Genomic DNA, 60,948 nt, shown 5'->3' on the forward strand with positions numbered 1-60,948 from the left:
GGGGTGCCCGCTCCCGGCCCCGGCCTGAGCCTTCACTCCCCAGGGAGCAGCTGCGCCCCGCCGGAGCTCTCATTAATGGCCAGGGACTCTGTCACACTGCGTTTGCCTAGCTCCCCTCCCCCTCCCGGGCCCCTTCACGTCCCCCTCCCCCCAATCCCGCCAGCCTTCTGTCCCTGCTCTCCTGTGTTGCCGCCAGCTGGGGCTGGGGGCGTCTGCTTCCTGCTGAAACCGTGGCTCGGCCTGGGCTGCGGTTGGACCCCTCTGTCCCCGCACCGCGTCCTCGGGGGGCACCTCTCTCTGGGGTCCTCCTGCCTGTCGCCTTCCCTTCCCCTGCAGAAGGCTCCGTCCTGCCCTGTCCCCCCGGGAGGGACACCTTCACCCGCCGTGACGGTGCACTTCTGCCGGGGACCAGCCCCCAGCCCCCCAGGGGCCGCCGCCGAGTGCGCCTGGAGTGTTGGTCTAATTGGGCTCGGGCACACGCCGCGTCGGGAGACCCAGCCAGCCTGGTGAACTCCCGCGTCCCTTCTCTCCTCCTGCCGGCCGACGACATCGGTCCCCGGGGGTGGAGGCTGACAGTGGAGGTGCTGCCCCAGGAGTCCAAGCCCTGTCGGGGTGGTGGTGCCACGGCGGGGTGTGGCCTCGAAGGGCTGGGTCCCGGGATGCCCCTCCCAAGCCCCCTCTCAGGCCGCTGCAGGGGGAGCGCGGAAGTCCTCGCAGAGACCCAACTTTCTCGCCCCCGGTGTCGGAGCATTCGGAATACTTTTGTTCTACCGCCCACTGGCCCTGCACGTCCGGCTGTGGGTCCCTGGAGACCCAAGGCGTGCCCCTCAGCTGGGCACGCAAGCTGGGGGACCCTGGACGAAAAGAATTCGGTTGTGGGCAGCTCTGGGTACCTGGACCCGGCACGGCCGGGGGCCAGGGTCTCACCTAGTGGAGGGCAGCACTTGGAGGTGGTGGGGGAGGCAGAGCCCCCTCCCTCCACTGCTCTGCCTCACTGGAAGGTGACTCAGTTTCCCTTCCTGCCCCTCAGTGGCTGGCAGCGGCTTTGGGCAGACGTTGGGGCGTAGTGTGGACTCCGGCACGGGGGATGGCGACAGGGGGACCTGTGGCTTTGCCGGGGACCCCGCGCCGCGTGGCGCATCATGGCCTTTGGGCGCGGTGGCCCGCCGTTCACCTGCGACTGTGTCGCAGCCGCGAGCGTGGGGGGAAGGCGGGGGCGTTGAGAGCTCGGGACGGGGGCGAGCCAGGAGGGAAACCCTAAAAATAAAGGCAGATATTTATAAACCCGGCGGGTTTGGGGGATAATTGGCAAAGCTGAATGTTTTCGGCTGCGAGCGATTCCTTCCTCCCCCTCCCCATTAGACTCCGGTGGCAGAGTCGACGCAGCTGGGGAGCCAGCCCGGGTGTTGCAGAGGCCTGGCTCCTTCCCGGGGGCCTGGGGCCGCTGCGCTGGGGGCTTCGCCCTGGCGCATCCTGCGACGGCTGCGCATCTACTTCCTGGAACTTGGCAGGAGGAAGACGCCTCTGTGTGGCCAAGCCTAGCCCGTTGCCCGTTCTCTGTCCTTCCCTGCGTCAGAAGATTCCCCGGGGCAGGGGGTTGGAAGAGACCCCCCTGCCATCAGCAGGCGAAGCGGTGCAGCCTAGCTGGGGCCGCAGGCCCAAGACCAAGGCCTTCTTGTGACCGCAGGAGCTCTGCGGAGGGCCAGAAGCCACCACTGCGCTGGGGGCGGCTTCCCAACCTCCTGTCTCCCTCTGAAAGCGACCGTGGCTGGCTTGGAAGGCGGGGTGTCAGGGTGCCGGGGCTGTGGGGGCTTCGACGCGGGGTCTTTTGTCACCAGGGGAATGCCGTGACATTCTGGATGGGGTCTGGGGAGAGAGCTGAGCCCTAGTGGATGTAAGAAAGGTAAAGAGTCGCTCCTGGTACGCAGCTCGGGAGGCGCAGGAAAGAGGTGACCTTAGGGGTCTCCCGAGCCTGGGGTCCGAGGACATTGAGTCGACATGGGATTCCAGAAGCCCCTTTTTCTTTTCGGTACTGGGGATGGAACCCAGGGGCATTCTACCGCCTAGCTACACCCCCAGCCCCATTTTTTATTCTTTATTTTGAAACAGGGTCTCACTGAGTTGCAGAGGCCTCACCAAATAGCTGAGGCTGCCCGCGAACCGCGCTCCTCCTGTCTCAGCCTCCCGAGTGCTGGGATTACAGGGTGCACCACCACGCTCGGCTCTTATTTTTTATTTTGAAACAAGGTCTCGATGAGTTGCTGAGGCTGGCCTTGAACCTGCCACCTCCGTATCAGCCTCCCAAGTACTGGGAGGACCAGTGTGCACCACCACTGCACCCGGCGACCCCCTCTTGTGAGGGGAAGGAGAGGACTGGGGCGCAGCTTAGAGGCCCCCATCTGCCTTGGCATGCCTGAGACCCCGGGTTCCAGCCCTAATACTAAAATAATGGTAATAATAATAATAGCGGTAGCAATAATAATAACATGCATTTGAGGCTGCCATTAAAAAAAATCCTGGCGGGCGTGGTGGCGCACACCTGTATTTCCTGGCTTTGAGAGGCAGACGGAGGACCACAGGTTTGAGGCTAGCCTCAGCAATTTGGCGAGACCCTCTTTCAACAAAAAAAGGGTGGGCAGTGTTGCTTGGAGGTAGAATACCCCGGGCTCAGCCCCCGGCAACCCCCGCGCACACACAAAAAAAGGAAAAGGAGAAGAAATCAGGGCCCGCGTACGCTCAGTGGTGGGACGCTTCGCTGGTAGCCTCAGGTCCCGGGTTCCATCCCCAGCCCTGCCAAAAAAAAAGAAAAAGCCCAGCCTCCTGAGATGCCATTTCTGCCTGTCTCTGGCTGGCCCCGCAAGCGCGGGGGGCTGTGTGTGGGGGGGTATGAAAAATCAATCGGTTCACACTTCTGGAGAGGCGAAAATGAACGCAGCCTGAGGGTGACTCAGCCCAGCCAGCCGCGCTTTATTTCCGTCTCTGGTCTCCTCTCCCTCCGGGCTCGCCGCTATTCTGGGCTGGCCGAGGGATCTCCTGCCCCGACCTGCGGCCCCGGCGCCCGCGAGGGATGCCTACCTGGACGGGGCTGGGTCCGGCTTCCTTCCTTCCTTCCGACGCCGCGGGGCTCCGGCTCGGGTTTTTGGGTCACGGAGCCCCGTCTGCTTGCTGCCTAACGGCTGCATCGCCGGGGCCCTTTTGAAGAGGCGTTTTATCCAGGGCTGTCTTCCTGCCACTCGGGTGGTCCCTGCCGCGGCTTTCAAGTTGTATTGTTCTTTCTTTCTCTCTTTCTTTCTTTCCCCCCTTTTGAAATCTCTGCCCTTCGCCCCTGGAAAGCGGGCTGCCTTCTGCCCCCTCCCTCCCTCGCCGCGTCCCTTCTTTGTGAGCAAAACGAGGTTACCCTCCGGTTTCCCCGGCAGTACCGTGCGCCGGCTTCGCTTGAGCTGTACAAACCCGGACAGGTGGTTCAGCCTCGCCGGTCCTCTCAGCCGTGCGTCAGCCGAGATCCCTAGGACGGAGGAGCCCCGGCTGCCCGCGCCCTGCCCGCAGCCTGGCCCTCGCCCTGCCCGCGCCCTGCCCGCAGCCTGGCCCTCGCGCTCCCTTTCTTCTCTAAGGATGGAACCCGGGCGTTCTACCTCCGCGCTACGACCCGGCCCTTTTTAGTTTTTATTTCACGTTTTGTGTGGCTCGGGGGCTGCCTCAGCCCCACCCCAGCCCTGTGCGTTTGGTTATTATGTGGAAACGGTCTCGCCAGGTTGATGAGAGTCACTCCTTGCCGAAGCTGGCCTCGCACCTGCGGTCCTCCTGCCTCCGCCTCCCCAGGACGGGATGCGGGCTGCGGCCCTGCCCGGCTCTCCCTGGGCCGCGGCTGTGCAGGAGGGAGGCGCACGTCGCAGTGTCTCGTGGGTAATTGAGCGTTGGTGGCAATTCAGGGGTTCTAGAGCACGTCTGTGTGTGTATAATTTAGAGCCGCTTATAATTACCCCCGTGATTAGCAAATGAGGGGGTGTCGGGGGATAGTAATCGCTGCTCGCACTGCCGGTGTCGGCACCCCGCGCCGGCCTCCTGGTCCCCTCCATCTCCGAGCCCGGTAGCAGACTGGCCGTGACCGCCCCCTCGGATTTCAGAGAGAGAAACTGAGGCCCGGGGACCCCAGGCACCCGAGGTCCAGCGGGGCAGTGACCACCGGGGATCTTCCGCAAGGGTGCTGTGTTGGCAGCCGGCCCCGGGGTCCCCCGGCTGTGGGGAGGGGAGGGGGCGCGGGACGCGGCGCACACCCTGCCCTGGGTCTCGAGTTCTCTGGGCCCTCGCATTTGCTCCGTGAAAGGCCCGTCCCCGGCGTGGTGGGGATTAAACGGGCGCACTCGCTGGGCGCGGGCGCCGTGTGCCCTCGCGCGGCCTGCACGGGCCCCTTGCTGCTCCCCGGCCCCGGGAGGCGGCGTGGGGTGACGCTGCTTCCCAGTGTGCTGTGTGTGCAGGCAGTTGATTTGTCCGTTCGTTGTCCAGCCAGTCTTTGTGGAAAACCTGCGGCCAGGGAGCTTGGGAGCCAGGCGCCAGGTTCGAACCCAGCCCTCCTGTGGGCCCGCTGGGGACCCCCGCTCCATCCCTCGGTTTCGTCATCTGGAAGAACAAATTTATTCTTTTTTTTTTTTTTTTCTGCAGTGCCGGGATGCAACCCAGGGGCATTGTACCTCCAAGCTACACACCCCAGCCCTATTTTTTATTCTTTATATTGAAACAAGGTCTCACTGAGTTGCAGAGGGCCTCACTAAGTAGCTGAGGCTGGCCTCGAACCGCGATCCTCCTGTCTCAGGCTCCCAAGTACTGGGATGACAGACAGGGGCCACGGCACTTGGCCGTTTCTCTCTTTAAACTAAAGGCAAACGCAGATCTCGTTCTGGGCAGTAAGCCCGCAGTCCTGGCGCGGGCGTCCCTGCCGTGGACGCTGGGTCGCGCGGAGAGACGCCGCGGTCTGTCTGTGGGGCTTGCTGTCTCGGCCTGCAGCCTATGCCGGGGCCGCCAGGCAGCTCGCTGCTCTGCTGTACTGGGTTGGGGACGTTGGAGTGGAGACGCTCCTCGGTGGGTTGAAGCCGGCCCTTGGGGCAGGAGGGCCGGGACATGGCGGGGCAGTTTCCTCCTTTGTGGCGGAGGTGGCAGAGCGTGCTGGAGCAGAGGCCCACCCTGGGGGCTGGAACCGCAATCCCCTGCTTGGGAGGCTGAGACTGGAGGACCACAGGTTGGAGGCCGGCCTTAGCTACTCTGCAAGGCCCTCTGCAACTCAGTGAGACCCGGTTTCCAAATAAAAGAATAAAATCAAGGCTGGGCGTGGTGGGCACGCTTGTCAACCCAGCACTCAGGAGGCTGAGACAGGAGGATCACAGTTCGAGGACAACCTCAGCTACTTAGTGAGGCCTTTTTTAACTCAGTGAGGCCCTGTTTCAAAATAAAGAATAAAAAATGGTGCAGGTGGTGTTGCTCAGAGGTAGAATGCCCCTGGGTTACATTCCCAGTACCAAAAGAAAAAAGAAAATCCGGCTATGGGTATAGCTCAAGGGTAGAATGCCTCTGGGTTCCATCCCAGTACTGCAAAAAACAAAACAAAACAAAATAAAAAATAAGAGCTGTGGGTGTTGCTCAGTGGCAGAGCGCCCCTGGGCTCAATTCCTCTATGAAAAAAGATGTCGGGTGGGAAGAGAGAGATGCAACCGTTCCCTGGAGTCCCTGGCGCCCGCATCAGCACCGCCGGGACCTGAGTGTGGAATGCTCCTTGGGATTATCAGGGTGGAGAGGGTAAGGTCCTTGCCCAAGGCCACACCGCTCTGCAGGAAGGAGGCTGGGGCCCCACCCTAGCCCGCAGGGGGAAACCGAGCCTGGAAGACGCAGGGATACTGGCAGTGATTCGCCGTGGGCCGGCGGGTCCCGAGGTCCCCAGCGCCAGCCCCAAATGGCCGCACAGCGCCTCCTGCCGCTTCCCCAAGGGAACCTGGAAACCCCACTTCTGTGTTTAGGCCCATTTCAGGCTAGGGGGAGGGCTGGGGGTGCCCGGCTGCAGCCTCCAGGAGGGTTAAAGTTGGTCATAATGATAATGATACACTGGACTTAACCCCGCGTGTACGGAGGGACGCGCGGTCCCCTGGCCGGGCTGGGCCGTGTGCCCGTGCTCCCCGCTTTTCCTCCCTCTGCCTCTCCCCCTGTCTTTTTGGGGACTGGGTGCAGGTCACTGGCACACTGTTCCCAACCAGGGACGATTCTGCTCCCAGGGTGTCCAGAGTGAGCTCTGGGGACCCGCGTGGCTTCCACGAGCTTCCGCCTGGAGCAGGAGGACAGTAAAGCCCTGGTGTGCTCGGTGCCCGGGGCAGAGAGTGAAGTCAGGCTGCGGGGGTCCCCAGGCTCAGGGACTCTGTCCGCACCCCATCCCATCACCCAGTCGACTAGCCAATGTGGATTTTGCTTTTTTTTTTTTTTTTTTTTTGATACTGGAAATGGAACCCAGGGGTATTCTACCTCCGAGCTAAACCCCCAGCTCATTTTTTATTTTTTATTTTGAGACATTACCTCACTAAATTGAGAGCCTCACTAAGTTAAGTAGCAGAGGCTGGTCGCGAACCCGGACCCCTGTCTCAGCCTCCCAGGTACTGGGATGACAAGCGTGCCCGCCGTGCCCGGCTCCAGCGTGATTTTTAGGATGTGTGAACTGGCTGTAGCTCCCCCTCCGGCAGCCCTCTGGACCTGCAGAGTCCAGACAGTGGCACACACCCATGGTCCCAGTACGCGAGAGGCTGAGACAGGAGGACTGCAGGTTGGGGCCGGCCTCGGCAACAGACGGAGACCCTGATTCGTGTTCAGAAAACAAAATAGGGCTGGAGGAATAGCTCAGAGGTGGAAAGCCCCCGGCTTCCATTCCCTAGCACCTCAAACAAGAAACAACCTGCACACAGCCCAGCCTCAGCTCGGCACGGGAGGCGGCGGCCTGAGCCCGCTGGGGTCCTGCCCGCCATGCGGACCGCTCCGCATTCCCGCCCCAGAGCCTTGGTTTCTCATCCGTGAAATGGGAATGAATCTCGCAGCCCTCCCCGAGGACTCTGCGTTGTCGCCTGGGTGCGAGGCCGGATGGGCGGTGTACGCGGACACCACCGTGCCTGGCCATCCTGCCCCCCACTGCGGGCTGGCGATGGCCAGGGAGGCCCTGGGCGGCTGCTGGCTGGTGGTGGCCCCCGGCTGCCTGAGGTGGCTGAGCCGCAGGTTTGGATTTCTGCCCGGGGCCGCTGGGCCAGGTGGGCAGGCTCCAGGTGTGAGGCTGTGAGCCGCTCCGTCTCTGAGCTGCTGTGTGTCTGAAGGGCTGGCTCAGAAGCCATGATGAAGGCTGCGGAGGATGGGTCCCTGAGGGTGGCCCTCAAGCCAGGGGTCTGGGAACCCAGAAACAACCCACAAGGTTTCCTGTCTCCTGGGGAGAAGGGAGAAGACCAAAGAGCTTGGGGACCCCCAAAGTGTGTAGTGGCAGGGAAGGCAGCCCTGGCGCCGGTCTGTCATCCTGGTGTTGGCCACGTGGGCCCACGCTTTGGGAGAGCCTGCTTTACGTGGCCGGGCCTTCTCACGGGTTCGAATCCAGTACAGCAGGCCCCAGGCTCAGGTGTTGGGTCCACCTCCTGAGCACTGAGCCCCTGAGCCCCTGAGCCAGTGGTCTGATGTGTCGGGCCTCTGCTTCCTTGTCTGTAGGATGGGGTAGGGTGTGTCTGGGATAGTTGGAAGGGTCTGCACCGCACGTGCGTGAGTAGCCGATAGCTGGTCACCATAGCTGGCTACCGTAGCTGGTTACCATAGCTGGCTACCGTAGCTGGCTACCGTAGCTGGTTACCATAGTGGTCTATAACGCTGTCCAATAGCAACAGAATCGTTAGCACTTTCTGGAAGCCTGGGAATCTGCCTGGGAGGACGCGGCCAGCTCTGGGGGTTCTGAGGAGCCATCGCTCCCAAGTCTGGCCTCCCTGAGGCTGTCAGGCCACATTTGGCCGCTTCCTGTGAGGTGCCAGGAGCTTGCTGGCAAAGTGGGGTGGGTGAGGGTGCAGGCAGCGGTGTTCCCGGGAGGCTGGATTCACCCTAGGGAAACTGAACCACCAGCATGGTCAGCGTTCAGTGGGTGTGGGGTCAGCCTTGACCTAAGGGCTGTGCCCACGCCACTCAGCGAGCGGCGCCAGGTTCTTGGATTCCTAATTACTTGATGGTTTTCTCTTTGGAAACGTCAAAGAAGCCGGCGTGGTGGTGCAGGCTTGTAATCCCAGGACTTGCGAGTCCGAGAGGGAGGGCTGTCGGTTTGCGGCCAGCCTCAGCGTTTTAGCAAGGCCCTTTGCAACTTGGTAAGGCCCGGTTTCAAAATACAAAAATAAAATTGGGCCGGGGGTGTAGTGGGGGGGGGGTAGGATGCCCCTGGCTCCAGTTCCTAGTACAAGAAAAATTTAAAAAACGCAAAGAACAATTTAAAAACTCGGGCGCGGTGGTGCACGCCTGTCACCCCAGAAACTCAGGGGGCTGTGAAACGGGAGGACGGCAGGTCTGCAGCCAGCGCCTGCAGCTCAGCGAGACCCTGCCTCAAAGTAAGAAATAAAGTAGGGCTGGAGACATAGCTCAGAGGTACCCCAGTGTAAATAGAGAGAGGAGGCGGGGCGGCCGGCGGGCGGGGGTCTCAGGCCTCCCCAGAGCCCGCGTTCCCTCCTGCGTTCCCTCCTGCGCTGCTGTAGGACGTGGGCAGCGGCTTCTCAGCGGCCCGGAGAGAAGGTGATTTCTTCCTGGATTCAATTAATGGGCCTATTAAGAACTATTTATTTTCCCTGACAGTTGTTTACCAAGGAGAAGGAGACGAATCGGCCCTGTCCTCCCCAGGTGGGGCCAGGGAGAACGGAGGCAGAAGGAAAATCCGCTGTGGCACAGACGCAGGGGGCTGGCCTCGATGACCTCCCTCCTCCCTCTCAGGGTCAGGGCCTCAGACGCACTGGTTTGAAGCCCAAGACCAGGCCCTGCTGCTGCATGTCTGTGCTGGGCTGTCCTGGTACCTCTGTATTCTCTGGAACAGTTGGACTGTATGATTCTTTTTCTTTTTTTCAGCACTGGGGATGGAACCCAGGGGCGTTCTACCTCTGAGCTCCACCCCCAGCCCTTTTTTCTTATTTTGAAACAGGGTCCCAGTTGCAAAGGGCCTCACCAAGTAGCTGAGGCTGGCTACAAACCACGATCCTCCTGTCTCAGTCTCCCGAGTACTAGGACTACAAGCGTGCGGCTCTGTGCCTGGCTCTAACTGTGTGATTTTTATTTCAACACATGGTCACCTGGATGTAAAAAAAAAAAAAAAAAAAAAGACAGTTCTTGGTACCCTTTGCAGCTGCCTGCGCCATCTGATTCATTCTGGGATAAATGAGCAGGATTTCCTGGAGATGCTTTGAGAGTGAGGCAGTGCCAGTTCCCGTCTTTCTGCCACCATCTGGACCATGGAGGTGATGGCGGGTGCTCAGGGAGCCATTTTGGACCATGAGGCAGGTATCATGGATGCGAAGGGTCAGAGGGAGGGAAGACCCTGGCCCTGGTGCTTGCAGAGACCCGAGAGGTCAACCTGGGGGTCCTCCTCGGCACGTTCCTTTCTCGCCTTGTGAGTTTTCCAGCAGACGGGCCACGGGGCTGATCTGTGAATGTGGGGACCCAGCGCTCTCTGGCAATGGGGCTGTTTTTGTGTCTCTGTGGGTGTGCCGAGGAGGTAGAGGCTGGGTGTGGCCAGCTGCTGGGTCTTCCCGCCCGCCTCCCCGACAGCCTGTGGGAGGCACAGCTACCACCGCCACAGAGGCTCAGGGGGCAGGGGCTGTCGGGGCCACGCGCCTGGGCATCCAGGGACCTGCAGCCGTGCGGCCTCCCTCCGCACCGGATGCCCACCCGGAGCCGCGCCGTCTCCAGGTTCCTGCAGGTCCCTGTGGTGGGGTGGTGCGGGTTTCGGGTTCATAACACAGAGGCCAAAGCCCTGAGACTAGTTATGAGCACCTACTGTATTCCAGCCCGGGGCCCTGAGGCCCAGGCCTCGCTTCCCGTGCAGCCCCACCCCGCCTGGACCATGCGGCCCGCACCTGACCCCACAGCCCGTCCTCCCACAGCTGCCAGAGGCGCCGCTGCGCGTCGAGTCAGGCCTGGCCCTCTGCCCACAGCCCTCCGTGGCTCCCACCTCCCCTCCCTGCAGCCCAGGGCGCCCCCACCAGCTGCCCCGCCCCCTTGCCCCCGGCCTCCCGCCTCATCTCTGCCTGTCCTGCCTCTGTTCCTTATTTTGAAACAGGGCCTCACTGAGTTGCAGAGGCCTCACTAAGTAGCTGAGGCTGTCCTCGAACCGCGATCCTCCTGTCTCAGCCTCCCGAGCGCCGGGATGGTGGCGTACATCACGGAGGCGCTTTTGCCCGTCGACCCCGGGCCACAGCGGGGTGGCGCACAGTAGGCCCGGGTGCCTGTGCCTTGCTTAATCAGGGCGTTCGCAGGGAGAAGCGAGGCTTCCGGCTGGCAGGCCGGGCAGCCCGTGACCCGTCCCGGAGCCACGCTGCCTGGCCCCGTGGTGCCCCGTGTCTCTTTCCTCCACCCCCGCCTTCTCGCCGTGGCCTCCAGAAATAGTCCTTTTAAAATAGCCGGCGAGTTCCGGGCCTCGCTGCCCACGGCCGTGACGCCCGCCCGGCTCTGGGGCTGCCTTTATAAAAACCTGCCGCTGGGCCGAAGCATCCCCTCCTAAGCCCGCAGCGCCCAGCCACCCAGCCGCGCCGCGGGCCCTGGTCTGTCCACAGCGGCCCCAGTGGGACCCTCGTCCCCAGTGCCACCTCTGAGCCGTGTGGCCCTCAGCACACGCCTCTCTGAGCCTTGGCCTGTGTCAGGGATGCGGCCAGAGCCTCGGTTCACCCTCCTGGGCGGGACGGAACGTCTGAGTGTGCCAGCAGCCCCGAGCCAGCCTCGGGCACACAGCCGCCACGGTGGCCTCTGCTGGGCCGGGGGCACGGCGCAGCGGCCAGGGCGTGCCATCCTCATTAATGCCAAAATAAAATTAAATAGCTGAGTGTGTTGGCACAGGCTTGCCATCCCAGGACTCGGGAGGCTGAGACAGGATGGCAGGTTTAAGGCCAGCCTCAGCTATTTAGGCCCTCTGCAACTCAGGGAGACCCTGTTTCAAAACAAAGAATAAAAAATTGGGCTGGGGGTGGAGCTCGGAGGTCGAATGCCCCTGGGCTCCATCCCTGGTACTGCAAATAAATAAATGAGTAAAAAACAAATCAGAGGGACTGCTGGTGAGCTAGGAACCCACAGAGGGTGAGCTACTTGCCCAAGGCCACTAGAGGCAGGCCAGCCCCTCCCCTCCCCTCCCCTCCCCTCCCCTCCCCCTCCCTGCGTTCCCAGCTTCCTGCATGTGGGGCCTGGGGCCTTGGTGAGAGCCCCCCCACCTTACACCCGGGGTTTCTTCTGTCCCCCACCCCCTTCTGCCTTGGTAATGAAGGGGAGAAAGCAGGAGGGAGCCGGCAAAATTATATACACACGAACACATAAAAATTAGTTTAGGATCCGGGCCAAGAACCACTTGCGCTCAGCCAGGCATTGTGGGTAATTCATCGCTGATTACCATAAAAGCCATGGCTTGGCTGACAGGCGGCCGCAGGCCTTTTGTTTAAGATTCTGGTGAATATATAATCGGCTGCAGGCCTGGGGCCCGCGGGCCTCTGCCCTCTGCTCCCGGAAGGGCTGCCCGGCGCCCCAGGTGGGACCAGCCGCGTGCCCGTCCCCCGGCTCGGCCTCCACCGCCTGCGGTCCCCGCCGGGCCTTTGCCCTCCTCTGTTGCCCCAGGCGTGCATTTGTGAAGCGCCAACTGTTGGCACGGCCCCTGCCGGGGCGGGGACACTTCCCCGACTGAGGGTGCCCGTGACCAGGTGGGCGTTCATCCCTGGTGCAGCTGCGGGCTCCGGGGCGGGAGATGCAAGTTACGCGGTGAGCTTCCATTTCTGGCCCGTCCACTTAGCAGAAATGTCTGAATAGGGTAATAATATTCGAGGCAGCTGCGCCAAGGCCCCGAGCACCACGGCAGAAGTTGGCATTTCCACTTTGCTGCGCCGTCCGTCCGTCCGTCCATCCATTTGTTCATTGGTACCAGGGAGGGAACCCAGGGCCTTCTACCTCCGAGCTCCACCCCCAGCCTGATTTTTCATTCTTTATTTTGAAACAGGGCCTCACTGAGTTGCAGAGGGCCTAAGTAGCTGAGGCCGGCCATGAACCGCGAGCCTCCTGCCTCAGCCTCCCGAGTGCTGGGGTGACAAGTCGGGATGACAGGCGTGGCCACCGCGCCCGGCTAAAACACTTTACTAATGAAAGTGGCAGCGGGTTTGCTCGCTGTCGCTGGACTTTCTTTCGTGGTCGGACGCTCCTGCGTCCACTCCCTGGTGCAGCGGCCACGGGCCGCACTTGTCTACTGAGCCTTGAAACGTGGCCGCAGTGTAGCCGAGGAACTGCCGCGCGGCCCTCTACGCCAGCCCGCCACGCGCGGCTGCCGGCCTGGGCGGTGTAGGTGTTCGGAAATCTGTGAACGTTACATGCGTGGGGAGGTTTAGGTTCCTTTGTTTAGCCAAATGGTAGCCTCTTTTACGCATTCTTCCACACCTTGAGTTTTTTCTTATTCCATTTAAAAATTTAATATTCCACTTGGGCGTGGTAGCACACTAGTCCCAGCACTTGGGAGGCTGAGACCGGAGGATCGTGGTTCACACCCAGCCTCAGCTACTTAGACCCTGTTTCAAAATAAAGAATAAAGAATACTGGTACATCCCCAGTGCCACACACACCAATCTCAGAAGAAAAAAATTTTTTTTTTTTTGTGGTACTAGAGATTGAACCCAGCAGGGGCTTTCTACCTCTGAGCTACACCCCCAGCCCCATTTTGTTTTAACTTGAAAACAGTCTTATTAGGCTGCAGAAGGTGTCACCACTTGCTAAGGCCCCCTCTGCCCTGCGGCCCTCCTGTCTCAGCGTCCCCGGGTCTGGGATGGCGGTGCGCCAGCGCCGGCCTGCCCTTGGACTGTGGGAGCCCGCCGTCCGCGTGGGCGCGCGTGGACAGTGAGCTGTGGCCCAGCCCGACCAACCCCAGCGCGGCCCGAGGGCGCCCTGGGAAAGTTGCCTCCTCGGCAGGGGACTCTGTAAACACGAAGGTAAAACTTCGCAGAGGCAGCGTGCGTCAGGGCACCGGGGGTGCTCGGGAGACAGGATGGCTCCCGAGTTTCAGAAAGCCATGAGCCGGGCGCGGTGGCGCGCCCGCCATCCCAGGACTTGGGAGGCTGAGACAGGAGGGTCGCAGGGCAGACGGGAGCCTTCGCGAGTGCCGAGACTTTCTGCAACCTAGTTCTGCCAAAAAAAGATAGCTCATTACGCACATGCGAATATTCCAAGATTAAAAAAACTCAAAGTCTAACACCCGTGAGGTCCCGAGCATTTCAGATGAGCTACTTGGCCGTGCCTGCTTCCAGATTCCGAAGCGTGCCGGGGGCCCTTACTAAGCACCTACTGTGTGCCTGCCTCGTCTGTCGGGAGTGCTCAGTAATCCCTCTGAGGTCTGGGGGAGGAAGAGGTTGGGTCTCCATCCAAATGTCTGCCCGTAGATGTCTTTTCTTCCTGTTCACCAAGGACCTGGGAGCTGGGGCGGCCCAGGGGGGTCGCCGTGGGATGCGTGCCCTGTGCCTTCTGCGCCCCCGGCCTCTCCCTCGGCCTCGGCCCTGCCGCCCCAGCGCAGCCGCCTGCCTCGGCGGGTCTCTCAGCTCCTGGATGTCACCTCCTGGCCCTGTGGCGGCGCCTGCACCCGTGGGCCTCCCGGCTGGCCCGCGACCCCCCCTCCCGGGCAGCGGCAGAGCGCCCTGTGCCGGGCTTGGTGTGCAGTCGGTGCCGGATAAACGCTGCGGGCGGAGTGTAGGAATCGCAGGCAGCAGCGGTGACTCGGTCTGCAAAACACCGACATTACTTCTTTTCTTTATTTTTGGGTACTGGTGGAACCCAGGGGCATGCTGCCCCCCAGCCGCACCCCAGCCCTGTTTGGGTCTCGTTCAGTTGCTGGGGCCTCAGGCCTCTGGTCCTCGTGTGTCAGCCCCGTGGGTACCGCAATTGCAGGCCCATGCCTGCTATCGCGGGGCTCCGCCAGCCTCTCTAGTTTTTATTTCTTGTGGTCCTGGGGATGGAACCCAGGGCGTTCTACCTCTGAGCTGCACCCCCAGCCCGATTTTTTATTCTTGATTTTGAAACAGGGTCTCACTGAGTTGCAGAGGGCCTCACTAAGCTGAGGCTGGCCGTGAACCGCGATCCTCCGGTCTCAGCCTCCCGAATGCTGGGATGACAAGCGCGCACCCCCACGCCCAGCTCTGTTTCAAAGTTTTAAAAGGGCTGGGGCTGTAGCTTGGAAGTAGAATACCACTGGGTTAAATTCCCAGGACCCTCCATGAAGGAACGAAAGGAGGGAGGGAGGGAGGGAGACCATAATGTGGCGGACTCTGCGACCAAGGAGGGGCGCAGGTGGGGAGGGTGGCGCTCCCCTCTTTGGGACCCGAGGGCGGTGGAGCCATGGCGGGCTGTGGGCAGAGGTGGGCATGTCGGGGTGCGCTCTGGCTGCTGGAGAGAGGAGCCGGGGACCAGGGCTGAGGGGACCTCATGGAGCCGAGGGGGCAGTTTTGGGAGCTAAATTAATAAATCGAGCCGGGAACAGGGAGAAAGACAAAGTTTACTGAACTTTTAGGAAGGAAAACCAGAGTGTTCTCGGGTTCACAACCTGTGGGGTGCGGGCAGAGGGAGCCCCGGGGAGGGGAGGACCTGGGAGGAGCAGGGCTGCGCCCGCCGCACCTGAGCATGAGAGGGGCGCGCCTGCGGCAGGGCGGGGCAGACGGCCCCAAGCCAGCCGTGTTTGGGCGGCTAGCGGCTGGTTGGCACACGCTCCCTGCCCCGGGTCATGGGTGCCAGCTCCGCGGGGCGCGGCGGCGGGCGGGCCGCCCAACCCGTTCCCCTCCCACACGCACCCGGGAGGAGGCCCTGGGTGCAGGTGAAGGGCCTGTCCTCCACACCTGCACCAGGTTAAAGCGGGCCTCTGCTTCCACCCGAGCTCCACCCCAGGCCCTTACTCAGTGCTGGGGAGGGGACCCGGGGCGTTCTAGCGCCAAGCTCCGCCCCCAGCCCTACTTTTCATCCTTTATTTTGAAACAGGGTCTCGCCGCGTTGCCAAGGGCCTCACTCAGCAGCTGAGGCTGGCCTCAGACAGATCGTCCAGTCTCAGCCTCCCGCGTGCTGGGATGACAAGTGTGCCCGCCGCGCCCGGCTCCAGAGTCCTCTTTACTTTGAAACAGGGTCTCACTACGGTGCTGAGGTCTCGGTTGCTGAGGCCGGCCTCGAACCCGCCGTCCTCCCATCTCAGCCTCTCAAGTCCCGGGAATGCAGGCGTGCGGCCCTGCGCTGGCGTCCCTAGGACTTCTTCGTGGAGTCCCCCGTGCTGACCTGGCGTCTGCAGCCGCCCAGCACGTAGTAGGTGCCGGGTGAGCATTTGTGGGAAGAATGGAGAGGCCCCCGTGCGAGATCGCCCTCTCCATCGCGGGGTGGATTTGGGCCACTTTTATTTTCTCCCTTGTGCTGATTTTCCCTAATTTTCTGCTGCACGCGCCTATTTTATAATTAGAAGAAAAGTTATTTTGATGAAAAAAATTACCCCCCAGCCTCCCAGCTGCAGGAGCTCACGCGATCGGCCCGTGTCCCTCCCTCCCCAAGGGCGCAGAGGGCGCGGCTCCTGGAGGCTGCCCGGAGGTGGCGGCACCCGCGGGAGCTGAGGCCCAGCCGTCCCGAGTCCCTCCTGTTCCGCTGGATTTGTTTTTGGCACTAAGATTTGAGTCAAGGGGCATTCTACCTCCGAGATGCATCCCAGCCCTCTTCATTTTTTAGTTTGAAAAGGCTTCTCTACACGGCCGAGGCTTTCGCCAAACTCCCGAGGCCGACCTGGAACTTGCAGTGCTCCTGTCTCGGCCTCCCCAGTGCTGGGCCGGGTGGCTGTCCCTCCACCTAGGGTGGATTTGGCCTCTCCGATTCCCCATCCATCAGCCCCTGATAGCTCTGTCAGCAGAGGTCTGTCGGTCATGGTCACTTAAGCCTACAAATGGGACGGGGCAGTGGGAGAGGCCCCCAGCGAGGCCCTGTTTCCCAAACAATAAAGAAATAAAAAGGGCTGGGGGTGTGGCTCGGAGGTAGAATACCCCTGGGTTCAATCCCTAGCACAAAACAATTTAATTAAAAGAAGCTTATGAGCTGGTCGGCGTACACTCGTCATCCCAGCCCTGTTCTTTTTACTATTATTATTTTTGCGGGTCTGGGGATGGAACCCAGGGGCATTTGACCACCGAGCTGCACCCCCGCCCTGTTTTTTTATTCTTTATTTTGAAGCAGGGCCTCACGGAGTTGCGGAGGACTGAGGAGCTGAGGCCGTCCGCGAACCGCGATCCCGGCCGGGAGCCTGTAGAGGCCCCGCCGCGCGGGCTGCGGGCTGTCTGCACGTCCCGCCGTCGCGCCCCCCGTCGGGTCGGGGTCCCGGGCGGCCCCCGCCCGCGCCGCCATCTGTTTCCAATCTGCGGCGGGGCGGCGGGGCCTCGCGCGGGCGGGCAGGGGAGCTCGGGGCCTGCGCGCCGAGGGGCGAGCCCGACCCGCCCGCTGCCGGCCACGCCCGCCGAGGCCACGCCCACCGAGGCCACGCCCGCCGCAGGCCACGCCCGCCGCAGGCCACGCCCCCGTCCCCGCGCTCGCTCGGCGCGCGGGCTGCGCGGCGCCGGCGGACCCCAGCCGCGGTGAGTGAGTGCGCCGGGACCCTCGGCCGCCGCGCCCCTGGCCCTGCCCCTGGCCCTGCCCGGAGCACGCGGGGGGGCGCGGCTGGCATTCCCGCCCCTGCCCGGGCCAAGAGGCTGCACCCGCGGCGCCCCCCAGGCCTCCCGACCGGGGCTGGCCTCAGTTTCCCCTTTTCCACCTTTCCAAAAGGGAGCGGTGTGGAAAGCGCCAAGGCTGGCCTGGTGTGCGGCGGGCTGACTTCAGCACTGGCGGAGTGGGGCTCCCATGCTGGGGGTGCTGCCCGCACTGGAGGGCAGGGCGCCAGGGGTCACCCTGGCCCGGAGCCCCCCAGGCGGATCCCTGCAGAAGAGCCGGGTCAGTGGAGACCTGGAGGAGTGTGAGGGAGGTGTCCCGGGTCCACGGGGTCCTGGGGGGTCTTAGACAAGGGCATCCCAGGACTTGGGAGGCTGAGACTGGATCAAAGGTTCAAGGCGGAGTTGCTGGAGTTGCCGGGGTCAGCTCGCGGTGGGGGCCGAGTGCAGAAAGGCGGGGAGGCCTGCGGCAGCGTCTACAGAGCCCGGGGAAGAGAGGACCAGGGGCACCGGCCCGAAGGCCGCAGCTGGGGCCCGCAGGTGCTGGAGGCCAGCCGGAAGGCTCTCATGGAGTTTAGTGTCCCGAGAAGCCAGCAGGGTGGACCAGGGGATTGGAGGACGGGAGGCCTCTCAGCCCAACCCCAGCCTGCCCCACCCCCGCTGGTCTGCGCCCCACCTGTGCGCTCTCACATCGGCGGCCCTTGGGGCCCGCTCCCTGAGCCTCCACACCCTCGAGTACCAATCAATAGTCAATTAGTCGGGTCCTCCGTTCCAGGAAGGACACCCGAGCCCTTCCCTATGGGGACCTTAAGGAGTGCCAGGGGCTTGGCCACAGCCACCGCCTTGAGCGGCCCGGGTGGGGGCTTGGAGGCCTGGGTGGCCCAGCTGCCTATCCTTGCTTGCTGGAAGCCCTTGAGGGGCGCTGCGACTGGGAAAACGGGGTTCAGGACTGGAAGAAGGGTTCCAGACTGCACCAGAAGGAGGTGCAGGTACTAGAGGTTGTCAGGGCTGGGGTCTTTACCCGGGTGGCCCACCCTTACCCAGGAGTCCCTGCTCCAGAGCTGGAGACCCCGTGGGGTCGGGGGAGGCGCCCAGAGAGTCTCAGTACCCTGGAGGCTCATGCCGCGTGCGGGTGACACAGCCCGCCTGCCACCCAGCCCCATAATCACCCCTTTATGCTTTCTGGACGGCGTGGGCACAGAGCGGGCCCTGCGACCACGTGACACCCCCTGGCGCCTGTGCACCCCCCAGGAGCAGCCCGGGAGCCCCCAAGCCTTGGCTTCCCCCTCTGCGAGGGCTGGCGGCCACCTCTGAGCTGAGAGGTGGGCAGGGCCTGGCCACGGGATGCGGGGCCCTCCCGGAGCCCCAGTAATCCCCTTGTCTCCTGCAGCCCCCCCCCCAACCTCCCGCGGCCTGCAGGAGCTAGCAGAGCAAGCCTCGGGGCTGCTGTGTTTTTGCAAGCCGGCAGGGTTGGCACGGCACCAAGCCAGCCATGTTGTTTCCTGTGCAGGGTGTGTGGGGAGGGGCTGGCCGCGTTGTGGACCCCACACATACCTTCTGGGACTTGCAGTTGCTGTGTCTTGTCCTTTCTCCTACACCAATAACCTTGTCCCCAATTCTCACTCACACTCAAGTTCTCAGCTGGTTCAAAGTCCAGGGACCTGTGCAACGGGCCTGGGGCAGGACTGAGCCTGGCTTATCGGGCATGGCAAGGAGCCCTGGTGGCTGGGGCAGAGGGCGGTGGGGGGGGGGACGCTGGGGCAGCTCCTGCAGGGCCCTGGGCCCCAGCTTTGCCGCTGGGAAGTGGGGCTGGGAAGTGGGCAGCTGAGGGAGGGTCCTGGCTCTGCTCCATGGCGCCCTCTGGCTGCTGTGGGGGACAGGCTGGGAGTCGGGCCAGGTGGAGGGGCTGAGATAGTCCAGGTGGCAGGAGGAGGGAGGAGGCAGCTTCTGGCTGGACCCTGAAGTCCGAGCCAGTGGCCTTGGAGGGGGTCCTGGCCGGGCCTCCAGGGAGGGAGGCCGGAGGCACGGAGGCCCAGCTCCAGACACCTGGGACTTGGTGCTTGCTGGGGTGGCGGCGACCGAATCTCCCAGGGTCACCTGGCCTGCGCCATGGTCCATGCCTCGAGAGCGCCCACCCCTGCAGACTGCAGGCCTGGATCCGGGGAGTCCATGGCCGCCTCGTGCAGGGCGCAGCAAGCTCGGACACACAGTGTGACCGCAGCGTCAATGGCGGTGCCCCGGGGCCGGCGTGCGGGCGAGCTCGTCCTGGGTCTCCTGGGCCTTGGGCATGTCTGGCTGCCTCAGTTTCCCAGAGCCTCTGGGGCCGGCCCAGCTGGCCCTGCCCCGCAGACAGAGTGAGCAGATGTGCGCGTGGGGCGGCGCCCGTGGTCACCCTGGCCCACTGGCCGCCACCTCCTCCCTCCGAGGCCACTCCGGCTCTTACAGGGCCAGTGTGGGGCGCCAGAGGGACTGCGCTCCGGGCCCCGTTCCTCCAGGGGCCCCAGTGGCTTCTCGGCGTGTAGCTGTAGTCTGAGTGTGCGCGGGCCCGTCTCGGTAGCCTGGGTGTGTGCACACAGGTGAGCGGGGGGGCGGGGCCTCCGCTTCTTTGTTTTGTTACCTGGGCCCACCACGCGGCCTCTGTGGTCTGACTGGGTGCAGCTTCTGTGTGCGCAGCCGAGCCCGCACGCCTCCGACCCCGCTGCGCGTGGCTGTCCCGCTGAGGCCTGCGGGCCGTGCGAGCGGCTGCGGCCTGACTGCGCGCCCCGCAGCTTGGTCTGAGGTTTTCTTCTGCGGTCGCAGTTGTGTCTCGCTGTGAGTCAGTGTGTCCCGTGCTGCCGCCTGACTGCGCGTGCGGACGCATCGCTGTCTGGTCTGACTGTGTGCATGTCCGTGGTCTCCCTGCGGCCTCACTGGGCGCACGTCTGTGACCTTTCAGCGGCCTGACAGAACCTCTGTATAGCGTCTCTGTAATCTCTTTTTTTGCCTTGGTCCTGGGGAATTGAACCCGGGGACATTCTGCCTGCAAGCTGCCCCTGCCCCTTTCTTTTTTCTGTTTTAATTTTGAAATAGCGTCTCACTGAGCCACCGAGCCTCGCTAAGTAGCTGGCCCTGCGATCCTTCTGTCTCCGCCTCCCGAGTACGGGGAGCTCTGTCATCTCCGTCTGTGGCCTGCCTGTGCTCACGTGGCGTGTCCCGGCCCCCGCCCTCCGTTCTCCCATGGGGCGGCCGTGACCGGGTGACCGCCCGCCCCGCCTGCCCTCGGGGTGCCCGGGCAGGGCAAAGTGACCGCAGCCGAGTATTCTGGGACCGAGAATCACAGGGCGGTGCTGCGATTACGCGTCTCTGAGCCTCTTGCGGCCTGGGTGCGGCCCGCGGGCCACCCTGCCCTGCTTGGCCAGCGCGGAGGCCGGGGCAGGGGCAGTGTGCGCTGAGGGCCTCGCCGAGGGCTGGTCTCGTGGACAAGGGCCCCATGTGCCGTAAGAGCTGGGTGAAGGCGGCCAGGGACCTCGGTCCCGGCGGGAAGCCGGGGACGCGGAGGCCCGTGGGGGCGGGCTGTGGCCGCAGGGCCCAGGGCCGGGCAGGAGTGTGTGGGGTGCAGTGCTCCCCGGCGGCCAAGCCAGGTCCACGGGCCTTTGTCCTCCTTGTCCTGGCCAGAGGAGCATGGCTGCCTCTGTCCCTGTATCCCCGGGGAGGTGGGGGAGTCTCAGGACGGAGGCCTGGGAGCGCTCCGCTGGCCAGTTTTCTGGGGGTTTTTTTTGGTGTGTATTTGTTTTTGGTACTGGGGATAGAACCCAGGGGCATTCTGCTTCCAAGCTGTACCCTCAGCCCTGTTTTTTATTCTTGATTTTGAAACAGGGTCTCACTGAGTTGCAGAGGCCTCACTAAGAGGCTGAGTCTGGCCGCGCACCGCGATCCTCGCGTCTCAGCCTCCCGAATGCTGGAATGCTGGGATTGCAAGCGTGCGCTGCCGCGCCCGGCTTCTGTTATGCTTTGTTTTTGCGGTGCTGGGGATGGAACCCAGGGGTGCTCTGTCACTGAGCTCCGCCACACGTTATATTTTGAGACAGCCTCACCAGGATGTCTTGAACCTGTGATCCACCTGCCGCAGCCTCCGGAGTAGCAGGAGTAACAGGCGTGCGCCACCGCCCGCTCTGGATACTCATACTGTGTGTGTGGTGCCGGGGCTGGAGCCCGGGGGCACTCTACCTCTGAGCTACACCCCCAGCCCTATTTTTTATTCTTTATTTTGAAATAAGGTCTCTCACACTAAGTTGCAGAGGGTCTCACTAAGTAGCTGAGGCTGGCCGCGAATCACGATCCTCCGGTCTCAGCCTCCCGAATGTTGGGATGACAGGCGTGCCCACCGCGCCTGGCACCAGTCTCTTCAGAGGGCTCTGTCGCCCTGACCTGCTCGGCTCCCAAAGGCCCCGCCCCCAGCCCGCACACTGGAGATGTGGAGATTTGGGGGCACAGTGGGGGCTGGAGCGATTTCCTTCCCATTGTCCTGTGACCCCCACACCCCTCTGCGATCTTCCCACGGCTGTCCCCAGGCAGGCCCCCAGGATTTCCCTACGCCTCTCAGGCCCTTGCGTTCTCTCTGCAGACGCTGCCCGTCGGACGTGCAGCTCGAGGCCTCTCTGTGAGGGTCGGGGACCGGAGGTCACTGCCAAGCATGGCGCCCGCCTGGGGTCCCGGCGCGGCGTCGGGTCCCGTGGGCCTCATCCTGGTCCTGCTGGTCGGAGGCTGCGCGGCAGAAGGTAAGGGGCTGTGCGGGCCGCCGCCCTGGCGCCTTGCGGCCGCTCCCCAGGTAACCTGTTGTAAAACACAGAAGTGCCAGCACTCAGTGGCAGTCCCATCTTCCCAGGTAGAACCAGCAGGGGCTTCTCAGGACAGAGGACGTTGGGGCTGGGGTTTTGTGGCTCTGCAGAAGTTTGTTGAAGGAACTGCCCTTTCTGGTAGAAGGCCCAGAGGTTAAAGAGGCTGGCGTAGAGAGAGCAAGGCGCAGCGGCCGTAACATGGAGAATTGTAGGCCCAGAGCCAAGCCCATCCTGCCGGGTGGGACCCAGAGGACCTGCCCCTGGCCGCGGAGGCAGGGCGACTCTGCTGCCCTCGGGCTGGGGCCGCCTCCATCCCCGCCAGTCCTGCCCGCCCAGGTCTCATGATTTCCCCTCTTCCTGCCCCCGTGACGTGTGGCGGGCATCTGCCCGGCACACAGTAGGCCCGCAGCCGGGCTCGCCTGTGATCTCGACCGCACAGGGCCTCTGTATGAGCCTCTGCTTGTGTTTCCGTTGGTGCTTTGGTTTTCGGATCTTTGCTCTTGTGTGTGTGTGAGTTGCTGGGGATGGGACCCAGGGGCATTCCACCCCGAGCCCCGCTACTCAGTCTTGGTTTCGAGATGGGGTCTCCCCGAGTGCCCGAGGCTGGCTGCCCGCCTGGCCCCGTGTCAGCCTCCCGAGTGCCAGGATGACGAGTGTGCCTGCCACGCCCGGCTCCTCATGGCTGTTTGAAGAGATCTGAGGGGACTTTTTTTTTTTAGACCCAGGCGGCAAAGCAACTATCCCACCTCCTTCCCTCGCTGCTCATCTCCCGAGGGAGAGGCGCCGAGGGCGTGGGCGCTGGGTATGCAGGAGCCAAGGGAAGAGGGAGGAGATTGAGGCTTGAGCTGCGGGCATGGCCTTGCATAGGCCTCGGGGCAGGACAGAGCTGGATGTGCTGGACGGCAGGGCCCTGAGGGCCGCAGGAGGCCTTGGGCTTTGACCTGAGGAAAATGGCAGTCATGGAGGCTGTGGGCAGAGGAGGAAGGGACCCCTCGGCTTCCGCAGAAGGGCAGGCCGGGATGGGCCAGGCAGAGCAGACCTTGCTCAGGTGCCGCAGGACATTGACACCTGCTGTGTCCCAGGAGCTCGGGGATGGTCCAAGCATGGTCGTTATTACCATATTCATGTAGATGTTGCTGGTAACCTGGACGCCAGTCCGGGCGCCCTGGCTCCAAGCATCGCTCCGCAGGAGCACCAACCAGCACTTGGGGCCGGTGGCGGCCCGGGTGGCTGTCGTCAGTCCTCAGAGGCCCCCGTGGGTGGCTGGATCGGGAGTTCTGCCAAAAGGCTGGTGGTCGGGGGATCCGCAGGGTGTTGGCGCCGGTCCCGGCAGGGCTGGGGACCGGGAGGGGGTTCATCAGACCTGGTGCCCGAGGAGTTCCTGCAGTCTGAAAGGGGCGCTGGCGTGGTGTCGCACGCTTGAAAGCCCAGTGCCTAGGAGGCTGAGGGGAGGTTCAAGGCCGGCCTCAGCGACTTGGCGAGAGCCTCCTTGAAGAAAGGGGGGAAGCAGGGCTGTGGGTGTGCGTCGAGGACAGAGCCCGGTCCATCCCAGCACCACTCACAGACAGGAGAGGCTCAGCCGGGCGTGGGCGCGCGTCACCCAGCACTCTGGAGGCTGAGACAGGAGGGTCGCGGTGCGCGGCCAGCCTCGGCTACTGAGTGAGGCCCTCTGCAACTCAGTGAGACCCGGTTTCAAAATAAAGAATAACAAATAGGGCTGGGGGTGGAGCTCAGAGGGAAAACGCCCTTGGGTTCCACCCCAGTACCACAAAAAAATAAGTACATAAATAAGTTAATAATAAAAATAGGGCTGGGGGTTTAGCTCGGAGGTAGAATGCCCCTGGGTTCAATTCCCAGTGCCACCAAAATAAAATTTTTTTGTATGTGCGTCTGGGGATGAAATCTCAGGGCATTTGACCTCTGAGCCATACCCCGTGCCTTATTTTTTATTCTTTATTTTGAAACCGTGTCTCACTGAGTTGCAAAGGGCCTCAGTGGCCGCGAACCACCATCCTCCAGTTTCAGCCTCTGGAATGCTGGGATTACAAGTGTGCGCCACCACGCCTGGCTCAAAAAAATTTTTTTTAAAGCATTCTGTTCCTTTGAGAAAAATAATAGCTGAATAATTAGAACATTTGAAAAAATATTTCACATGTATGAAAAATAAAGGATATATAAGCTCTAGGTATTTACTTATGTATTTATTGGTGTGGTACTGGGGACGGAACTCAGAGGTGTTCTGCTTCTGAGCCACACCCCAGCTCTGTTTTATTTTTTTACTTTGAAACAGGGCCTCACTAATTTGCTGAGGCTGGCTCTGAACCTGCGATCCTCCTGTCTCAGCCTCCCAAGTGCTAGGATTACAGGCGCGCGCCACCGCGCCCGGCTTCCGTTTATCTTTAAATAGCTGTGTCTAAAAACAACTCCTGAAGCGAGCCCGGCCCCTCCCTGCCCCTCCACGTCCTTATCACAGAGCGGCAGCGCTGCGCTTTTACCCCTCTCTTTGCAGTAGCAGCCGGCCGCCCCGTTCTAGCTCAGGGCAGGGCCTTTCAGGGGCTGCCCTGGCTGGAAACCTCAGGAGAGCAGCTTTAGGAGATGCTTGGTAGCATCTGCAAATAGAAACCTAGTAGCCCTTTGCTGGCGGAGCGTTTTACTAGAAAGTAGACGACAGAAAGGAGACAGTGTCAGTGGGCTCCTCAGTGTGGGGCTGGCTGGGTGGGTCCCAGGCTGCAGGGGCTGCGAGACGCCCTGGGCCCTGGCTACGCCCGGCGCCCCGTCGGGGAGGCCGAGACAGGAGGATCGCAGATTTGAGGGCAGCTTTAGCAACTTCAGTGAGACTCTGAGCAACTCAGCTGGACCCTGTTTCAAAACAGAAAAACTAGCTGGGCGTGGTGGCGCACGCTCATAATCCCAGCATTCGGGAGGCAGAGACCGGAGGATCATGGTCCGTGGCCAGCCTCAGCTACTTAGTGAGGCCCTGTTTCAAAATAGAATAAAAAATAGTGCTGTAGCTCGGAGATCAAATGTCCCTGGGTTCTGTCCCCAGACCCGAAAAAAACCAAAAAACCCGAAAAACTAAACACAGGTGGCGCTCAGAGGTAGCATGCCCCTGGTTCAATCTCCAGTACAAAAGGAAAAAAAGACAGACAGTAGAAGTTCCTGGGCGAGGACACACGCCTTGTGGAGGTGCCCTCTCCTAGCCGCAGGGTGTGTCTGCCACGCTCGGGCCTCGGTCCCTTGGCAAACCGGGTTCCCGGCACCCTGCAGCCCCTGCCCGTGCCTCAGTTTACCGCGCCTTGCTCTGGATCAGACCAAGGCATCTCCTTCCGCGTCTCCTTGGGGCCCTTCAACTTGCGCTCATCAGCCTGGGGACCCCGGCCTGGCATCTCCTGTCCACTCCCCCGGGACACCTGTGCACTGCTGTGGCGTTGGGTGGCGGGGCTGGCAGGGTCCTGGGTGCCAGGCCTCCAGAGCTTTCCCTTTCCCCGAACCCCCAGAGCCCCCCAGGTTCATCAGAGAGCCCAAGGACCAGATCGGCGTGTCGGGGGGCGTGGCGTCCTTTGTATGCCAGGCCACGGGTGACCCCAGGCCCCGGGTGACCTGGAACAAGAAAGGCAAGAAGGTCAACTCGCAGCGCTTTGAGGTGAGCCCGCTCTGCGCGGTCCTCGGCAAGCCCGCCCTCGGGCCTGGCCCAGCAGCGGCTCCCCGCACGCAGGGGCACAGGGCTGGCCGGTGCCCGTGACGGACACGGCCGCCACCCACACGCCCTGCAGCCCGGGCGCCGGGCGGCCCCTGGACGAGGGTGACGGCGCTCCCTCTCCCCGCCCGCCGCAGACCATCGAGTTTGACGAGAGCTCGGGCGCCGTGCTGAGGATCCAGCCGCTGCGGACGCCCCGGGACGAGAATGTGTACGAGTGTGTGGCGCAGAACTCCGTGGGGGAGATTACGGTCCACGCCAAGCTCACTGTCCTCCGAGGTATGGCCCCGGGCGGGCGGGCGCCGCAGGGAAGCGCCACGGGCCCAGCCATCCCGCGACTGTGGGTTCTTTTCCGGAGACTTCCGTTTTCCTTGTCTGGTGCTGGGCCCGGAGCCCGGGATGAAGGTGTACCGGGCCACGGGGCCAAAGTTCCCCTCATCCGTCCTACTCAGGCTCTTTTATTGTAAGAGGCTGAGCCCACGCCAGTTGGGCCCAGCTAGAAATCGCATTGCTTGGCCTGTGTAATTGAGACGTCCGTGAAGGATGCCGCCCTCGGGTTCGGCGTGATGGGGCGTCCCATTGTCTGTGCTTAGCCGCTGCCGCAGCCTTTGCTTTCGCTGTGCTTCCATCTTGGTGAGAAGCCCTCCGCCCCCATTTAACTTGGGCCGGGGCCACCAACAAGTTGTAGAGACAGCCGCCCACAAAGCCCCGGCCAGCCGCCGGCCTCCCTCGCCCCAGGCAGGCCTCAGCGCGCCCTCAGGTCCCGGGCAGCGCTCTGCGGCTGTGCGCCCTTGGGGAGGCTAACGGGCCTCTCTGGCCGCAGCGCGCCCTCAGGTCCCGGGATGACACTCCTCGCCACTTGTGTGGCTTGTCCCAGGGATGGAATCCAGGATCATCTACCTCCGAGCTGCACCCCAGCCCTACTGTATGAAACACAGACTCACTAAGTAGCTGGCCTTGAACCTGCGATCAGTCTCAGCCTCCTGAGTACTGGGATGACAAGCGTGCACCACCACGCCCGGCCAGGGAATTCTTAAACTTAACTTATTTATGCATTTATTGTGGGGTAGAACCCAGGGGCAGCCTACCTTCAAACTACACCCCCAGGCCTGTTTTATTTTTATTTTGAAACAGTGTCTTGCTAGGTTTCTGAGTCTTGCTGAGGCTGGCCTCTAACCTGCATCTCAGCCTCCAAGGACTGGGTGACAAGCAGGTGCCACCATTCTGGGCATTTTTAAGCACACACACACACGTTATTTCCTTTGGACACAACCAGCAGCATTGTCTACACGGGGTGGCAGTTTTTCTGTAAACCACGAGAGAGTACATATTTTCAGGTGTGCTGCTCAGCCCGTGTGTATCATAACAACCTGACTCTGCCATCAGGGCCGGAAGCCCGCCTTGCATGGTGTGGTGCAGAAGGCAGGCCGCGGCGGGCGGGCCGGGTGCCGCAGCTGGCCGCCCCTCGACCACACTGCTGTTCAAGTGGGGATGGCACCCAAGGGCACTCCACCTCTGAGCTGCGCCCCCAGACGGATTGTTTTATTCTTTACCTTGAAACAGGGTCTCACTGAGTTGCAGAAGGCCTCACTAAGTAGCTGAGGCTGGCCGTGAACTCAGATCCTCCTGTCTCAGCCTCCGGAGTGCTGGGATGACGAGCGCGCGCCTCCATCCCCGGCTTACTGGAGCACGAGTCTTGAGTGTGTGTCCAGTGTCCCTCTTGTCCTCTGAGCAGGGGCCGAGGCATCTTAATTTGCACCGGGACCCTCTGTCCACGGTGGCGGAGCTGAGCCTGGACGTCTGGGCATGGGAGCGGAGGCAGCTGGAGGCCTCCCAACGAGGCAGCGCATTGGCCGGCACGGCCCACAGCCTCGCCCAAAACCACATTCTCCCCTATTATCCCAGGAGCCCGGCCGGTTCCCAGCGAGTTCTTGCCCCGTGTCGAGGTGGGCGCCAGGCCCTGCCTATCAAAGGGGGATCCCAGGATGCAGGCGTGAGAGGTCTGGGGACAGGGATGGTGCTGGCTGGGATGAGGTCATGCTCTCCTCTCTCGGACCTGTGCCGGCCCATGCCAGCCGCTACGGACAGCGGGGTGGCCCAGACACAGCTTGACAGATGGAGTCCAGTGTCCACAGATGACATTCAGAAACCCAGGGGAGGCTGAGACAGGAGGCTCGCGGTTCACGGCCGGCCTCAGCTACTTAGCGAGGCCCTGTGCAACTCAGTGAGACCCTGTTTCAAAATAAAGAATAAAAAATAGGGCAGGGGGTGTAGGCGGGAGGTAGGATGCCCCTGGGTTCCATCCCCAAGACTGCATAAACAAACAAACAAAAAAACAACAGGGCGTCCATAGCAGGCGACGGCGGGGCCTGGGTGGCCCTGGCCACGTGGAGGCGGCGGGGCAGAGCGGGTGGCCCTGTGGTGATCAGGCCTGTGCCCCTTCCTCCTCAGAGGACCAGCTGCCCCCCGGCTTCCCCAACATTGACATGGGCCCCCAGCTGAAGGTGGTGGAGCGCACGCGGACGGCCACCATGCTCTGCGCCGCCAGCGGCAACCCCGACCCCGAGATCACCTGGTTCAAGGACTTCCTGCCCGTGGACCCCAGCGCCAGCAGCGGCCGCATCAAGCAGCTGCGATCAGGTGAGCGCCGGCCGGCCTGGGGGGCAGCGGGGAGGAGCGCCTGGACCCCCGGGGCCGCAGGGTCCCCGAGGAGAGCGCCTCTGGCCTCAAGCAGCGGCTCAGCCTCGGGCGACTGCGGGGTGGAAGCCACTGCAGTGGCGGATACCTGCAGCGCCCACCGTGGGGACGGACAGACAGCAGGGCGGGAGGTGGAAGAGGCCATCTTGGGTGGGCACGGGGTGTGCGTGCCCTCGGCAGGTGTCCGGGGCGAGCGTCTGCCCCTGAGCGGGCAGCGTGTCCAGCCGGGCCTTAGGCCCAGGCCGTGCGGGTAGAGGGAGCGGCCGGCAGGCCGGGCACCCCGCTATGGGAGCCACGCGGCCCGTGGGGCAGAGGCGCCATGGCGGCTGCCTGGGCGCTGTGTGTCCGTCGTCCGCGCCTCGCGTGTCCGTGTGTCCCGTGTCAGTGTGTCCCGTGTCTGTGTCCCCGCTCCCCGTGCGGCCTGGCCCGCCCTGGGCGTCGTCACGACGTCACGCGCGCTCTCTTTGCCGTCCTCCCACGTGCGCGCGGCCCTGACGTCATCCCCCCGACTCCTCGCGCAGGCCCGTGACATCACCGCCTGCGCGTTCCCGGGTGCGCATGCGCGAGCCAGGCCGGCCCGCCGCGCCCGCGCTCCCGCCCCGCGTGCGCATGCGCAGCCGCGACTCCCGCCGGGCGGCCCTGCCCGCCGCCTCCCTCCCTCCCTCTCCCGCCGCCCGCCCCGTTAACTGTCCTGTTCTCTTTTCTTGCCCTCTGTAAACGCCCAGAAACCTTTGGTAAGTCTGACCTCGCCACGCCCGCCACTAACGCCCGCCCGCCACACTAACCGCCCGCCGCGGGGCATGCGCACCCGCCCAGGAAAAGAGGCCGGGCCTCCCCGGGCCAGCCGGCGGGCCCACCCACACGGCCCCCGCCCGGCCACGGCGAGCCGAGGTCTGCCCTCCGCCCCTTGCCTCGGAGGCCGAGGCCCGCTGCCACATAAAGAACGAGAAGCAGGCCGGGGGTGCACTCGGGCAGATGCCCCTGGGCTGCTCGCCCGGCTCCGCAAGATAAAAACACACTGCGGACCCTGGACCCGCTTCCCTCGGCCTCCTCTGAGTTGCCGACCGGCCCGGCTCGGACAGACAGACAGACAGCGGCCTTTCCTCTTTTCCTTTGGTGGTTTGAACGGACCCCAGGAGCCCTCTGCCTCAGTGTCCCTCCCCGGCCCTCCTTCCCGGCCTGTGTGTGATACTTCTCCTTTGCTTCTCAGCGCCCGGCCCGGGCCACTAACCCGCCCTGTCCCTCGTCACTAATGAGAGACCTCAGACCCCTCCCCTGCTCCCTGTCCCTCACGGTGGGGGCCGAAGAGCAGCCCCTGCTAGGCCCCGAGCAGGAAAGGAGGAAGAGGGTTCAGGAGCCTCCCTCTCTGGCCCCCTGGGACCCTGGAGGTTCCCGCCTCCCTCCCGGGAGAGCCCTGCCTGGCAGGCTGAGCCCCGAGCCGCCCCCTTCCTCCCAAGGCCTGCAGGGCCTGGCAGCCGCCCGCCGTGCTCTGACATTCACCTGACTCTCTCTGCTTCCCTTACAGAAAGCACTCCGATCCGAGGTAAGAGGGTCGCTCCTAGCCGGGCGCGGGGCGCACACTTGTAACCCCAGGACCAGGGAGGTCGAGACAGGAGGACCTCAGGCTTGCGGTCAGCCTCGGCTACTTAGGCCCAGCATAGTGTGACCCTGCTTCAAAGTAAAGAATACAAAATAGGGCCAGGGGGTACAGCTCAGAGGTAGAATGCCCCTGGATCCCACCCCCAGTACCGCACACACACAAAAGGAGGGTCGCTCCTCTCCCGCTGCCCAGGCCTCGCCGGTCTCCTCCCCACCGCCCTTCCTGCTGTCCGTCCGTCCGTCCGTGTCTCTGTCTCTGTCTGTGGCTGGGGGTGGGGAGCGAGGTCCCTGCCTTGGGCCTGCACAGCCACCCTGCCTGCCGGCTTCCCCAGAGCCTTGAGGTCGGGGAGAGTGGGTGTGCTCGGGGTGGAGAGAGGCTCTTATCTGCCATCCCAAAAGGAGCCTCCCAGTCTGTGGCTCCAGGTCACTTCTGTGGCGCGGCCATAAACAGTGCTCTTAAGCTTAGCCTGGATCTTTGACTCCTGGTTCTGTGGATTCTGATGGAAGCCCTTGATCCAGACACTGGCGGTGTTCAGTGAATAGGCGCCTGGGGCCCGGCCCCCGATTCAAACTTTCTTATGCAAATGAGGACCATCACCCGGGACTGTGATTTCAAACATACTTGTGGAAACCTTTGCATCCTTTGATTTGCAGGCACTCCCGTATTTAATGGAGGCCTGTGATTGCAAACACACTTAGCCTTACTGGGGAAATGAGAGTATATTCCAGGCTTGGAATTTCATATGCCCTTGGGGAAATGTTGGCCTTGTTTTTATTAACTTACATTTATTTTATTTTATTTTTTTTTATAATCTTCTTTTATTTATTTATTTATTTATTTATTTTTTTTGGTGGTACTGGGGTTTCTGGAAGCCCTTCTACCTCCGGGCTACACTCCCAGACCTATTTTTACATTTTTATTTGGAAACAGGGTCTCCTAAGCCAGCGCGTGGCTGGCTTCGAACCTGCGCGATCCTCCTGTCTCTGCCTCCCAAGCGCGGGGATTACAAGCGTGCGCCACCACGCCCGGCTACTTACATTTATTAACTTGTGACTTCAGACATTCTTGAGAAGGTTCATTCATTTTTCTTTATGTTCACGGGAAGTGGAGTGTTTGATTAAGGGCCTGTGACCTCAAATTTACTGAGGAGAAATCAGCCCTATTTTCATATACCTATGGGCACCAAGACCCAGGATGGGTCCTGTGCTATTCAGTATCTTTGTCTTTAGTCACTCTTGACCGACAAGTTATTTGATCTAGGCTTGTGATTTCACACTCGCTTGAGGCCTTCCCACCTCAACTTTGTGAGTATAAAGTGACTTCCAGGCAGACCTCTGCCTTCAAATACCTGTGACAATTCAGTGCAATCCTCTGTGCCCGTGAGCATCGTGGAGTTGGTGTAGGGCTGTAATTTCAAACACACTTGAAGAGGTTTGTTAGTGGCTCACGGGCACAGGGCACGTGGGCCGACCTGTGGCTCTCACGGGCGGGCGGCTCAGGCGCTGTTCGCATGACCTTCAGTGCTCAGGAGACTCGCGCCTCCGCTCTCGTTCAGACACAGTCTGGGCTCTAGCTCTTCCGTTTCAAACTCGCTTGATGCCACCGGCCTGGGTGCTGTGGGTGTGTTATAAAACCTCCACCCTGGAGGCCGACTCGCGCCTGTCTTCATCTGTGCGTTCCTCTGGGCCCTGGTGAACCCGCAGAGCGACCACCGGCCCTGAATGTGACCTCGTGGTGGTGGCGCCTGGTCTCCGGTGACCTCCAGTCAGTGAGGCCAGCTCACTGCCCTCGCCGGGACAGCTGGCCTTCCCCTTTCTCGGCACAGTCTGGCAGCAGGGGCTCGGGCGCCACTTGTTGGGAACCCGGTGCGCCGGGCAGGCCCCCAGCCAGGCCGCCCCCAGCCAGGCCGCCGCCAGCCCCCCCCACCCCGCCTCCCGCCTGGCTCTAAAGCGCCGCGCCCTGTGCCCTCTCCCCACAGGGGCCCTGCAGATCGAGAGCAGTGAGGAAACCGACCAGGGCAAGTACGAGTGCGTGGCCACCAACAGCGCGGGCGTGCGCTACTCCTCGCCCGCCAACCTCTACGTGCGAGGTAGGGACCGGCGCGCCCCCCTCGGCCTCCGGGCTCCCCTGTGCCCCGCGCCCCGCAGGAAGGCCCTCCCGGGGGGCGCTGGGCGGAGCCAGGCCTGCCTCAGTTTCCTGGCGGTAAATTGGGGGTGGCTCCCACCGCGCCCCCTGGCGACGGACGTGGGCGCAAAGGCCCAGCCTCGCTGGCGGCGGCGGGGCCACGGGGAGCCGGGCCCCGCCCGCCCGCCCCAGGTGGCTGTCGTGGTGTGTCGTGCCTTCCCGTGTCTGTGTGGCTTTGCTTCTCCAAACTCTGTGGCCTCGTAGCTCCCGCTTCACTGCCCCCACCTTGTCCAGCACCCTCAGTCTTGAAGTGGGGAGGGGTCGGCGAAGCGCTCCTACCCCACCCCTGCCCGCGGGCCGGGGGCTGCCCTCTGCTCGCAGCGACCCTGCAGAGGACGTACTGGGCCTGGCGCTTCTCCAGCCCGGCCAGGCGGGGGACCCGGGAGGTCGCGGGCCTCAGCTCTGATTCCCACCCGGTCCGCTTGCCAGAAGCCTGGGGGCCTTCCCAGAAACGCCCCCACCTCCACCCGGCCCCCCTCTCCCCGCCTGTCTTTTGAGTCTTTCCCCAAGCTTGACCTCTTCCCCTCCTCGTCCTGCCTCCGGGTGGCCATTTCCGATCAGCGGCGGGGGAGGGTCGAGCAGCCTCCATGGCCTCGCGCCGGCCAGTTGTCCCGACCAGCCCCTCTCCAGCCGCACCTGCGGGTCACTCTGCACCGCAGACCCTGGCCGCCCCCTCGTCCCCGCCCCGCTCCCACCGAGCGACTCCTTCAGTCCTGGGTTTCTGGCTGTCCGGGCGCGGGCGGGCGGGCGGGCGGGCGGGCTCGGGACGGGCTCTGGTGAGTGGTAAGGCCAGGACTCGGCCGAGCGCTCGGCTGACTTGGTTGTGTCTCTGCCGTTGCCTGGGAGTGGGGGGCTGTAAGTCGGAAGGGGCAGGAGAGCGAGGGCCCGGGCTGCGGAGCTGGGGGGGGTGCCCAGGAAGCAGGCGCGGGGGATGTCGATGTGGATGTCCAGGGCGGAGCGGAGGGAGAGAGTGACCAGTGGTAATGATAAGGTCGTGACTGTTCTTTTTCTTTTTTAATTTTAATTTTTGTTTTTGGTTTAAAGAAAATGATCGCAGCCTTGTGGCCTTGGGAAGTCCTCTTTTTACTCTCTGTATTTCCCCTATTTTTTTCTCTTTTCCCCATGTCATTGTGTTCTGCATCAAACCCCCTTTACATCCCTCAGAGCTTCGAGAAGGTTGGTGTGTTTTTTTCTTTTTTACTTTCTTTACCCACATTTTTACATTTCTGAGAAAAACAAGATGACACGCACACACACGAAACACACCTAGACACTGCGCAGACACGCAGACACGCACCCAGCAAAAGATGACGGACCAAACAAAACCGTAGCGCGGATAATAAGCACAAAGCAAACAACCACAGCCACCACCAAAAAAAACCGCCAAGCGGGAGCAAAACCCAGAAAGACACAAAAGTCTGAGCCGCGCCCAGCCGGCCAGGGCCGGCGCACACATGCTTGCATTGTGGTCGCCTCTGCATCCTTGGGAATGTCGTTGCTAAGTTTTTTGCACTCCTCGTCGTCATGGTAACTTGGGCCTGATGCATGCTGGGAGAATGTCAGAATTTCTCTGCATGCCACTCTCTGGTTGGTTTGGTGAATTCCCAACGCCTTCTGTTGGAGTGTTTTCTTGTCTTTTCTTTTGATTTTCTTTTGGTTTCTTTTTATTTTTTCTTTTCCTTTTTTTATACAATTTTTTTTTCGTTTTTTGGGGAAAACAATCGGTTGGTTTCCTTCCCCGGCCCCCTTCCCCGGCCCCCGCTCCCCAGAACGGGTTGTGTTGGTTATGTCTTGTTTCCGTGCTCTTTGGTTTCGGTTTCTTGGGCTGAGCTGTTCTGTGGTGTTTGAACACATGCCTTGTGATTAAAAGCCAGTGTTCCTGTCCCGCCACATCTACCCACCGGGAGGGCAGAAGGGGTCCCACAGCTGGATGTTGGAGCAGAAAGTGGCCGCCTAGGCTTAGTCACACGAGACAGAGCTGGCCGGGTGTGGGGAGGGCATCCCAACTGGCCCGACCTCCCCGAGCTGGTGCCCCAGGGCCCCCACCTTAGAGGGGAGCTTAAGCATATATTTTTTAATTTTTCTGCCTCAGTATAAAGCCGTTCCCTCATGCTCTGCAATAACCCAAACAAACAAAAACCAAAAGGAAACAGGCGTCCGCAGGCTGGCCGCAGGGGCACCAGAATTCAGAGAGCCTTTCAGCATGGCCGTGTGTCCAAAGGCCGTGGAGCGGCCGGCCGGGGTGGCAGGACAGCATCAGCGCCATCCTCCCCGGGCAGCGCATGCGTAGCACACAGCGCTCAAAAACGACAGCTGCGCCGGGTGTGGTGGCGCACGCTTGTGACCCCAGTCCTTGGGAGGCCGAGACAGGAGGGTCACAGGTTTGCAGCCAGCCTCGGCCACCTCCTGAGGCCCTCTGCAACTTAGGCCCTGTTGCAGAACAAAAAATAAAATAGGGCTGGGGGTATAGTTCAGAGGTAGGATGCCTCTGGGTTCAGTGCCCCATAATGGGGGGGGGGGAGAAGACAGCTGGCTTGATGGCTTCCTGCACCCTGCTGGGCACAAGCCCACAGGTGCCCATCCAAGAACAGAGCACGCCAGCCTGCAGGAGGCCTGGAGTGCATGCCTCTGCCTCCCGGGCAATGTTGGCTGCACCCCGCTCCCTCACAGGCCCGGGCCCGGTCCAGGTGCCTTTTGGCCAACGACAGAGCATGGCCACTTTCTGGGTTAACCTGAGCATCAGCGCTGTGGGATTCCAGAGAAAACCCAGGGGGTTCTGGACACAGCCTCTCCCGCTCTCTCTGTCTCTGTCTCTCTGTCTCTGACTCTCTCTCCCTGCTCTTTCCTCTCTCTCTCTCTCTCTCCCCCTTCCTCCCTACAAACCTTCAGAGATGCATGCCCCCTTTTTTTTCCTTCCCAAGAAAAAGACAGCCCTTGAGAGTCTCCTACCAACTCCAAATAAAAATCAGCCCTTCACCAAATAGGCTTCTCAGCCCAGCCCCCAGCTCACTGCCCAGTCCAGGGCAAAGGCCGCCCTCCCGCCCACCTCGCCCTTGGCCGTCTCTGCCCGTCCCATTGTGAAGGCCAAGTAGAAAGGGGTTTATTTCCCCTCTCCCCTTGCCCAGCCAGAGTGACCCTCCAGGACGCCCCACACGACAGGGGAAAGGTCTCCCAGCCCCCAGCTACGTCCTGCTGGCCTGCAGGCAGGGCACGGAGTAGTGCGTGTCCGGGCTGGGGCCAGTACTGTTGCGGGTGGGCAGAGGCACCAGCTCTCTCTGTTCCGGCCCTTCCCCATCCCTCCTCACGTGACCTGGGCTGGCCCTTTGACCTCTGGAAGCCCCCGTGCCCTCTTGGATGGCCCCTGCTCCAGGGCCCTGGCTCGGGGGCTGTGTTGAGCTCGTGCTCACTGGGGCCTCGGGACGAAATGAGAAGTTGCCCTTCTAGAAGGATCAGCGGCAGGGAAGGATGGGCCCGAGGGGCTCCCGCCTGTGGGCACCTCCTCCTGGTGCAGAGCTCGCAGCCCGGCCGTGTGGGGCAGGTGGCCACAGGGGCGCTCCTCTACCTCTGGGCGAAACCCCAGCCCTTTTGAAATTTCTACTGTAAAACGATCTCACTAAGTTGCGGGCACCTCACTCTGCTGCTGAGGCTGGTTTCAGACCTGCGATCCTCCTGTCTCAGCCTCCTAGGTACAGGTGACAGGTGCAGGTCGCCGTGCCAGCTCTGCCTGGCCTTCCGGCAGGAGGAGAAACCATCACCTGCTCCGCTCAGTTTTCTCCCTCTTCCGCTTAAAACTGTAACGCTTTAAAACAAAGTCTCCAATTTTAATTGTTTCGAGTACCCAAGCCTTAGGATTGGTGGGTGGGCCTCTGGGTCTCTCTATCCCCCTGTGGCCCGGATAGCATTTTTCCCCTCCCTCTACTCCATAAAGACTTCCAGGGAGGGGTCTGTTAGCCTGAGCCCCAGACCCCACTGGCCACAGCTGCCGTGTCTCCCACCCAAGGCCCCGGCTAGCTCCCACGGCAGGCGCCCTGCCCCGTCACCCGCCCTCGTCCGGGGCAGAGGGCACCCCTCCATTGGCCGGGGTGCGCGGGCCCCGCAGGAACACTGCGCTCTGAACGTCACCTCGCCTGTGCCTGCCTGACGTCCTTTGCATCTGCGTTCTTCTGCGGGGGACGGACCTTAGATTACACCTCGTCCTGTGGACCAAACCTGAGTCCCTGGCAGCCGCAGCCGGGGTGGGGGTGGGGGTCAGTCAATTGGCAAAAACAGGGCCGGGGGCGGAGAGTGTGTGGGCAGCGCTCCCCCCAAAACCCTGACAGCTTAAGAAGAAAACCCACAGTACAGCAAGACATCCGGCTCAGAGTAGCCTGTCGGCGGGGCCGGGTACCCAAGGCCGCGCTGCTGTCTGCATGGCCGAGGGGCTGGGGGGACCAGAGTGGGCTGGAAATTGGGGCTCTGGCCCCTTCCCGACGGGTGTAATCTAACTTGGACATCCCTCCCGGAAGCTGCTGCATTCCCCCATCCCACCATTACCTACCATTTTGGAGTCGGGAGACAGTCTCTCACCCCAAAGTGCCCCCCCCCCGGGCTGCGGCTTGCTGAATCCGCTGAGGCGGGGGGCGCTGGCGCGGCTGCCCTAGGAGTTCACTCAGACCACTTGCCCACCCTCCTCCCCACCCCACTTCTGAGTTTCTGCCTCTTCCTGCCTGGGGAGGAGCTGTCTCCTGGGTGCTTCTGAAGGGTTTTGAGTTGTTTTTCCATGTGAATCGGGGTTTGAAGCGACCGCCCCCCAACCTGCCACCGCCCGCCCACCCCCGCCACCCACCCTCCCGACCCTCGCCCACGCGGGTGCCCCGCTGGCCCCGGCTCCTCGGCGACGAGAAGAGCTGGGACCGAGGCAGCTGGAGCCGAGGACCAAGGCCGGTGTGGGCCCTTATAGCCTGCCTGGAGCCCGATTCAGGTCGGTAATGGCGGGGGCGCACGGGGCCGCTCCGTCCCGTGGGCTCCAGGCCCGCCTCGTCTTCTAACCCACACCTCGAGCTGGCAGCCAGGGTGGAAAGAGGAAGCGGGGGGTGTGAGCCCCACACTGGGCAGAACACAGAGTCAGCCGCCTACCCCTGCTGGCTGGGAGCACACCCAGAGCCCCCCGCGGCCCGGGGTCGGGGCAAGGCCCTCCTCAAAGCCGGGTGGGCCAGCCCTTAGGAGCGGAGGAGACTGGTGAGACCGCGCGCCTGGCAGGCCCGTTAACCGGTGGCCGCTGGCCGCGGAGGGCCCTGAGCACCAGTCACTGCTGCTGGTAAAGGCCCTCTGCCCGTGGCTGGCAGAGTTGATGACCCATGGCGAGTCCCTTACACCTTCAGGACGTTTGGCCTCATCCCAGCCTCGGGAAGCCGGAGGCGCCTCCCGAGTACGATGCTGCTGAGATACTTTAAGAGGAGATCAGGCACCACCGGAGACATTTTCCCCAGACGCTGACCCCGTGGGAGATATGTGTCGGCTTGCCGTTTAACCTTAGCTCCCAAAACTGGATCTTAATTCCCTGCACTGTTCCCTTTGCGTCTGAGCCTTTTCCTGATGGCTCCTGGCCTTTTATTATGAGAGCTGCTGGATGTTACTCCACTGGCGGCCATTACTCAGCCGATGGAGTTGTCCCTCAGGAGCGGCTGCTTTGGCCCTCCTTTGTGTCCCCAGCGGCTAGGGATGCACAGGTTACAAAGAGCCACGCGCCAAGAGGGGCGGCCGCCTCTCGTTCCTGCTCCTTCCGAGCTCAGCTCCCTCGCCAGGCCTGCCACGTCCCTGAGTCTGTGTCCCGACAGGCCCTTTGCCTCTGGACACCGCGGCGGGATGAAGGACAGGACCCCACAGAACCCCGAGCTGGCCCTCTGTGAGCAGATGGATTCCCAGTCTGTCTGATCCTCCCAAGCGGGAGCGGGAGGCTAGAGGTCACATCGCCAGCTCCTGCCCACAGCAGCCGGCCCAGGCCCTCGGCAGGCTGCTCGGCGTCGTCTCAGCGACGACGAGGCTGAGGTCTAGGGAGCGGCCGAGGGGCTCGTCCAGCCCCGCAGCCGTGCGAGGGGACTCTGCGGCCTGGCTTCTCTCTGCTCTGAGAGCGAGCTTCCAGACCCTGGCAGAAATCCCACGCCAGTGCCCGAAGCCCGGGGGCTTTAGAGAGGCGGCCCCGGGGCGGACAGTGCGTGCCAGGCCTTCCCGTGAGGACCCCCGCGCTGCCCGGGTGGGAGGCCAGACCCTGTGTTCTGCCAGGGGGGGCCGGGGTCTCCCTGGGAAGCCACCGCCCTCCTCCTTTCAGACCCCGATTTTCAGCCCCACACCCATTCCACCTTTCCTTTCTTCTCGCTCCGGGGGTTGCGGTTTTTTTCCTTTCAGAGGGATATTTTCGTTCGTTTGATTTTTTTATATTTTTTTGTTTTTCTCCGTTTTTTTCACTATTATTAATTTCCCTGGTTTTGTTTTGGACTGTTGATGCCGTTTTCTGTCCTGGATTAATTAGATTCCCCAATGCTCACCCCCCCCCATCGTGTTCCGTTTCCATGACAACGCAGCCGGCATCTCCTCTGCCCTGCTGCGGATGCCTGTGGGCCGCCTGGACCATGCCTGCCAGCCGGACCCCCTTGTCCCAGTCCCGCCCTCCACCCAGGACGCACCCATCTCAACACCCACACCCCACTCCCTCCGCTCATCCGTCCGTCCATCCGTCTGCATGACCCCGTGTCCCTCCCTCCATCCCCCAGCGGTGCCTCCGCCCTGGATTCTGTGTCCTCCAACAGACTCTGGACTCTCGGGGGGCTTCCTTTTCTGAAGGCCCCTCCCACCCTGCCAAGCCCCTCTTTCTTGGCGCCCACTCGGGAGCGGAGGGGAGGGGGTCAGGGCTGAGCTTCCTGCCACGAGACCTCCCCTTAGACGCACCCGCAGGACGGGGTGTGCCAGGGAGTCCCAGTCACCGCTGCTAGGCCCCTGCCCGCCCAGAACTCCCCTGACTTCCGAAAACGGAGCCCCCCGAAGTGCCTCCAGCCGCCTTCGTGGTCTGCGAGGTCCGGGCAGAAGGTGGCACCACCTCCCCGCCCAGCACGCACAGCACACGCCCCGCCCCGGAGCCCCTCGCTCCAACTCTGCCGTCACCACGGTCCCGCAGGGCCGCCATGTCCATGTGACCGCCACGCCGGGTCACGCCTGCCAGGATAGCAGCGTGGACTGGGCCCGCCCCGCTCCCCCGCTCGTCCGTCCACTCACCTCGCTCTGCCCCCGGCTTCCTGCCCCCACGCCCTCCTCCTCTCCCTCCCTCTCTCCCTCCCCTCTCCTCTCTCTCCCTCTCTCTCTCTCTCTCTCTGAACCTACGTTGCATGGTGTTTGTGACCTTTGAGAGCTGCATCTATCGATGGACACTTGTCGGATCCGACAGAAGCTTTTTAAAGGGTTTCTATACCCAAAACCACAAAAATTTCATCAGAGTTTCTCATCTTCTTGGGAGAAGTGGGTGGGATGCCCCGCGCCCCGAGTCGCCCGAGGGCGGCCCCTGGGGTGACGCCCGCCCGCCAGCCCCGACACCGCGCCCCCGCAGAGATGAGAAGCCGCTGATAAATTTTTGTGTCCGACTGTGCTGTGAGCAGCACCGGCCTCTGAAACCCTTGCTATGAAGTAGTGCTTCCTGTCTTCTGTACCGATGCCTCTCGTTCGTGAAGTACCTTCCTTTGACGTTTTGGTTTCTTTGTGTTGGAATTTGGTTTTTTGATTTGGTTTTCCGTTTGCTTTTCACGGGGGATGAGCCGGGAGAAGAGACAGCCCGTGTGTATTTAAATGGTTTTCTGCTTTTCCCTTTCTTTCCTTCCTTCCTTCCTTCCTTCTTCCTGCTTCTCTTTCTTGTCTGCTGTGCGCCCCGTCTCCCCCTTTCTCTCTGTGATCTGCGCGCCGCCGCCCCCAGTTCGCCGCGTGGCCCCCCGCTTCTCCATCCTGCCCATGAGCCACGAGATCATGCCCGGCGGCAACGTGAACATCACGTGCGTGGCCGTGGGCTCGCCCATGCCCTACGTCAAGTGGATGCAGGGGGCGGAGGACCTGACCCCCGAGGACGACATGCCGGTCGGGCGGAACGTGCTGGAGCTCACCGACGTCAAGGACTCGGCCAACTACACGTGCGTGGCCATGTCCAGCCTGGGCGTCATCGAGGCCGTGGCCCAGATCACAGTGAAATGTAAGCACCCCGCTACCCAGCACTGAGAAGAGCCGGGGCGCATGTCTGTCACCCCAGGACGGGGAGGCTGAGGCAGGAGGCCCACAGGCTCCAGGCCAGCCTCAGCAGTCTAGCAAGATCCTATTGCCGGGCGTGGTGGCGCAGGCTCCTCAACCCAGTACCTGGGAGGCTGAGACAGGAGGATCATGGCTCACGCCAGCCTCAGCTACTCAGGCCCTCCAAAATCTAGTGCGACCTTGTTTCCAAATGATGAATAAAAAATAGGGCTGGGGTGTAGTTTGGAGGTAGAACGGCCCCGGCTTCCACCCCCAGTACCACAAAAAAAATAACAATAAATGCAGGGCTGGGGGTGTGGCTCGGTGGCAGAACCACCCTGGGCTCCATCCAGCATCCCCAAGAAAGAAACCACGGCCCGGGGCTGTGGGGCGGAGGGAGGGCGGGCTGGGGCCAGGCTGGGCGCAGTGCCCGCTCACGTGTGCCCGCGCCTCCCCGCAGCGCTGCCCAAAGCCCCGGGCACCCCGGTGGTGACGGAGAACACGGCCACCAGCATCACCATCACGTGGGACTCGGGCAACCCGGACCCCGTGAGCTACTACGTCATCGAGTACAAGTCCAAGAGCCAGGACGGGCCGTACCAGATCAAGGAGGACGTCACCACCACGCGCTACAGCATCGGGGGCCTGAGCCCCAACTCCGAGTACGAGGTCTGGGTGTCGGCCGTCAACTCCATCGGCCAGGGCCCGCCCAGCGAGTCGGTGGTGACGCGCACGGGCGAGCAGGCGCCCGCCAGCGCCCCGCGCAACGTGCAGGCGCGCATGCTGAGCGCGTCCACCATGATCATCCAGTGGGAGGAGCCGGTGGAGCCCAACGGGCTGATCCGCGGCTACCGCGTCTACTACACCATGGAGCCCGACAGCGCCGTGGGCGCCTGGCAGAAGCACAACGTGGACGACAGCCTGCTCACCACCGTGGGCAGCCTGCTGGAGGACGAGACCTACACGGTGCGCGTGCTGGCCTTCACCTCCGTGGGCGACGGGCCGCTGTCCGACCCCATCCAGGTCAAGACGCAGCAGGGAGGTGAGGCTGGCGCGACGGGGGCGGGCCGAGGCGGGAGGGCCTCCCTCCGCAAGTAGCGGGGCTCTGTTTCTAGGTAAAATAGGGCTAGCCGGAGTGGCGGTGCACGCTTGTCATCCCAGCATTTGGGAGGATTAGACAGGAGGGTCGCAGCCTCAGCTACTTAGTGAGGCCCTCTTTCAAAATAACAAAAAGCCGGAGCCGGGCGCGGTGGCGCACGCCTGTAATCCCTGCGCTTGGGAGGCTGAGACAGGAGGATCGCACGGGTTCGAAGCCAGCCTCAGTTGGCTCAAGAGACCCTGTTTCCAAATAATATACATATATATATAATAGGTCTGGGAGTATAGCCCGCAGGTAGAAGGCCCCTGGTTTCCATCCCCAGTACCACCAAATAAATAAAAATAAAGCTGGGCGTGGTGTACCTGGCTTAATGAGACCCTGTTGCAAATAAAAATAAAATAGAAGCTGCGTGTGGTGGCACACACCTGTAATCCCTGTGCTGGGGAGGCTGAGACAGGAGGGTCCAGGTTTGCAGCCAGCCAGCCTTAGCGATTCAGTGAGATCTCACAATTGAGTGAGGTCTTGTTTCTAAATTAAAACAGGGCTGGGATGTAGCTCAAAAGTAAAACGTCCCTGGTTCCATCTCCAACAGCATAAATAAAAAAAGGATTAAGGGTATAGCTGAGATGCAGAACACCTCTGGGTTCGATCCCCAGTACAAAAGAAAAGGGAAACGGCGCTCTTGGCCTCCGAGTGGAGAGGGCTAGAGTGGAGGCCGTCCGGGTCGGCGGGGCTCACCAGGCAGAAGGGTGAACGGCTCGTGCTGCTGTCTGCGTGCCCGTCAACGCAGCACATGGGAGGCTGAGACGGGAGGATTGCAGATTTGAGACCAGCCTCAGCTAACCAGCAAAACACTCCGCAATGGAATGGGACACTGTCTTCCAGAAAACTTCAAAAGGGCGGGGGGGGGGGTCTCGGCTTCAGTCCCCAGTAGCACAGGATAAATACTCCACGGTGCCGTCGGGGGCGGGCGGGCGGGCGAGGCGCCCAAGGCCGAGTCTTCTGCCTTCCCGGAGGCCCCGCGGCCGCCTGCGTCACCCCTGCACCTCGCCCGGGATCTCCAGTCCCCTGATCTCGCTGGGGACCCGAGCTGCCACGTCCAGATCACTAGCCAGGCGGCCTCGCGCAGCCCGAGGTGAGAAGCTCACCCCGCCGGCCGCAGGGCTCGGCGGCCGCGGGGTGTGCAGAGCCCCGCCCTCTCGGTTTCCCCCGAGTTTATTTTATTTGTGTGTGTGTGGTACTTGGGACTGAGCCCAGGGTATTCTGCCTCTGAGCTGTACCCCCACACCTCCCGATCTCCATTTTGTTTTGTATTTTGAAGTAGGGTCTGAGTTGTGGAGGGCCTCAACAGGTTGCTGAGGCTGGCCTCGAACCTGTGATCCTCCTGCCTCAGCCTCCTCCCAAGTCCTGGGCCTACAGAGATGTGAGCCACTATACCTGGCTTAGGGTCTAGACTTGGTGTGTGTGCTGGGGATTGAACCCAGGGCCAGACCTCCAGACTCCCTCCTCGGCCCTGTTTTATTTTGAAACCAGTTTTCGCTAGGCTGATGAGAGTCTTACCGCTTGCTGAGGCTGGCCGTGAACCTGCGATCCTCCCGTCTCAGCCTCCCGAGTACTGGGATCGTAGGTGGGCACCGCCCGAGGGATGAGGCCGGGCCGCGGGGACTCTGTTCTGGAGAAGCCTCCGAGCTCCCTCCCTCGCTGCAGAGGGCGGGGAGACCCTGGGGTGGGCGCAAAGGGGAGGATTTAGCGCCGCGCCCCACCGCTAGAGCGATGGGGGCGGAGGTGGACGGCGCCGGGCGCCGCGGGATGGCAGCGCGCGGAGCCCCCGGAGCCGGGGAGCCGGGCGCTCTCTGCCGTGAGGGCCTCCCGCCATTTCTCCTCGCCCCTCCCCGCAGTGCCCGGCCAGCCCATGAACCTGCGGGCGGAGGCCAAGTCTGAGACCAGCATCGGGCTGTCCTGGAGCCCTCCGCGCCAGGACAGCGTCATCAAGTACGAGCTCCTCTTCCGGGAGGGCGACCGCGGGCGAGAGGTACTGCGCGCCGCCGCCGCGGGGCTGCCGTCTGTCTCGCCCTTCCGTTTCTTTCGGCCGTCTGTGCCGTCTCTGTCTCCGTCTCGTCCCCTCCCCTTCGCGGCTCCCTCGCCCTGGTCTGCCTCCATCCCCGCTCCTCTCTCCGGCCAGGTGGCGAGGACCTTCGACCCAACGACGGCCTTCGTGGTGGAGGACCTCAAGCCCAACACGGAATACGCCTTCCGCCTGGCGGCCCGCTCGCCGCAGGGCCTGGGCGCGTTCACGGCGGCGGTGCGGCAGCGCACGCTGCAGTCCAGTACGTGTCTGGGCGCCCTGGGCGGGGGGCCAGACCCTGCAGAGCGGGCTGTGGCGCAGGCCCGCCTCGCCCCGGCTGCCCGAGCTTCCGTGGGCCACCCCGAGCCAAGCCCGGCGCTGCTGAGGCTGTGGGGAGGCTAGGCCCGCCGCCCGGTCCCGGTCCCGGTCCCGGAGGCTCCCTGGCGGGGCCGCAGCGGCCCTCCTGCCCGGCCACAGTGCAGTCGCCCGTCCGCCCTCGCTGGGAGCAGCCGCACCGCTCATCCTTCCCCAGCCGGGCGCGCAGGGTCTCGGGCCAGGCCGGCGCCGTCCACCCGGCGGGACACCGCCGCCCCCGGGCGCTCAGAGTGCAGGTCCGTGTGAGGTGGTCAGTGAGGGTGGCCTGCGGCGGGCGCCCCGAGGCCACGCGGTGTCACCGAGGTGAGTACAAGCTGGTGTCCGCAGGCTCGCTCGTCCCCACCACCACGTCGCCGTCGGCGCCTCCAGGCCGGGCGAGCGGGGACAGGGCTCCCACTCCCTGCCCCAGCGAGGCGCAGGGCCAGGCGTGTCCCCGGGCCGGGCTGCTTAGTGACCAGGGTAGGTGGAGGCCAGCGCGCCGCCGGGGTCGCCGAGACCCCCGCTCTGCGCCGCCCCTCGTAAGAAAGTCTTGTAAGTTAGCAGTCCGAGAGCGGAAGGTAGGTGACCAGCCTGGGAACGTTCTGGAAGGCGTCTTTCTTTCTTTATTATGATTTTCCCATCACCACCACCATCACGTCGTGTTTTGTTTTCTTATGGTTTCGGTTTTGTCTGTTTTCCTCCTCCTTTCTCAGCAAATCCATCCTCCCCGGCACCCGCCCCAGCTGGTGTTCCCACTCCTACCTGACCCTCGGGGCCACTGCGATCCGGGCGGCTGGTCAAGAAGTGGGGAGGGCAGCGGGGCGGCAGCGCACGCCCAGCATCCCAGTGCTCGGGAGGCTGAGACGGGAGGGTCTCCGGCTGGAGGCCAGGCCTGGCCGCCTGGAGAGGCCCTCAGAAAGCCAGGGAGACGAGTGCCTGGGGAAGGCTCGGCGACCTCTAGGGCCGTCCAGGCTCGGGCTGGGGCTCTGATCACCCCCGGCCAGCCACAGGCCACACCCAGGAAACAGGAGAGGCCGGCGGGCGCCCGTCCCAGGGCTGGGAGGCCGAGGCAGGACGATGGCAGCTGCTGAGTGAGGCCGTTTCCAGATAAGAATAGAGCGCAACGCAGGAGCCACTAGTACACGAGGCCGGCGCCACCTAAGAGCCGCCACGTCGAGCCAGGCGCCGCCGCCTGGCCCTCAGAGAGGCCGACAGCTGCTCGGGTACCAGCCCCAGCCGCGTCTGTGCCCTCGCCCGCCGCCGGCCGGTGCCAAGCTCCTCGCGGCGGCTTCCTCACCTGTACAGCGGGGCGCTTCGGGCCCCCGGGAGGATTTGCAGGGTGGTGAAAGCCCCGGTACGGGGCCTGACACCCAGGCAGTGCGCTGGCGCCCCCGCGAGGCTGTGGGAGCTGAGCCGAGCCGGGGAGGGCGGGCGGCAGCAGGTGCCCAGCACGCCAGCACCGCCGGGCACCACCCGCTGTATGAAGGCACAGGGCGCGCAGTAGGTGCGCAGAACACGCCATGTAGCCCTTACTGCAGGACTCGGCCCCGGGTAGGGCTCTGCACGTGGAGGCCAGTCCTGAAGTCCCACCGTGCCTGGGAGTCACATAGTAGGTGTTTACCATGGCAGCAATGGCTTCTGTTTGCCAAAGCCCTCCACATACCCCTGGCCCGTCATCCCCGCCACTCAGGAGGCTGGGGCAGGAGGATCGCAGGTCGGGGGCCAGCCTTGACAGCTTTACAAGACCTGTGTCAAATTTAGCAAGACCCTGTTTGAAGATAAAACGTAAAGCAGGGCTCAAAAGGTATAGCTTGGCCGGGCGCGGTGGCGCACGCTTGTCATCCCCGCGCTTGGGAGGCAGGACAGGAGGACCGCGCAGGTTCGAAGCCAGCCGCGCGCGCTGGCTTAGGAGACCCTGTTTCCAAATAAAAATGTAAAAATAGGTCTGGGAGTGTAGCCTGGAGCTAGAAGGGCTTCCAGGAACCCCAGGACCACCAAAAAAAAAAAAAAATATTAAAAAATAAAGTAAAAATAGGTCTGGGAGTGTAGCCTGGAGGTAGAAGGGCTTCCAGGAACCCTAGGACCACCAAAGAAAAAAAAAAAGGTACAGCTTGGAGGTAGAACGTCCCCAGGTTCCGTCCCCAGTGCCACCGTCCCTGCCCACAGTAGCACTGCCCGGCACCGGCCTGCTCCGCAGTGCCGTGTGAAGCCTAGTGCTCCGCCCAGTGTGGGGGAGGAGTCGGCGGTTTGTAAGAAGCCGGCTCGGGCTCTGGGCGCTCACCCCGCAGACCTCTTCACAACGCCTGGTGTGCAGGAGTGCTTGTCAGTGGCTTGTGAAGATGTTGGCCTGCTGCCAGGCACACAGTAGGTCTGGAAGGCCGAGCACCGTACAGTGTTCTTGGGTGCCGATCAAAAGCAGTTTCTTGCCGGGCGAGGTGGCGCCCGCTTGTGATCCCAGCGCTTGGAGACTGAGACAGGAGGATTGCGGTTCAGGCCAGCCGCAGCTGCTTAGGCCCTCTGCAACGCAGGGACGCCCTGTTTCCAAACAAAGAATAAAATCTTGGGCTGGGTGCAGCGCGGTGTAGGACGCAGTGACTCACCGTGAGCCCCGTAGCGCCGCCCGAGTGGGGCCCAGCGAGTGCCAGGGGCTGGCTGGACACTTGAAGTCCGTAGCAGAGGGCCTGGCACACAGAAGGCACATAAGCGGTGTGCGCTGTTCTCGTAGCCCGCTGCAGCGCTCAGTATGGCACACAGTAGGTGCTAAAACACTACTAGGCCCTCCCTACAGTGCCTAGTGCACAGTAGGTGCTCAATATGTGGGACTGCTGCTGGTTTGATGAAGCCCTGGCCCCGTGCAGGCACACAGGAGGTGCTTAATGTGTGCGCGTGGTGGCACACGCCTGTAATCTCCACACGTGGGAAGCTGAGGCGGGATTGCAGGTTAAGGCCAGCCGCGCCGCTCAGCAGGCCTCCCAGCTTAATGACGCCGTTTCAAAATAAAAAAAATGTAACCGGCCATGGTGGCGCACGCCTTTAATCCCAGAGACAGGAGGATCCAGGGTTGAGGTCAGCCTCAGCATCTTAGTAAGGCTCCTTGCAAGTTAAACCCTGTTTCAAAATACAGAATAAAATTGGGGTAGGGTGTGGCTTGGAGGTAGAACATCACGGGGTAAATCCCCAGCGCGACACGGGAAAGCACGCGGGGCTGCTGCTGGTTTTGATAGAGCCCCAGCCCAGTGCCTGGCACACAGTGGGTGCTTAATATGTGGAGGCTATCACTGTTTAAAGCCCGAGCGCCGCGCCTGGCACACAGTAGGTACTTAGTATGTGGGGACGGCTGCTGTTTTACATAAAGCCCGAGCGCCGCGCCTGGCACACAGTAGGTGCTTAGCACGTGGGGACGGCTGCTGTTTTACATAAAGCCCGAGCGCCGCGCCTGGCACACAGGAAATGCTCACTATGTGGGGACGGCCGCTGTTTTCAGCAAAGCCTCCGCACACACCTGGCACCGGTCAGCGCCGCGTCGATGCCGACGCCACACCCGTCCTTGAAGGACTGTTCCTGTGCCCCGCACACAGTAGAACTCAATGAGTGACGCCTGCTGCCTATCAGTAATTGGCGCGGTGTTGTGCCCAGCACACAGTAGTGCCTCAGCACAGCGCCGTATGTGCAAAGACCTTGGCGCCCAGAGCACGTTCAGTCCAAGCCTGGCTGCGGAGGGGCGCACAGTAGGTGCTCAGGACACGGGCGGTACGTGTCCTCCAGTGAGGGCAGGCGGGGTCCTGAGGGGATGCTGGTGCCCTTGCCCTAGAATCCGTCCACACAGTAGCCGAGGCCTGAGCAGCCTGGCCTGGAGCGTGGGCGCCGAGGGCCGCGTCTCCCGTCACCGCGAGGCCCTCAGCCGGCCCCACCGCGCAGCAGCCCCGGTGCCGCTCCCGCAAAGTGCCGGGCGCACAGTGGGTGCCCAGTGCACCCCGGGGAGGCACCTCACTCCAGCCGCTCAGTGAGTTGAGGTGCTTACGTTCTGCCACGTGCTTGGCAGTGCCTGGCACCCGGACACCCAGGAGGTACGGTTTTATTATAATGCAAGCCCCCCTGGAACATGGCACCCGGCGCATAGTAGGTGTTGAGGAAATAGACCCCTGACAAGCGTGTGGTGTTACGCTAGGTCCCTAACAGAGGGGAGTTCTGTGGCTATTTCGCTTGGCACTTGGTGCCTGGCACATAGTTTATATTTACTAAGAGGAGGCCTCTACTCTCTGAGCCTGGCACACAGTAGGTGCCAGCAGATGTGACTTCGGTTGCTATTTCCTCAGCACACGGTGCCTGGCACACAGTAGGAGCTCAACAGAGGGGAGTTCTGTTGCTATTCCCCTTAGCGTACGCTGCCTGGCACATAGTAGGAGCTCAATAGATGGGCTTGTATTGCTATCCCTTTTACCATCTGGTGCCTGGCACATAGTAGGTATTTAACAAAAAGAGGCCTTTACTATTCTGAGTCCTTAACAAGTGCCTGGTGCATAGTAGGAGCGCAACAGATGGAACGTCTGTAGCTATTCCCCTTAGCATATGGTCCCTGGCACATAGTGGGTACTTAACAAAAAGAGGCCTCCAAGATTCTAAGCGTCCCTGACAGGTGCCTGGCACTGGCACGCGTTTAACGGGTGGACGACCACTGCCGCCCTCAGCATGTGGTGCTTGCCGGCTGCTAGGGATGTTAGCACGAGGGGCAGTTGCTGCTCTGAGAGTCCCTGAGAAGTGCCTGGCACATAGTAGGAGCGCAACAGATGGGGTGTCTATTGCCATTCACCTCGGCATATGGTGCCTGGTACGTAGTAGGCGTTTTAACAAGAAGAGGCCTTCACTTCCGAGAACCTACGTGGCGCCTGGCACAGAGGTCAACAGATGGGGCTTCTGTTGCTGCCCCGCTGGGCATTTGGTGCCTGGCACCTAGTAGGTACGCAGCACAGAGGCGCACTGTTAGCGTAGCGTAACTGGCGCGGCACGTGCAGGTGCGGGCTGGGAGGTTGCTGCGCCCGAGCAGGAGGACACCTACTGTGTGCCAGGCAGGCGCGAGCAGCGCAGGGTTCTTGGCCAGCCCCCCGGGCGCCCGCCCGCCCGCCCGCCCATCCCACCTCCGTTGACTCCCTTTGGTTTGGTTCTGTTCCGTTTCGTTTGTTACCATCTTCTTCTTTTATTTTCTCTTCCCATCTTCTGTTTCCCCGCCCTCCCCGCCCATCCGCCCCTGCCCCGCGCTCTCCCATAGAACCGTCCGCCCCCCCTCAAGACGTTAAGTGCACCAGCTTGCGCTCCACCGCCATTCTGGTAAGTTGGCGCCCGCCGCCGCCGGACACTCACAACGGGGCCCTGGTGGGCTACAGCGTCCGCTACCGACCGCTGGGCTCGGAGGACCCGGAACCCAAGGAGGTGAACGACATCCCCCCGACCGTCACCCAGATCCTGCTGGACGCCCTGGAGAAGTGGACCGAGTACCGCATCACCGCCGTGGCCCTCACAGAGGTGGGGCCGGGGCCCGAGAGCTCGCCCGTGGTCGTCCGCACCGACGAGGACGGTGAGCCCGGCCACGCCCACGAGGCCACGCCCTCTGCGGGGCCACACCCACCAGGCCGGTGTCACGGTCACGCCCATAAGGCGCATCTGCAGGCCACGTCCGCAAGGGTCACGTGTCGCTCAGCCACGCCCTCTGCAGGGCCATGCCCAGTGTGGCCACTAGTACATGGCCACGCCCACGAGGGCCACGTGTCGCGGCCACGCCCTGAAGGCACGCCCATGCGGGCCACGTGTCACGCCCACGCCCACGATTGGCGAGGGCCCTGCAGGCCACGCCCACCATAGCCACGCAGTCCACACCTACGGGCCACGCCCACGAGGGTCACGTGTCGCTCAGCCATGCCCTCTGCAGGGCCATGCCCAGTGTGGCCACTAGTACATGGCCACGCCCACGAGGGCCACGTGTCGCGGCCACGCCCATGAAGACATGCCCATGCGGGCCACGTGTCACGCCCACGATTGGCGAGGGCCCTGCGGGCCACGCCCACCATAGCCACGCAGTCCACACCTACAGGCCACGCCCGCGAGGGCCACGTGTCGCTCAGCCACGCCCTCTGCAGGGCCATGCCCAGTGTGGCCACTAGTACATGGCCACGCCCATGAGGGCCACGTGTCGCGGCCACGCCCTGAAGGCACGCCCATGCGGGCCACGTGTCACGCCCACGATTGGCGAGGACCTGCAGGCCACGCCCACCATAGCCACGCAGTCCACACCTGCGGGCCACGCCCACGAGGGCACGTGGTCCGGGGCCACACCCACGCGGCCTCCGGGCGGGGCGGGCGGGGCGGGCCGGCCGGCGCCCGGTGACGCGCCCCTCCCCCCAGTGCCCAGCGCGCCGCCGCGGAGGGTGGAGGCGGAGGCGCTCAACGCCACGGCCGTCCGCGTGCTGTGGCGCTCGCCCGCGCCCGGCCGGCAGCACGGCCAGATCCGCGGCTACCAGGTCCACTACGTGCGCATGGACGGCGCCGAGGCCCGCGGGCCGCCGCGCATCAAGGACGTCATGCTGGCCGACGCGCAGGTGGGTGCCGCGGGGCGGGGGGGCGCCCGCGCTGCCTCGCGCTCACCTCTCTCTCCCCCGCCGCGCTCCCAGTGGGAGATGGACGCCACGGCCGAATACGTGAGTACCGCGCGGCGCCCTGCGAGCTTGCATGGCGTGCGCACGCGCGGGGGCCGGCCGGCCGGCGGGAGCGGCGCGGGTTCGAGGCCGGCCTCCGCCTCCGGGCCTCCGCAGCCTGCACCCAGTTTCAAAATGAGATTTACAAACCGGCCCGGTGCGCGGCTGGGAGGGCGGGCCCCCAGGTTCACTCCCGCCCCGCGAGGGGGCCGAGGGCAGCAAAGGCCGAGCGAGGCGCTGGGGCTCTGCCGCCGACCCTAGGGCGTGCACGGCCGGCGGGGGCGCTCGTCGCCCGCACCCGGGAGGCTCGCGGTTCGCGGCCAGCCCCGCCGCCTAGTAGGGCCCTCCGCAACTCAGACTAACACTGGGGCTGGGGGTGGAGCGCGGAGGTCGCGGGCCCGGGTTCCGTCCCCAGACCCGCAATGGAGAAAGAGTATGGGTGGTCAGCTTGCCCAGCTTGGTTTTTAGTAGCAGCGGTTCCGTGGCCAGCTGGCAAAATCCCCAACGCCGGGGCAGTCGGCTCTCCTGAGCGAGCGCAGGGCCACCGCGGCAGGAGCAGCGGGTGCAGTCGGGCCAGAGTCCTGGGGCCAGAGACCCGCGAGAAGGGAAGAGGGGCGGCGGCGGGGTGGAGGCGGATAGGATAGGAGCTGGGCGTCGCTGGGGAGACGGCCTTGGGCCCGCTCGCTGGCCGGCCCCCTCCGGCCCCCTCCGGCGGGCTGTGCTGCATGCGCTCCTCCTCGTCTCTGCATGAGCCCCTGTGCACGTCCCGTACCCTGGGGGTGGGGCAGCGGCGGGCGGGCGCTGAGCAGCCTCTGCCCGCAGGAAATGGTCATCACGAACCTGCAGCCCGAGACGGCCTACTCCATCACCGTGGCCGCCTACACCATGAAGGGCGACGGCGCCCGCAGCAAGCCCCGCGTGGTGGTGACCAAGGGAGCAGGTGGGCGCCCAGCAGCCTCGGCCGCCACACCTTCCGCGCTGCGGCAGCCTCGGTTTCCCCTGCTGGCTGCTCCGGCCTGTCCTGCCAACCTCAGCACCTGGGGTTGTCTGTGGGCGGGGGAGGTGGGGTGTGGACGCATGCGTGCCAGGAGCACGCCATCCCCACCCGAGGGCGCGGCCCCAGGGTGCCGCCCGGCTGGAGTGTGACGCGCACCCTGTCCCGCAGTGCTGGGCCGCCCCACCCTGTCGGTGCAGGAGACGGAGGGCGGCCTACTGGCGCGCTGGGAGCCCCCGGCCGGCGCCGCCGAGGACCCGGTGCTGGGCTACCGCCTGCAGTTCGGCCGCGAGGACACGACGCCGCTGGCCACGCTGGAGTTCCCGGCCACAGAGGAGCGCTACACGGCGCGCGGCGTGCACAAGGGCGCCACCTACGTGTTCCGGCTGGCGGCCCGCAGCCGCGGCGGGCTGGGCGAGGAGGCGGCCCAGGTCCTGCGCATCCCTGAGGACGCGCCCCGCGGCCACCCGCAGATCCTGGGCGCCGCGGGCAACGCCACGGCCGGCACCGTGCTCCTGCGCTGGCTGCCGCCCGTGCCGGCTGAGCGCAATGGCGCCATCGTTAAGTACACTGTGGCCATGCGGGAGGCCGGCGCTGCCGGGCCTGCCCGAGAGACTGAGCTGCCGGCCGCCGAGCCCGGCGCCGAGAACCAGCTCACGCTGCGCGGCCTCCAGCCCGGCACGGCCTACGACCTGCAAGTGCGGGCGCACACGCGCCGGGGCCCTGGCCCCTACAGCCCCCCGCTGCGCTACCGCGCGTTCCTGCAGGACCCAGGTAGGGGACGTGCCAGCGGGCCCCGCCCCCCAGGTAAGTGGCAGGACCTCAGGCCAGCGGACCAGGGACCAGGCTCGGCGTGTGCAAAGGTGGGACAGCTCGGGCACCGCCCGCCCTCCATCTGCAGCCGCGCCGCTTCCCACGGCAGGGCCGGGCACCGGGCAGGCAGGGCCGAGCCAGCGCCAGGGCCAGGCAGGAAGGGCCAGGACGCGGGGAGCCGGCCCCGCCGCTCACCTGCGCTCTCCTCTCTCCCCAGTCTCGCCCAAGAACTTCAGGGTTAAGATGGTCATGAAGACCTCCGTGCTGCTCAGCTGGGAATTCCCGGACAACTACAACTCGCCCACGCCCTACAAGGTGCCCACTGCGGCGGGCGCGGCGGGGCGGGGCCGCCCTGGGCTGGGATGTAGGCTCAGTCGGATTAGGACCGGAGCCGGGCGTGGGGGCGCAGGCCTTAGTCCCAGCACTTGGGAGGCTGAAATGGGAGGATGGCAGGGTAGAGGCCAGGTCAGGGATGGGGCTGGGGATGTAGTCAGGAAGTGGAATGCTACTGGTTTCAATCCCTAGGAACAAAAGAAAGAAAAGGACAGTGGGGCGTGGGGGCGCGCTCGTCACCCCAGCATTGGGGGGGGCTGAGACAGGAGGATCTGGGTTCGCAGACAGCCCCAGCCTCTTGGCGAGGCCTCTGCAACTCAGGGAGGCCCTGTTTCAACATAAAGAACGAAAAATAGGGCAGGGGTGAGCTCAGAGGCCGATGGCCCTGGTTCCATCCCCGGTGCTACCCAGAAATGAAAAGGAAGAGCGGAGCTCCGCGCTGGCTTCTGCCTGGCGTGGACTCGGGTCAGGTGGAGGCTGAGTTGAGGCTCCGCCCAGCCCCAGGCTGGGCTCGGTCAGCACTGGGGCAGGGGTGAGGCGGAGTCGCCCCGACGGAGTCGTGGCGGGCTGCTCCAGGGAGGCCGGGCGGCCGGGCCCGGCTGAGCGCATGGCCCCGCAGATCCAGTACAACGGGCACACGCTGGACGTGGACGGCCGCACGACCACAAAGCTCATCACGCAGCTCCGGCCGCACACCTTCTACAACTTCGTGCTCAGCAGCCGCGGCGGCGGCCTGGGCGGCCTGCAGCAGACCGTCACGGCCTGGACGGCCTTCGACCTGCTCAGCGGCAAGCCCAGCGTCTCCCCCAAGCCCGACGCCGACGGCTTCATCCTGGTCTACCTGCCCGACGGCCAGAGCCCGGTGCCCGTGCAGTACGCGCTCCCCACCCCGCAGCCGCCCCGCCCGGCCCTGTGCCCGTCCGTCCGCGGGCCAGGCGCGCCGGCCTGGGCCCTGAGCCCTGGGGTGCCTGTAAGCGCCTCTGCCTGCTGCCCGCGTGCCTGACCCTTTACTGGGCAACGCCGGGCCCGAGGGGTTTGGTTCTGGGCCTGGTGAGGGGACAGTTGGGAGAAGAGACCTGGGTTACGCGCACGTGGGGGCGTTGGAGTTGGGGCTCTGAGGCGTGCGCAGAGGCTTAGACCGCCCGAGGTGAGCCTGGGGCAGAGGGTGCGGCTCGGCCGCGCGGCCCGCTGACCGCCGTGTCTCACAGGAGCTACCTCATCGTGATGGTGCCCCTGCGCAAGGCGCGCGGCGGCCAGTTCCTGATGCCGCCGGGCAGCCCCGAGGACATGGACCTGGAGGAGGTGAGGCGCGCGGTCCTGCCCGCCGCGGGCCCGGCTCCCGCCGGCTCTGACCGCCCGCTCTGCCTGCAGCTCCTCCTGGACGTCTCGCGGCTCCAGCGGCGCAGCCTTCGGCACTCCCGCCAGCTGGAGGCGCCCCGGCCCTACATCGCCGCCCGCTTCTCCACCCTGCCCGCCGCCTTCCACCCCGGGGACCAGAAGCAGTATGGCGGCTTCGACAACCGGGGCCTGGAGCCCGGCCACCGCTACGTTCTCTTTGTGCTTGCCGTGTTGAAGAAGAGCGACCCGGTGTGTCCCTGGGCTGCGCCCGGCGCGGGGCTCCGAGGGGGCTCGTGAGTGGCGAGAGGCGTCCTGGGCTCTGCTGCCGCGCAGGCGGCGAGCGGCCGTGGGGGGGTGGCCCTGACGGCGCCGTCCCGTCCCGCCCGCAGACGTTCGCCGCCAGCCCCTTCTCAGACCCCTTCCAGCTGGACAGCCCCGACCCGCAGCCCATCGTGGACGGCGAGGAGGGGCTCATCTGGGTGGTGGGGCCGGTGCTGGCCGTCGTCTTTATAATCTGCATCGTCATCGCCATCCTGCTCTACAAGAAGTGAGCCGGGGCGGGCGGGCGGGCGGGCGGCTTCCCCAGGCCCGCCGACGGGCCGCCGCCCTCACCTCTCTCCTCCCTCTCTCCTCCCTCTCTTCCCGCCTCCGCTCGGGAGCAGCAAGCCCGACAGGTGAGAGCGGGCCGCCCTGGGCGCGGGGGCGCGGGCGCCGAGGCCGGCCCTCACCTCGGCCCCTCGCTCCCGAATAGCAAACGCAAGGACTCGGAGCCCCGCGCCAAGTGCCTGCTGAACAACGCGGACCTCGCCCCCCACCACCCCAAGGACCCCGTGGAGCTGAGGCGCATCAACTTCCAGACGCCGGGTACGTGCCGTGCCAGAGGAAGCGGGCAGTGAGGGCCCGGGTCCCCAGCCGCGGCGTGGGGCCGGCCGATCTCTCCTTGGGTGGCTGCCATACGGCCCAGCCAGGCTGCCTGCCGTACATCTGCACTTAACTGACGGCTGCAGGAGCTTAAGGACACCTAAAAACCAGCCGCACCGCTCCGGGCAGGACAGGGCGAGCGTGGTCCCCGGCCTCGGCACCCCGGCCTCGGACGCGCTCCCAGCAGGGCACACAAATGGTGCCTGCCTCGCCCGGGAGGACTCGGTCGAGCCAGGACTCACAAGCCCCCATTCCCCCTTGATGGGCTCACGCCAGCTGAATTTCACGGTTAGCCCGGGGCCGCCTTCCTTGCGGGCGCGGGCACGCTCGCTCCGCCCTCACTGGCTTCTCCGCTCTGGGAGTTTTGGGCTGCGCGCCCAACCCGGGCTCCAGCCTGAGGGCATGGCGCACGCAGGCTCCGGCCTTGACCCGCTGTGTCGGCTTCATCCAGTGAGCGTTCTGCTTGTGCGCACCCTCGCAGCCTCCGCGGGCCTCGGCCCTGCTGCGCCGCCATCTTCCTCGTCACTTTGGTCTTGTTGGAGTGAGGCCGTCAGTGTGTGTGTTTAGGGACCGTGTAGAGCGCGCTGTGTCGCCCCGACACGCCACCTCACCTCCAGGGCTCTGCCTTGCCACCCACGCGAGGCCTGGAAGCGTGTGCTTAACGATGGCCGCTGTCCCACCCACCTTCCCTCATGGCCTGGGGCGGGTGTGGCGAGGAGCCTGGCACCGCGCAGCTGGCAGCCGCGTGCCCTGGCGTGGACCGCCAGCCCGCCGCCCTCTGCGTCGCTCACCGCCGTGTTGTTGCTGTCTCTGCAGACGCGGGTCCCAGCAGCCCCCTCAGGGAGCCGGGGTTTCTCTTTGGAAGTTAGTTCCGTGTCTCTGGTCTCGCTTCCTCCGCCCGTCTGTCCGTCTGTCCGCCGCGTAGTGGAGCCTCAGGGAGGGGGGGCAGGCCGGCTGGTGGTGACCGCGCAGCCGAGGCCCGTGCCTGGGGAGGGCTCCCTGGCCCCTAAGACGCGGGGAGCCCTGGCATCTGGCTCACCACGCGGCTCTTGCCGCCCGCAGCGCCCTGTCCCGGGCAGCAGGCCCAGGCGGGCACAGCCCCACCTGCGTGTCTGGCGAGACTTCGGGGTCCTCACGCCCGTGCCCCCACCCCGCCCGCCCGCTGGGGGCCTAGCGCTCGGGACCCTCCCGTCTGCTCCCTCGGGGCAGGAACCGGGACACTTCACCTGCGCTGGTGCCTCCCCAGAGCCTCCCGCCGTGGGCGCCCGCCACCCTTCTAACCACAGCTCGTCCAGACCCCGCCCCGCCCCAGGCTCTGACGGGCTCTGCTCCCCCAGGCATGCTCAGCCACCCGCCCATCCCCATCGCGGACATGGCGGAACACACCGAGCACCTCAAGGCCAACGACAGCCTCAAGCTCTCTCAGGAGTACGAGGTGAGAACCCGCGAGCCCCGCCGCCCCGCCGCCCGCGCGCCGAGCCCTCGCCGGCCGCGCCCTCACGCCGCCGCCTCCCTCCGCAGTCCATCGACCCCGGGCAGCAGTTCACCTGGGAACACTCCAACCTGGAGGTGAACAAGCCCAAGAACCGCTACGCCAACGTCATCGCCTACGACCACTCCCGCGTCGTGCTCCAGCCCGTCGAAGGTAGTGTGCGCTGCGGCGCCGCTTCCCGGCGGCCCCTGGGAGGGCCGCTGGCACCTTCGGATGGGTATTCAACTGATGGCTGCTGTCCATAACATGGCGCCCCCTACTCCACCTACCCCACCGCCTCTCTCTGGGGCAGTTCCGCCTAGGAATTACTTTGGAGAATCCGGGGACATTTATGGGCGTGGGAGACAGGGATACCACACCATCGTGCGGGCGGAGAAGGGCGCTCCCAGAGAGTGGGGGCCGGGGCCAGCGCCCGCCTCTCGCCGCAGGCATCGTGGGCAGCGATTACATCAACGCCAACTACGTGGACGGCTACCGGCGGCAGAACGCCTACATCGCCACACAGGGGCCCCTGCCCGAGACCTTCGGCGACTTCTGGCGCATGGTGTGGGAGCAGCGCTCGGCCACCATCGTCATGATGACCCGGCTGGAGGAGAAGTCGAGGGTGAGGCCGCTGCCCGCGCCCCGGGCCGCGCCCTCCGGCCACCGCTCACCGCCTCGTCTCGCCCGCCACAGGTCAAGTGTGACCAGTACTGGCCCAACCGCGGCACGGACACCTATGGCTTCATCCAGGTCACGCTGCTGGATACCATCGAGCTGGCCACGTTCTGCGTGCGGACCTTCTCCCTGCACAAGGTGGGCGACAGCCCGCCCTCCGGCCCGGGAGCCCTCAGCACGCAGAGACAGACGGGCTAGTGACGGCCCCGAGACAGCGGTGTGGGGAGGCCAGGGCAGGACGGGGCTCGGCGCCCAGCGCGGAGGGCAGAGCTGTCTGCCCGCGGGGGCTGCCCACCACCGTGGGGCTTGTGAGTGGAAGGAGCCGGGGCCGGGGCAGCCGGGTGCTCAGAGGCCCCGCCCGCGGAGGAGCGAGTTGAGGCGTCCTCGGCACCCCGGGCAGGGCGGTGCCAGCCGAGTCCTTTTCTCCCCAGAATGGATCCAGCGAGAAACGGGAGGTCCGCCAGTTCCAGTTCACGGCGTGGCCTGACCACGGCGTGCCCGAATACCCGACGCCCTTCCTGGCCTTCCTGCGGAGAGTCAAGACCTGCAACCCGCCGGACGCCGGCCCCGTGGTGGTCCACTGCAGGTGCGGCCGCGGTCCCCTCCGCACCCGCCCCGCCCCAGGCCGCACCCCGTCCCGTGCTCCCGGCCGCTCCGCACCACGGCCACACGCAAAGTCACACCTGGGCCACGCTCGCCCCCGACCCCAACCCCGACCCCACGCTCCCGTCCCGCAGCGCCGGCGTGGGCCGCACGGGCTGCTTCATCGTCATCGACGCCATGCTGGAGCGGATCCGGCCCGAGAAGACGGTGGACGTGTACGGCCACGTGACGCTCATGCGGTCCCAGCGCAACTACATGGTGCAGACGGAGGACCAGTACAGCTTTATCCACGAGGCGCTGCTGGAGGCCGTGGGCTGCGGCAACACCGAGGTGCCGGCGCGCAGCCTCTATGCCTACATCCAGAAGCTGGCGCAGGTGGGGCCGGGCGAGCACGTCACGGGCATGGAGCTGGAGTTCAAGGTGCGCGCCGGGCCGGGGTGGGGGCGGGGGCCTGGCAAGCGCGCGCTCACGCCCTGCTGCCGCCCGCAGCGCCTGGCCAGCTCCAAGGCCCACACGTCCCGCTTCGTCAGCGCCAACCTGCCCTGCAACAAGTTCAAGAACCGCCTGGTGAACGTGATGCCCTACGAGAGCACGCGCGTGTGCCTGCAGCCCATCCGCGGCGTGGAGGGCTCCGACTACATCAACGCCAGCTTCCTCGACGGCTACAGGTGCCGCCCGGCCCCGGCCGTCCTCCCGGGCAGGCGGGGAGCTGCCGGCTGAGGAGCCAGCCTTGACCACCCCACCCCCCCACCCCGCCCACAGGCAGCAGAAGGCCTACATCGCCACGCAGGGGCCCCTGGCGGAGACCACCGAGGACTTCTGGCGCATGCTGTGGGAGAACAACTCCACCATCGTGGTGATGCTGACCAGGCTCCGGGAGATGGGCCGGGTGAGCGCCGGGCCGGGCGGGCGGCCGGGCGGGGCAGCCGGGCGGGGGCTGACGGTGCCATCCCCGCAGGAGAAGTGCCACCAGTACTGGCCCGCCGAGCGCTCCGCCCGCTACCAGTACTTTGTGGTGGACCCCATGGCCGAGTACAACATGCCGCAGTACATCCTCCGCGAGTTCAAGGTCACAGACGCCAGGGTGAGTGGGGCGCCCGTCCTGCCAGAGCGGGGGAGGCTGGGACGGGCCACAGGCTGGGGGCCAGCCTCGGCACCCGGGGAGGCTCCCAGGAACCGAGTGCGACCGTTTCAAAAGCAAACCGTGAAGCCGGGCGTGGTGGTGCCGGGCGTGGTGGTGCCGGGCGTGGTGGTGCGGCTTGTGGTCGTTTGGCTCTTGAACATTCTGAGGCTGAGGCCGGAGGATCGCGGTTCCTGGCCAACCTCGGCCACTTAGCGAGGCCCTTGCAACTCAGTGAGACTGTGTCAAAGTAAAAATAAAAAGTAGGACTGGGGGTGTCATTTGGAGGGAGAATGCCCCTGGGTTCCATCCCCAGTACCTCAAAGAAATAAAAAATACAAGTCAGGTGCAGGCGTGGTGGTGTGCACTCCTCGTCCCCGTACTGCGGAGGCGGAGGCGGGAGGACCTCAGGTCTGTGGCTAGTCTCAGCTACTTTCAGAGGCGCTCTGCAGTTTGGTGAGACCCTGTAGCTTGGAGGGAGAACGCCCTTGGGTTTAACCCCCAGCACCAAAAAGAAGAAAGCAAAAATGGTAGCTGGTCCCGGTTGCACACGCCTGTCGCCCCAGTGCTGGGGAGGCTGAGAAGGGCAGATGGCAGGTTCAAGGACGGCGTCACTGAAGCAGCAAGGCCCTGCTTCCTTGGCTGGGCTGTGGCACAGAGGGCGGCGGGCTTGGCCGGCGCGGGCGGGCGGCACTGGCAGCGGCCCCTCGCCCCGCAGGACGGCCAGTCGCGGACGGTGCGGCAGTTCCAGTTCACGGACTGGCCCGAGCAGGGCGTGCCCAAGTCGGGCGAGGGCTTCATCGACTTCATCGGCCAGGTGCACAAGACCAAGGAGCAGTTCGGCCAGGACGGGCCCATCTCCGTGCACTGCAGGTGAGGCGGGCGGGGCCGGCGGGCGGGCGCGGGCGGGCGGGGCGGCGGCTGAGCGCACCTCCCCGCAGCGCCGGCGTGGGCCGCACCGGCGTCTTCGTCACACTGAGCATCGTGCTGGAGCGCATGCGCTACGAGGGCGTGGTGGACGTCTTCCAGACCGTGAAGATGCTGCGCACCCAGCGGCCGGCCATGGTGCAGACGGAGGTACGCCCGCCCGCCGCGCCCATTCCAAGTCCAGCTGCACAGTCCGGCGGGAAACAGGCTCGCGGTGGGAAGGCGCCTCCGGTCCCGCTGGACGTGGAGCGCAGCGGCCTCGAGGGCTCCTCCAGCCCCGGGACCCAGCTGGACTCACCTTCCTGACCCCCAGCGGGCGGGGCCCCGGGCAGCCCAGGGCTTGGGGGCCAAGGCGGGAGGAGCGCGGGTCGAGGCCCTATCTCAAAACAAAAATAGAACGGGCCTGAGGGCGTAGCCCAGGGCTGGGACGCCCCAGGGTGCCCTCCCCAGGGCCCTCCCCACACACCCCAAAGGCACCAGCGAGCTTCCCGGCTGCGGTAGGGCGGTCTGGGCTTCTCGGGGCTTGGCGAGGCCACCTGCCAGGCTGAGGGCTGGCGGGCGCGGGCGCGGCGGCCTCACGCTGCGCTCCCCCTGCAGGACGAGTACCAGTTCTGTTACCAGGCGGCGCTGGAGTACCTGGGGAGCTTCGACCACTATGCAACATAAGCCATGCGGCCGCGGGCGCCTCCACGGCCGCGCACTCGGCACATTCCTTCCTCCTCCTGCCGCGCAGGCTGGTGGGCCGGACCGGACATCCCACCCCAGGCGGCCGGCCGGCCGGGGCCTCCTCGCCGGCCGCCAGCCGGGCCACACCCGGCTTCGATTTCCAATTCTCACGTACCAGTGTCCGGTGACGCTTCTTTCGTTTTTTTGTTTTAAATAGTGTATTATTTTTCTTTGAATTTTTTTTTTTTAAGAAGAAACAAGACTGGCCTGTCGGAGCATCCAGAACCACTCTGCGGTCGGCGCTGTGCAGAGACAGCCTATTTTTACACAATTAGAACACGTCCTGTCTCTGGCGCCCGCGCCCACGGCCCCGCCATCCGGGGAGGGGGCCTCCCCGCCTCCTGTCTACTTTTTCTTTTCTGCCTTTTTTTTCTTCCCTACTTTTTAAAAAATTGTCAGACATATCAAAGACAGTCCCGCAGGGCGCGGAGGGGGTGGGGACACCGCCTGGAGGAGCCGCACCCCAGGCTCTGCCGTGCCGCCCCGCAGGGCTTCCGCAGGAGGGCCATGCGCCCGGCCCGGGGACCACGGGACCCGGGACCGCGGGCGTCGGGGCAGCGTGAAGGAGCTGCCGGCCCTCCCTCCCTCCCGAGCGATCGAGCGAGCTTTGTCTTTGTGTGAGAGCGGCCCACCGCAGCTTTCGACGTTCATTCTGACGGAAGCAGCTGGGCGGC

The 60,948-nt window shown here is 64.1% G+C and overlaps 1 protein-coding gene across 7 annotated transcripts; it reads left to right on the top strand.

Annotated features, from left to right (window-relative positions):
- Positions 1–21,582: 21,582 nt before the first annotated feature.
- Positions 21,583–60,464, top strand: PTPRS (protein tyrosine phosphatase receptor type S; the record flags this gene model as incomplete). Of its 7 annotated transcripts, XM_080713567.1 has the most annotated exons (35): positions 21,583–21,667; positions 25,225–25,370; positions 25,562–25,703; positions 27,876–28,064; positions 29,647–29,664; positions 31,700–31,810; positions 39,842–40,111; positions 40,607–41,188; positions 43,144–43,277; positions 43,428–43,572; positions 48,931–49,236; positions 50,061–50,254; positions 50,327–50,353; positions 51,173–51,290; positions 51,516–52,118; positions 52,375–52,472; positions 53,110–53,363; positions 53,699–53,792; positions 53,862–54,077; positions 54,218–54,375; positions 54,491–54,502; positions 54,580–54,692; positions 55,566–55,613; positions 56,087–56,184; positions 56,271–56,394; positions 56,670–56,845; positions 56,917–57,036; positions 57,330–57,484; positions 57,636–57,921; positions 57,991–58,169; positions 58,264–58,390; positions 58,460–58,585; positions 59,340–59,494; positions 59,563–59,698; positions 60,146–60,464. In XM_080713567.1, the coding sequence occupies 35 exons, from the start codon at positions 21,583–21,585 to the stop codon at positions 60,212–60,214; spliced, it is 5,814 nt and encodes a 1,937-aa protein (XP_080569693.1). In that variant the 3' UTR covers positions 60,215–60,464. The 7 variants fall into 7 exon arrangements, with proteins under 7 accessions (XP_080569693.1, XP_080569695.1, XP_080569694.1 ...); XM_080713569.1 differs by lacking the exons at positions 29,647–29,664; positions 55,566–55,613; XM_080713568.1 differs by lacking the exons at positions 29,647–29,664; positions 50,327–50,353.
- Between the last annotated feature and the right edge of the window lie 484 nt (positions 60,465–60,948).

The sequence above is a fragment of the Muscardinus avellanarius genome, assembly GCF_963383645.1.
Source record: "Muscardinus avellanarius genome assembly, chromosome: 16".
NCBI lineage: Eukaryota > Metazoa > Chordata > Mammalia > Rodentia > Gliridae > Muscardinus > Muscardinus avellanarius.